The 72089-nt window shown below is 43.4% G+C and overlaps 3 protein-coding genes across 4 annotated transcripts in view; 1 reads left to right on the forward strand and 2 right to left on the reverse strand.

Annotated features, from left to right (window-relative positions):
* dio2 (iodothyronine deiodinase 2) overlaps positions 1 to 382 on the reverse strand; it is a gene marked incomplete at both ends in the record, with an annotated part of 4435 nt that extends 4053 nt beyond the window's left edge. Inside the window, one exon of the mRNA XM_083633732.1 lies at positions 143 to 382. Coding sequence (XP_083489858.1) covers positions 143 to 382 — 240 coding nt within the window. The remainder of the gene's footprint in view (positions 1 to 142) is intronic.
* Positions 383 to 30120: 29738 nt separating this feature from the next.
* hs1bp3 (HCLS1 binding protein 3) lies at positions 30121 to 41953 on the forward strand. The gene is made up of 7 exons (XM_083632858.1): positions 30121 to 30271; positions 32766 to 32931; positions 34750 to 34957; positions 35376 to 35568; positions 36210 to 36334; positions 38517 to 38652; positions 41212 to 41953. Exons 1-7 carry the CDS (start codon positions 30246 to 30248, stop codon positions 41441 to 41443), a joined length of 1086 nt encoding a protein of 361 aa, XP_083488984.1. The 5' UTR covers positions 30121 to 30245; the 3' UTR covers positions 41444 to 41953.
* A 14522-nt stretch (positions 41954 to 56475) lies between these two features.
* pomk (protein O-mannose kinase) lies at positions 56476 to 63719 on the reverse strand. Of its 2 annotated transcripts, XM_083633333.1 has the most exons (4): positions 63604 to 63719; positions 61055 to 61132; positions 60368 to 60660; positions 56476 to 57519 (listed from the first exon to the last, which is right to left on the reverse strand). In XM_083633333.1, the coding sequence occupies exons 3-4, from the start codon at positions 60653 to 60655 to the stop codon at positions 56749 to 56751; spliced, it is 1059 nt and encodes a 352-aa protein (XP_083489459.1). In that variant the 5' UTR covers positions 60656 to 60660; positions 61055 to 61132; positions 63604 to 63719; the 3' UTR covers positions 56476 to 56748. The 2 variants fall into 2 exon arrangements, with proteins under 2 accessions (XP_083489459.1, XP_083489460.1); XM_083633334.1 differs by lacking the exons at positions 61055 to 61132; positions 63604 to 63719 and having other exon boundaries at positions 60368 to 60913.
* Positions 63720 to 72089: the final 8370 nt, after the last annotated feature.

Genomic DNA, 72089 nt, shown 5'->3' on the forward strand with positions numbered 1-72089 from the left:
ACTGTATAATAGCCTATGAGATGATCATGTATAAATTAAATTATAATGAAAAGATTATCAGATTTGGGTTCAAAAGAGACACATCTCATCAAATATGGACTAAACTAGGGGCTCTTGATGTGAAAGAGGTCGAGAATCCTACCTGCTTGTAGGCGTCCAGCAGGAAGCTGTTCCAGATGGAGCGCAGCCCCGCTGAGGTCAGCATGCGGTGCCACTCTCCGCTGCCGGTCCCGGTACCGGTACCGGTGGAGCGCGAGCTGAGCAGCGACACCACGCGCTTCACCAGCACCACCGAGTCATACAGGGCGAGGAACAGGCAGTTCGAGAAGAAACCGGGCAGGATCTGGAGGGTCACCAACAGCTCCTCGCTCGCCATGCCCATTTCTTTTCTCTTTATCCACGGACGGTGCGTAATTCCAAGGTGCGCTATCCTCATGGCTGCTCCAGGGAGAGAAAGAGCGCACTCAGAAGTCACCGTGAATCCAAGCAAAATAAGCCCAAACGTCTGCGCTCTGTCCCCGCGTATAGGCTGCTACCGCCTGGCCGGGATTTGGAGGTGTGCGCACCCACGACAGAGCAGCAAGAGCTGAGTCAGCCTTTTTTATACCGACTATATAGTGCTGCTGCTCCATGATCAACGTAAACCTCTCTCTCCAGGCTCATCTTGTGGCAAGATCCTGACGTCAGATATAGTGTGCACCCCGCCTCCCCTCCAGCGCATTTGGGAACGATCATTTCCCAAAGACAGGTCCAACTTTGATCTAGGTTTTGTCATGACAATGGAGAGAGCAAATAGCAAGCAAAACGCGCCAGAAATCTATGTGGAAGGAAGCCATGTTAAAAACATTCAGAATCAATGGTTCTTGGGACCTGGAGCTAACAACTTATCACAGACCAAATATTAGGCTACTGTAGCCTACGTCTGATATAATATATCCCACAGTAGGCTACTCACATTTTTGTCAATCATCAGTCGTTGTCCCGTCTATTTAAATGATTGGAAGCTTTGGTGACACATGATAGTAGGCTATAGATGCATGCTGTTTTTACAGCTTCATACAGATGTTTGAGTAGGCTACATGTAACTCACCTGTACTGCAGACAAGTTCATGAATCACATGTAGCCTAATAGTTTCTGCTATTTTGCTCATTCTGTGTCTAATGACTACATTTGACCTGAGGGCGTTTACATGGGAGTGATTTTATTTTTAAACGTTAAAGCTTCGTGTAGGGCTACACTATAATCAGTTGCAGTATTACAATAATCGTGATGTCCCGGGGAGACTGAAAACTAATAGCAGGGAAGAATAATGAAAGTTCATCATAGAGGAAAAATGAGCAAAGTTACAATCTCATACTCAATTTGTGAAGGGAAATGTCATGGTTCACTGATATGGGTTTTTAAAAGCAAATACTGGTACTTTTACAATTAAGTCACCTTGCCAACAGCTGATATTTTGTGTGAATATTCAATATTAACATAATTTGACTACACAAAAAATATGTTTTCAGTGTTTTTGTCAATGTGGAAAACCTGCTAAAACTGTGTGTGTGTCTGTGTGTGTTATTTATTGTCGAGTTTTGTGGCCTGAGGAAAGAAGCTATTCCTCAGTTGGTTTGTGCGTGTTTTGGGTGTCCTGTATCTCCTCCCTGAGGGCAGGAGGGAGAACAGGCTGTTGTGCGGGTGGTTCGTCTCCTTGATGATCTTCCGGGACTTCCTGAGGCACCGCTGAGTGTACAGATCCTGCAGTTTCAGCAGCTCACATTCTGTCATGTGCTGGGCCACGCACCTCACCCTCAGCGCTTTGCAGTCCATGTTGGTACAGCTGCCGTACCAGGTACTAAAGCAGCCGGTCAGCAGACTCTCCATGGTGCCTCTGTAGAAGTCCCTGAGGATTTTGGGCCTGAGGCCAAATTTCTTTAGGCACCTTAGTCCATGCAGGCACTGTTGGGTGTACAGACGGCGAGGGAGGAGGCGAGGGTGGACTCAACAGAGGTGTAGAAGTGCACCATCGTTGCCTTTGGCACATTTCTTCAGCTGCCGCATGAAGTAGATCCTCTGTGGTGCCTTCTTGGTGAGAGCTCTGATGTTCAGCTCCCATTTCAGGTCCCAGCTGAGGATGAACCCCAGGAAGTGGAAGGACTCTACAGTTCTGGCTGGGGAGTCACCCAGGATGATGGGGGAGGCTGCATTCCTCCACAACCATCTCCACTGTCTTTTGAGCATTGAGCTCCATGTTGTTTTGACTGCATCGAGTCACCAGATGGTCGATCTCCCGCCTGTAAGTAAAATCGTCTCCATCAGAAGGGAGGTGTCATCAGCGAACTTCAGGAGCTTGAGGGACTGGTGATTGGAGGTGCAGCTGTTGGTGTACAGGGAGAAGTATATAAGTATGTCAGAGAGTTCAAAAAGGTATCAGTTGAAACTTGGCAAAACGTAGAACTATATAATTTCTTGTAAAAGTCACCACAATAACTTGATATTAATTTATAGTCTTCTGTGATAATACCATTAATGTTTAGTCTATTTATACTGTTATTGCGTGAGTGGTGTTCTTCTAAATTAAAACAAAATTTGTGAATTTTGTTACCCTTCTTCAAGCCATCTTGTTCTGGACCTAACACATGCACCTTTTGCTCTTTGACTGTATAATTCATCTAGTTTAATTTGCAAGTTAGATAGTTCCAATTTCACCTCCTCCACTAGAGCATCAGGGTTTTTATTAGATAAGCAGGTGATTCTTGTTACCACCTTTACCTCTTCAGCTCTTCTGGATTTGGTTAAAAAGGTGCCACATTTTCTCAAGAATTTACCAGCCTCAAATTTTGTTCCCAATTAATCCCATAATTTGTTGTTCTTCTTTAGCTTTGTGCCTATGTATGACATCACTGATGACATCAGTCACTCATCACTGAACTATAGCCTTGTGTGTGTGTGTGTGTGTGTGTGTGTGTGTGTGTGTGTGTGTGTGTGTGTGTGTGTGTGTGTGTGTGTGTGTGTGAGTAATTCACTGATTATGTAATTTATGACATCACTGATGATGTCATCAGTGGGACAGACAGAGAAACAGACAGACAGAGCCCTAGCTCCCATTTATATACTGATGATGATGATGATGTGTGATGATTGATGTTAGTCCAGTCCACATAGTAGCCATTTCATGGTGTGACCATTTTTGGAAACTTGATCTCACTGTATCAAATGACCTATTATGACCTCTAGGATCATCACAGCCTCATGAAACTTTACAACCACAAACCAGAGACGTGGACCATTCAGAAAAACCACCATCAGCTTCATTTATATATCTGTAATTCAAGATAAGTCTGCCTTTTTATTGAATTCTATAGAATTCAGCGTTTTTATTTCACATTTCATGCAGTTCAATTTAGATTATTGAAACTTGATGAGCATCACCAGTTGAAACTTGTTTAAAAATATAGCATATAGGCATAAAATAAAAGGGGGGGGGCACTTGAGAGTCGCTGCTCAGGGGCACCATGAGGTGTTAATCTGGTTGTGAGTCTTCCATAATGCAGTTGGATGTAGCAGTCAACTTCTTGGAGAGAAACGATGGCTTTGCTGCTGCACAAGCTTCTGCAAAATCTGTATGTGAGGAAATGCATGTGGAGAGCGTATACTCAAGGAGAAGAGACTGCAAAGCACTGAAGAAGCACTGGAGAAACAATTGTGAGGAGCCTAAGAACACACTGAGAAGTGGAGAGGAGCCTAAGAACACACTGAGAAGTGGTGAGGAGCCTAAGAACACACTGAGAAGTGGAGAGGAGCCTAAGAACACACTGAGAAGTGGAGAGGAGCCTAAGAACACACAGAAGTGGTGAGGAGCCTAAGAACACACTGAGAAGTGGTGAGGAGCCTAAGAACACACTGAGAAGTGTAGAGGAGCCTAAGAACACACTGAGAAGTGTAGAGGAGCCTAAGAACACACTGAGAAGTGGAGAGGAGCCTAAGAACACACAGAAGTGGAGAGGAGCCTAAAAACACTGAGAAGTGGTGAGGAGCCTAAGAACACACTGAGAAGTGGTGAGGAGCCTAAGAACACACTGAGACGTGGAGACGAGCCTAATAACACACTGAGAAGTGGTGAGGAGCCTAAGAACACACTGAGAAGTGGTGAGGAGCCTAAGAACACACTGAGAAGTGGAGAGGAGCCTAAGAACACACTGAGAAGTGGTGAGGAGCCTAAGAACACACTGAGAAGTGGAGAGGAGCCTAAGAACACACTGAGAAGTGGTGAGGAGCCTAAGAACACACTGAGACGTGGAGACGAGCCTAATAACACACTGAGAAGTGGTGAGGAGCCTAAGAACACACTGAGAAGTGGAGAGGAGCCTAAGAACACACTGAGAAGTGGTGAGGAGCCTAAGAACACACTGAGAAGTGGAGAGGAGCCTAAGAAGTGGTGAGGAGCCTAAGAACACACTGAGAAGTGGTGAGGAGCCTAAGAACACACTGAGAAGTGGAGAGGAGCCTAAGAAGTGGAGAGGAGCCTAAGAACACACTGAGAAGTGGTGAGGAGCCTAAGAACACACTGAGACGTGGAGACGAGCCTAATAACACACTGAGAAGTGGAGAGGAGCCTAAGAAGTGGTGAGGAGCCTAAGAACACACTGAGAAGTGGAGAGGAGCCTAAGAACACACTGAGAAGTTGAGACGAGCCTAATAACACACTGAGAAGTGGAGAGGAGCCTAAGAACACACTGAGAAGTGGTGAGGAGCCTAAGAACACACTGAGAAGTGAAGAGGAGCCTAATAACACACTGAGAAGTGGTGAGGAGCCTAATAACACACTGAGAAGTGGTGAGGAGCCTAAGAACACACTGAGACGTGTAGACGAGCCTAATAACACACTGAGAAGTGGAGAGGAGCCTAAGAACACACTGAGAAGTGGAGAGGAGCCTAAGAACACACTGAGAAGTTGAGACGAGCCTAATAACACACTGAGAAGTGGAGAGGAGCCTAAGAACACACTGAGAAGTGGTGAGGAGCCTAAGAACACACTGAGAAGTGGTGAGGAGCCTAAGAACACACTGAGAAGTGGTGAGGAGCCTAAGAACACACTGAGAAGTGGTGAGGAGCCTAAGAACACACTGAGAAGTGGTGAGGAGCCTAAGAACACACTGAGAAGTGAAGAGGAGCCTAAGAACACACTGAGAAGTGGTGAGGAGCCTAAGAACACACGGAGAAGTATAGAGGAGCCTAAGAACACACTGAGAAGTGGAGAGGAGCCTAAGAATACACTGAGAACTGGAGAGGAGCCTAAGAATACACTGAGAAGTGGAGACGAGCCTAAAAACACACTGAGAAGTGGAGAGGAGCCTAAGAACACACTGAGAAGTGGTGAGGAGCCTAAGAACACACTGAGAAGTGTTGAGGAGCCTAAGAACACACTGAGAAGTGGTGAGGAGCCTAAGAACACACTGAGAAGTGGAGAGGAGCCTAAGAACACACTGAGAAGTTGAGATGAGCCTAAGAACACACTGAGAAGTTGAGATGAGCCTAAGAACACACTGAGAAGTGGAGAGGAGCCTAAGAACACACTGAGAAGTGGTGAGGAGCCTAATAACACACTGAGAAGTGGAGAGGAGCCTAAGAACACACTGAGAAGTGGTGAGGAGCCTAAGAACACACTGAGAAGTGGTGAGGAGCCTAAGAACACACTGAGAAGTGGTGAGGAGCCTAAGAACACACTGAGAAGTGGTGAGGAGCCTAAGAACACACTGAGAAGTGGAGAGGAGCCTAAGAACACACTGAGAAGTGGTGAGGAGCCTAAGAACACACTGAGAAGTGGAGAGGAGCCTAAGAACACACTGAGAAGTGGTGAGGAGCCTAAGAACACACTGAGAAGTGGTGAGGAGCCTAAGAACACACTGAGAAGTGGAGAGGAGCCTAAGAACACACTGAGAACTGGAGAGGAGCCTAAGAACACACTGAGAAGTGGTGAGGAGCCTAAGAACACACTGAGAAGTGGTGAGGAGCCTAAGAACACACTGAGAAGTGGTGAGGAGCCTAAGAACACACTGAGAAGTGGAGAGGAGCCGACATTCATGGGAGAGAGCTGGCCATGGGAATCAGGAATGATCCTCAGTTACCCACAAACAATTTAACAACCTGCCTGTCCCCCAAACCCAACATAGACAGGGCACGCTCTTTCAGTGTTCATCTGTTGGGACACACATCACAGTCACAGCACAGTCACACAGCTGTGTGTTAAGACTTTGACAGTAATGAGCATGTGACCGTCAAAGCCATGAGAAAAACAAACACTCGCTAGAGAAATGAGCCACTGTGTGTAAATGATGGCCTCTGGCTCATGAGAGCATGTCTTTAGCCCATCATTCCCTCTCTAATACAAGTGACCACAAGGCAATGACAAATACTTCAGGCCCGGGGCACTGTCCGGTGCTGAAGTCTTTCAGCAATAACCATAATACAGCCAAAATGTGACCACAAGAAGTACATTTATTGCATATGCATAATCAGACAACTGTGCATTGATAATAATGCTTCGTATAAAAGAGCTATTGTCAGAAATTAAATTAATAATATCCCAGAATCCAATTAATAATCACTGGCATGACACGAACACACGCGCACGACACGAGCACACAGGCAGGGATCGGATTGGGAACAGAATGGCTGGTTATGAACTCTACACATTTCTTTAAATAAGCGCTTTACAATGAGTAGGTGCATTCACCCATGTACACACACATTCATACACTCATGGTGGCAAGCTACCACGCAGGGTGCTGGCACATTTGGGGTTCAGTCTCTTCGACATGCAGACTGGAGGAGGTGGGGATTGAACCACCAACCTCTTTTATCCAAAGTGATTAGTGGACATTACAACCTGCTCCACCTCCTGAGCTACAGCTGCCCATTCTTTACTTAAGAATATAAAAAAATACTAAAATGCTTGAGGGGGCTTAACTAAACATACCCCTTCACCCCACCCTTGGATATTCCACTCGACACCAAAATAGCTGTGGACAGACAAAGTCACATGCATAGCGAGTTGGTCCGTGACAAATGTGTACATTGTTGATAAAAATGGGGATTATAGAGAGCAGAGTCATACAAACACGAGACAATTACATGAATATAAACATGGATATCTTGACCCTTGGTTTACATACAGTAAGTTCATGAATGTATTTGTGTCTGGAGATGAGTGTACTCAGTGTTAAATTGTGTACACACACGTGTGTGTGTGTGTGTGTGTGTGTGTGTGTGTGTGTGTGTGTGTGTGTGTGTGTGTGTGTGTGCGTGTGTGTGTGTGTGTGTATGTGTGCGTGCGTGCGTGTTGTGTGCGCATATTGTTTATTACTGTATATGTCTAATATAAGCATCAAGGAAAGAAGAAAACGTTCCCTCCTACTATCAGGGATCCTCTGAATGGTGATGTCATTTTCCTAGAGATCCGAGTCCACTTCCAAGAACTAGAAACACAGATGTGTAGCATCCCTGTTACACTGTCATCTGTGAAAGTCATGTCTGCACTGAAGAAGATACAAGGAAAATAATGTCTCTATGATCCCTGGCATCATTACAACACACTTCTCTAAATATTTAGTCCAAGAACTATGCAGTTTTACTTAAATATTACAAACAATGAACAGCTACAGTGCAAACTTGGCCTTTGAATATATAGGCACACATGAATGTTTATCCAGTCTGATTTAAACAGATCATAAATCAGGGTCTAGAGCAGACCTGGGCATTATGCGGTTCTGTCATGATGGTTCTGTCTGGCCTGTCTTGGCTTTTTATTTTGAAACACTTACGTGTTGTGAGTGTGCTTCCTGAATAAGCGTTTTATTTTGAAACACTTAAGTGTTGTGAGTGTGCTTCCTGAATAAGCGTTTTATTTTGAAACACTTACGTGTTGTGAGTGTGCTTCCTGAATAAGTGCACAGGATGTTTTCTATAATCTAGCGATAAAATTAGACTTTAATTTGATCTAATTATTAGAGGTTATGGCATGACAACGGAAAAAATTGGGCCCCGGGGACAATCTGGGTTTCTCATGTGGCCCCCCAGGAAAAATAATTGCCCACCCCTGCATGGTCTAGACAGAGTGTCCAAGCATCCCAATACAACCACTGCTCATATCAAATTGTCTACATACAAAATCCCTCCTCTGTTCTTTTTTCATTATGGATTCGGGTTGTCCGTCCGTCCCTCCGTCCGTCCGATGTTCGTTAACACAATATCTGAGGAACGCCTTGACAGCATTTCATCAAATTTGCCTCAAACGTCGACTTGGACTCAAGATTCAGATTCAGATTCAGATTCATTTATTTAAAGTCCCTGGAAACCAGAAATATTTCTTTATTATTTAGCATTTTGAGTTCATCACATCACAGGACCCTATGTTAATAAGCCACCAGCCAAATTTGAACGATGATGAACGTTGCAAAGTATATAAATTTAGGTTTGACAGGTGTGGGAAAACGCATGAGAATCGTTTATTTTTTAGAGTGTACTTTCTCCCGCGGAATGTGTGGGCGTGTCCGTCTGCAGCAGGGACATTTATCTCCTCCGAGAGAGAGAGAGAGCGCGAGAGAGAGGGGGGAGGGAAACGGAGAAAGAGATCAAGTTACACAGCACTTGCGAGTGTGTGTGTGTGTGTGTGTGTGTGTGTGTGTGTGTGTGTGTGTGTGTGTGTGTGTGTGTGTGTGTGTGTGTGTGAGAGAGCCACCAGCCTGTGTGTCTCTCGCTCTCTCTCACTAGTCGAGAGAGAGAGAGAGAGAGAGAGAGAGAGAGAGAGAGAGAGAGAGAGAGAGAGAGAGAGAGAGAGAGAGAGAGAGAGAGAGAGAGAAGCACATGGGCTGAAACCCGACACCTTGCTAATCTCACAAGCATAGCGCTTGGCAGACCGCACACAGAGTGTGAGGGAGACGGACAGCGAGGGAGCGCTGTCACTGGGGGCAAAGAACGGACTTGCCATAGGTGGGTGCGGATTGCGCGCGTGTACAAAGGTTATATAGAGCTTATGACGTCATAAGCTCCTGCGTTTTACCACCTCGTGCACTGCTGTCTTCAATGAGGAAGTATCTTGTAGAATCTTGTAGAAAAGTGTCGATTTTAAGGCTTTGGGTTGAAAGTAATGTATAATAATTTCTGAGGCACAAAATTACTAACATAAGACCCTAAATAACATAGTTAGAACGTTTTTGTGGATTTTGGTTTCCAGGGACTTTAAAGAGTGGGACATTACACGTTAATGAACAGTACAGCCGTACAGTAAACATGTCAGGTTATAGCCCAAGGGCTAGTTTCCACCTGTAGTCCCATGGCAGGTTGATGTAATCATGAAGGAGAAAAAAGATTAATAGTACAAAAAAGATTAATAATACGGAAGATTAGTAAAACCAAAAATGATTAAAACACACACAATTAATAGAACCAAAAAATTAATAGTACAAAAGGTTAGTAAAACCTAAAATGAATAAAACACACAGAGCATGCAGCGAAACATGACAGATGTTAAGTGTGGTCACATTGTTGTTTTGATCTGAGCCATAAATGGCATGAACTGATTAGATGTTGGTAGTCAAAGTTCAAGGTCACTGTGACCTCACGAACACCATTCCCAAGTTTGTTTACACGATATCTCAGGAACAGCTTCAGGGAATTTCTTCCGATTTGGCTCAAACGTCAAATTGGACGCAAGGATGAACTCATTCGATTTTGGTGATCAAACGTCAAGGTCACTGGGACCTCTCGAGCGCCATTTTCAAGCTCGTTAATGCGATATCTCAGGAACGCCTTGATGGAATTTCTTCGGATTTGCCTCAAACGTCCACTTGGACTCAAGGATGAACTGATTAGATTTTGAAGGTTTAACGTCAAAGTTCAAGGTCACTGTGACCTCACGAACCCCATTTCCAAGCTGTTTAACACAATATCTCAGGAACGCCTTGACAAAATGTCTTCCAATTTGGCTCAAACATCGACTTGGACTCAAGGATGAACTGATTAGATTTTGGTGGTCAAAGTTCAAGGTTACTGTGAAATCACAACCGATCATTTCATGTTCATTAACGTGATATCTCAGGAACGCCTTGACGGAATTTCATCTAATTTGCCTCAAACTTGACTTAGACTTAGTCCTACACAGATAGGGGCTTGAAGAAATAACATGCATAGTGTGTGCTGCTTAAGCCTCAACAAGACCCACATGTGGGACGAGGATGCCTGTGTGATGTGTATGAAATTGGAAATAAGGAATTGACAAATGTAGTGTTGAAAGCATAGGGGCCGCTGGGACAGTTTTGGGAGGGTCCAGTTATGAAAAAAAGTAGTCATGTCCCCAAACTTCCTGTGAAGTCAGTCCAACTTCAGAGAAATCTGATCCATTGCTCTGCACCATGTGTTCACATCTCATCTCATCTCATGCCTATTGGACTTTTCATCAAGTGGCCCCATTTACATGTACACAGATTCACCATATTGTAGTGAAATCACTTTGCACATCAGTTGGTAATTCATTCTTATATTTGTTTTCCATAAATACTTCAGAGTGCAGTAGTTCAGTAACCTGAGATGCTATAATGACCCACAGTCGTTGGTCTGCCAACACTTTCTGTTGGTTTTTCTGAGCCTGTGACTGAAGGTGGGCTTGCTGGAGATAATGATGAGATTATGTCAGGACATGCCTATGATGTGCTTCATAAGAACAGGGTCATGCAGAGTGTGTGATGCCAGATGGCACTTTGAAGCCCCGATATATCAAATTAAGCTTTTTGTTTGTTTGTTTGTTTGTTTGTTTGTTTGTTTGTTTGTTTTTCATTTTTTAGGTGGAGAAATATTGACCAAAATGAGTCAACAAAAACTAAAGGGCAATAAAGAGGAAAAAGGGCTACCATGTGCGTTGTGACTGAATGGCAGTGTTTGTGGACTTGTGGGGGTTGTACAGGCTGGTGTTGGATCAGGGTTAGAGGGCCATACTGACTTACACAAAGTCAGTGAAGGGCCACACATTGGAGATTATACCTGCCAACACACACATTTTCGCGGGAGTCTCCCTATTTTTAACCCTCTCTCCCGTTGTGATTGGTAATTTCTCATAATCTCCTGATATAATAGTGATACAAATCCAATGGCTGTAGCAGATGAGACTTACTAACATAATTCTGCCTTTTATTGAGTTTGTGCGGGTTGTGGCTGCTGTTGTTGTTGTTGTTGTTGTTTTGAGGATGTTGTGGGGGGGGGGGTCTGAAGTATGTCACACTGTAATAGCCTATCTTGGCTCAATTGTTGAGTGTCTCTATGGGATAAAATAATATAATCATGATCCCATAGGCATCCAGGAATTGAGCCTTTTTTGCAGGCCATTCTAACCTTTGTCTGGGAGGAGGCCCACAGTCTCAGACTTTGAAAACCCCAGTCCTAAATCACCTTTGCTTCTAAATGATTTACTCAACTTAAACAAAGTTTGCTTGCATTTTGTTTGGCCAAAAGGCTGTAAGTCAATAAAGTGAGTCTGGAGGAGCAGTTCATGAACTCTGGACAGCATGCGGGTCATGGAAGCGTTTGAACCAGAACATCATTGGCAGTGCATCTCACATACACAGCCTGCACACTTGACCCACTGTTTACAGATTGTATTACCTGATTGCATCTCTCTGTCTCTTCAACAGAAGCCATGCGATGACGTACATGGAAATATCCTAGCTGCTCATTCATTAGCTGAATGGGTCAAACTGTTCACTTCCGCTTTCCTCACTAAGCTGGGAGATGCAGATTTAAGGGAGTGCGCACTGATCCCACATCTGTGCCCGAGAGGCGATATCCGGTCCCAATCCTAGATCAAGACCGGATTGGTCAGGGCGATAAGCATCCTTATTCCCCTCAAAGATGAAGGACAATGTTATGTTCCACAAACAGCGGAAACAGGAGACGGCACGAGTGATCTTGAATGATTAATCTATCAACTGTCTATTCATTGTTTTAGGGGTTTCAGGTAATTACCAAGACATATGCAAGGAGTGACATTTAAAAGGTATGACTTAAAGATAAGATTCAAATTGAGTGCATTTCACATGCAGGGCCAGGGGCGGACTGGGACCATAATTCAGGCCGGGCATTAGATACCATGCAGGCCAGGCCAACACACATTTACACACAAAAATGTGGGTCGTTTGAAGCAATATTTGGTGAATATAATGCTAACGTGATGTTACATGTTACCTATTTGTTCACTAATATAATTCAACATTGCCTAGATAACTGCAAGTATAATATGAAGACGTAAAAACAAAAACATGCCTCTGTACAAAAGCTTCACAGCAAACTTAATTTAAGGAAGAGTGCAGTGTCCTGTCTTTTGTCTTGTCTGAGGTGAAATGCAAATACAAAAATAATAAAAATCAAACTGCTTCATCTCCACTTTAAACTGTATTGTGCAGTACTACTGATAATCCCATAAAGCACATGAATGTGAAAGCAATAAGCATATAGCCTACATGTTTCACTTTATGCTCTGAAATTGTAGCCTACCTGAAGATTCCTGATTCTGATAAGTTCAACACCACCTCCAGCTCTGCAGGAGCACCTGCTGAAGTGCTAGTGCTGCTTCTGCCTCCTTCTCCACTTTTGTGAAGAAAACCCCAAAAGCAATCCAACCCATACTTTCAGTTTAGCCCCTACTGTTTACATTTGACCAATGGGATTTTTTTATATAGCCTAATATAAATAAATAAATAAATAAATAAATAAATAAATAAATACAGGCTCCTTGCTTTCCACCTCTCTGCACCTCTTTTCTTCTCCATTTTGGCACCATTGAACAGCAAGCCCTGCCCACCCGTGCTGGGGTCCCAGCAGCTTCTGATTGAAAAGTTAACTCATTCCTCCTTGCCTGGCTGGCTGCAGCCTGCCTGCCTGCGGCTATCTGCGCAACTAGGAACACTTATACATACTGGCCTGCTGTTCAGTGAGTGGCCTGGCCTGCAAAAAAAATAAAAATAAAGAATATATATATATATTATTTTTTGCAGGCCATGCCATGCCAGGCCACCGGGCATCTGCCCGAAGCGCCCGGTTGTGCAGTCCGCACCTATGCAGTGCCTATCCTAAACTTTACCTCTGACAAGAACATTTAGACACCTACAGCTGTACAGTACGCCAGTCACATGAAATGACTGGCGTAATTCTGCTCACTCACGCAAAATTCTGCTCACTCACTTATTCACACGGACACTTCTCATAGATATACTGTATATATACGTATATAGCGATATATATATATGTATATAGCGATATATATATATATATACACGTTTTTAATATATATATATTAAAAAGGGATGGAGACAAAATCGGCCATTTATAAAAGTGGTGGGGACATGTCCCCAGCGTCCACAGTGTAAATTACACCTATGTGTTTTAGCATCCTTGTATGATAGAAATGTATTACAAATACAAAAACACAAATACCCCCACACACTGACAACCAAAACTGCTTCAGTTTCTCTTAGATGCATCCCGGAGACGAAACAAATGAAATAGTCACATTTCAGGCACACAATCAGATATTAAGAATTTTACTGAGAGCAAAGTCATGTTTTACAATTATTTCTTGTGGGTGTTTCTGTCTTGAATATATCTGTCATCATGCAAGGTTGACCTAACTTTTTAAGCTAATCAAAATTATTACAGAAATTAATTTGATATTAAAACATAGTACAAGTATAATAGTACTGAACAAAATATGAATGCAACATGTAACATTTTGGTCCCATGTTTCATGACTTAAAACATCCTATTCATTTTCCATGAAAATATTTTTTTCCAAATCTTCTGAACAACTTTGTTTACATCCCTGTTAATGAGCATCAAATTATTTTCCCATATTAATTGCAACCAAGCAAAATCTTAAAAAGCATTGCATGTTGTGTTAATATTTTTGTTAAAGTAGTATTTAGTGTTAAATACTAAAATATTACTTTGTACATTTTCTTATTTATATTTCATCCACTGCATTTCCCCCCATATTTCCTAGTTTTTGGTTTGCATAATGTTCCTTTTTTTAATTCACATTTATTTATTGATTGATTGATTTACCTATTTATTTATTTATTTATTATTATTTACTCATCAACTGCAAAATGCATCAAACAGCTTGTTTGCTCTTATGTGGAAGCATGAGTATTTTTCAATGTATAAGCACCCAAGCACTCACCTTCAAATGAGCATACGTAATCTTTTCCATTTGTCTTCCAACTGAAAACAGCTTTTACACACAAACGCTTCTTTGGACTTCAGACATAACTTGCATAGTATGCACAGAGCCCGTAGACCGCCAGCCGCGCAGACAAACTAAAGCTAGGTTTATTTTCAGGAAAGGTCAACTGTCAGCCAGATGATCAAACATCCTATTATGCAAGGCAGGGACAAAAATATAATTTGCAAATTCTTCATATTCTTTGAAATAAAATCAATTAAATTAAAATCAAAATGTATATTATAGACTTGATAACTTGCTATTGTTTTCATTATATTATACCGTTTTGTTGATTTGTTTGTTAGAGGTTGAATTCACTTTCTGGCTTATTAATGCAGCATTGATTGTCCTTTTGCCTCTAATTCGATGTTTTACTGTCAAGCGTCACTGAACTCTGAACATAAAAGCCTGTAGGCCTGGTAGTTTTAATGCATATTTCATACATGTTAATTTCATTCACAACATTAACTAAATGAATGATTTGACACTGTTGGGTCCTATGTCTTCACAACATTAACTGAATGATTTGACACTGTTGGGTCCTGTTGGAGAAAATATAAGTTCCATGCCATTTCCTATTCAATAAGCTAATAGTTGCCTAATAATTGCATACGCCATAGCATTTGTGAGATGTCTTATGACTAATGACTCATAGCATTAATTATGTGTATGCAATTATAGCTTATATATAGATTAGGAAATGCGAATGGAACTTCAATTTTCTACAACAGGGGTGCCCAACCATTTTTGACTGAAGATCTACTTTTCAAGTAGCCAGCCTCCCGAGATCTACCGTTTCAACATTCCAAACGCACACACATCGTTTCCAGCCTGCAGTAACTAACCTCACAACACTTTCTCGTTGTCCCACAACCACTTGACATTAGGGCTGTGAATATTCACTGGCCTCACGATTCGATTCGATTACGATTCAGAGGGCTATGATTCAATTCGATTACGATTATCGATGTATCTCGATGCATCTTAAATCGATGCATCACTTTTTTTCCCCAATACATGATTTATTTTTTCTCACTTTATTTTTTCTCACTGTGTGGCTACTTTTAAAATAAAAGTGCATTTGGAATTGCATTGTATTATGATCCATAATTAAAATAAACAACTGCATGTACTTCCATTATATTTTATTTGATTATTATTATTATTATTATTATTATTATTTATTTATTTTTTAATAATCGATTTTTGACGCCATCAACCTGGGGTGAGTCCGCGGTCGACCAGTAGACCGCGATCGACTGGTTGGGCACCACTGTTCTACAACATTACATTACATTACATTACGTCATTTGGCAGACGCTTTTATCCAAAGCGACTTACATTAACACATTTTTGTCAGCAATAGAGCAATCAACTATGCAACACAGCCTATGACAACTACAACCTCTGAAGGAACAGTGGGTGGTACAAGTTTCGTTTTTTTTTTTTTTTTTTTAAGAAAGAGAAAGAAGTTAGATCAAGAAGGGCCCAGATGGAGCCTGAAAAGGTGTGTCTTTAGTCTTTTCCGAAAGATCGGCAGTGATTCAGCTGTCCTGACCGAAGGTGGAAGCTCGTTCCACCATTGAGGTGCCAGGGACGAGAAGAGTCGAGATCGGGATGAGCGACTTTTGAGCCCCCGTAGCGAAGGAGGGGCGAGGCGTCCTGCACTGGTGGCGGAGCGAAGGGAGCGCTGAGAGGTTTGGAACCTGACCATAGATTGCAGGTACAGGGGAGCTGACTGGTGTACTGCCCTGTAGGCCAGTACCAGTGTCTTGAATTTGATGCGTGCCGAGATGGGAAGCCAGTGGAGGTCCTGGAAGAGGGGAGTGACATGAGAGAATTTGGGTTGGTTGAATACCAGACGGGCTGCAGCGTTCTGAATGAGCTGAAGCGGTCGGATGTCGGTGGCAGGTAGGCTGGCCAGGAGCACGTTGCAGTAGGCGAGAGATGATAAGTGACTGGACCAGGAGTTGAGTCGCTTCTCTTGTGAGAAAGGGACAGATTTTGCGGATGTTGTAGAGGGAGAACCTACAGGAGCGTGCTGTCGCAGCTATGTTGGCTGAGCAAGACAGCTGGTTGTCTACAACAGGTCCTATGTCTTCACAACATTAACTAAATGAATGATTTGACACTGTTGGGTCCTATGTCTTCACAACATTAACTAAATGATTTGACACTGTTGGGTCCTATGTCTTCACAACATTAACCAAATAATTTGACACTGACAAATTATACTGTACATTCATATGAAAATATCTAAGTTCTTAAAGTTGCTCCATCTAAAAAATGAGCATCTTTTTACTCTGTGCCAGCTCTCCTTTCCAGGTATGGCTGTAATTCTAAGTATGCCATGCTTTCTGTGAATGGTTTTACATTTAACTGGATCAAACTAGAACAAACCTGCATACTTCTACCAGCTGTGTACTGAGTAAACAGGCCCTATCACTCTATAAAGCAGACAAACATAGTAGGCTGAGTGTGCAAATGCATTCGTTGTTTTTCATTAAAGATGGTATCAAGAAAGTATTACCACATTCATTTTGAGACAGTATTTACCACACATCTTCCGTTACCCTATAAACTTTAACATTAGGTAACGTTATTATTACCTGTGGTGTCTAAGTGACTTTGGGGAATTATTTAACTGATAAGCATCCGAATGCTTCAATGTACTGAATTGAATTGAGCACTCTGTTGTCCAGGCAGTGCTGATGACACGTCCGTCTCCGTCAAATGTTCTGTCCGTTTTGACAGACATAACTTTTTCTGAACAGACGGATTCCTCACTGTCCACGTAGCAAGTCACAGGCGAGGAGTGTCTCTTTTGACCTTGTGAGGAGTGTCTCTTTTGACCTTGTGAGGAGTGTCTCTTTTGACCTTATGAGGAGTGTCTCTTTTGACCTTGTGAGGAGTGTCTCTTTTGACCTTGTGAGGAGGGTCTCTTTTGACCTTGTGAGGAGGGTCTCTTTTGACCTTATGAGGAGGGTCTCTTTTGACCTTGTGAGGAGGGTCTCTTTTGACCTTGTGAGGAGGGTCTCTTTTGACCTTGTGAGGAGGGTCTCTTTTGACCTTATGAGGAGGGTCTCTTTTGACCTTGTGAGGAGGGTCTCTTTTGACCTTATGAGGAGGGTCTCTTTTGACCTTGTGAGGAGGGTCTCTTTTGACCTTCTGAGGAGTGTCTCTTTTGACCTTGTGAGGAGGGTCTCTTTTGACCTTGTGAGGAGGGTCTCTTTTGACCTTATGAGGAGGGTCTCTTTTGACCTTGTGAGGAGGGTCTCTTTTGACCTTGTGAGGAGGGTCTCTTTTGACCTTGTATTGTGAGGAGGGTCTCTTTTGACCTTGTGAGGAGTGTCTCTTTTGACCTTGTGAGGAGTGTCTCTTTTGACCTTGTGAGGAGTGTCTCTTTTGACCTTATGAGGAGGGTCTCTTTTGACCTTGTGAGGAGGGTCTGTGAGAGTACCCTTCGGAGCGTACTCTTCAGAGCATACTCTTCAGAGCGTACCCTTCGGAGCGTACTCTTCAGAGCGTACTCTTCAGAGCGTACCCTTCGGAGCGTACCCTTCAAAGAGCCACTCATAACACCAACTCTCCTGGAGACAAAAACCTCAATCGACACAAAGGAATGTCTGCCCTGAATGGTTCTAAACCAGTTAAGAACAGACCAGCCCAGTGTTCCAGTCTCTCCAAAAAGATGTTGTGATCAATGGTACTGAAAATGATGCACTGACTATGCTAGAACATGTCAAACAGGTTGTTTTCAACTAGATGAAAATTGAGTCCGCCTTGCAGCTCGCCCTCTGCGCGGGCTTGCATACGCAGCTAGGCGCTACACGGCCTTGCCCGCAGCTCGGCTGCTGCGTGGCCTCACCTGCGCTATTGGCATGCGCAGCGCACAATTGCCCAACTTCACATCACTGATGACATCACTCAGTGATGACATCTCAATTGCTGGAGTGACCACCACTGATCACATCATGGAGTGCTCTAATGACATCACTCAGTGCACAATTGCTCAACTTCACATTGTTGATGACGTCAGTGAGTGATCAGTAGTGAGAGAAAAGTAGAGTGCGCACATTGCTATAGACTTCACTTCCAGTTTATTTGTAGATTTACATTCGGTCATAGCGACATCATCAGTGACATCACAATTGCTCGAGTGACCATCACTGATGTCATCACCGAGTGCTCGAGTGACATCACTGATGATGGCATAGACATTGTGACATCATCAGTGACATCATTACTGACCAAAATCATCACAAATCTCACAATGTGGGACCAAAATCACAGACAGACCGACGCCACTTTGGCAATTTGATGTAGATGATGATGATGATGATGATGATGATGACGACTGGTGCCTCCAGATAATTTTTATTTGCTTAATATCACATCATGGAGTGCTCTAATGACATCACTCAGTGCACAATTGCTCAACTTCACATTGTTGATGACGTCAGTGAGTGATCAGTAGTGAGAGAAAAGTAGAGTGCGCACATTGCTATAGACTTCACTTCCAGTTTATTTGTAGATTTACATTCGGTCATAGCGACATCATCAGTGACATCACAATTGCTCGAGTGACCATCACTGATGTCATCACCGAGTGCTCGAGTGACATCACTGATGATGGCATAGACATTGTGACATCATCAGTGACATCATTACTGACCAAAATCATCACAAATCTCACAATGTGGGACCAAAATCGCAGACAGACAGACCGACGCCACTTTGGCAATTTGATGTAGATGATGATGATGATGATGATGATGATGACGACTGGTGCCTCCAGATAATTTTTATTTGCTTAATAACAACAGGACTTTTTCCATCAAAAAAAATCTGTAGCAGGATCTGGCATGTTTCAAGTTTTACAACGTGTAATCTGAGCCTCATAATTAGATACCACTGTCAAATAAATAATAAAATGTCAGTTAGTGCATACTGTAGATAATATTGAGCCTCTTGGTATGGAGGTTCATTCAGCTACATTTGGTGGTTACATGTGTCTACTGTAGCTGTACTGTAAACTGACAGAGTATGTCTGTCTAGCTGTACTGTAAACTGACAGAGTATGTCTGTCTAGCTGTACTGTAAACTGACTGAGAGTATGTCTGTCTAGCTGTACTGTAAACTGACAGAGTATGTCTGTCTAGCTGTACTGTAATCTGACAGAGTATGTCTGTCTAGCTGTACTGTAAACTGACTGAGTATGTCTGTCTAGCTGTACTGTAAACTGACAGAGTATGTCTGTCTAGCTGTACTGTAATCTGACAGAGTATGTCTGTGTAGCTGTACTGTAAACTGACTGAGTGAGAGTATGTCTGTCTAGATGTACTGTAAACTGACTGAGTATGTCTGTCTAGCTGTACTGTAAACTGACAGAGTATGTCTGTCTAGCTGTACTGTAAACTGACAGAGTATGTCTGTCTAGCTGTACTGTAATCTGACAGAGTATCTCTGTGTAGCTGTACTGTAAACTGACAGAGTATCTCTGTGTAGCTGTACTGTAAACTGACAGATAATGTCTGTCTAGCTGTACTGTAATCTGACAGAGTATGTCTGTGTAGCTGTACTGTAAACTGACTGAGTGAGAGTATGTCTGTCTAGCTGTACTGTAAACTGACTGAGTATGTCTGTCTAGCTGTACTGTAAACTGACAGAGTATGTCTGTCTAGCTGTACTGTAAACTGACAGAGTATGTCTGTCTAGCTGTACTGTAATCTGACAGAGTATCTCTGTGTAGCTGTACTGTAAACTGACAGAGTATCTCTGTGTAGCTGTACTGTAAACTGACAGAGTATGTCTGTCTAGCTGTACTGTAATCTGACAGAGTATGTCTGTGTAGCTGTACTGTAAACTGACTGAGTGAGAGTATGTCTGTCTAGCTGTACTGTAAACTGACAGAGTATGTCTGTCTAGCTGTACTGTAAACTGACAGAGTATGTCTGTGTAGCTGTACTGTAAACTGACTGAGTATCTCTGTGTAGCTGTACTGTAAACTGACAGAGTATGTCTGTCTAGCTGTACTGTAAACTGACAGAGTATGTCTGTCTAGCTGTACTGTAAACTGACAGAGTATCTCTGTGTAGCTGTACTGTAATCTGACAGAGTGACATTATGCAATGTTGAATGAGGTTATGCATCATACTGTAGCGTTGGTGATGTCTGAGATAAGCAGAGCATGTGAGAGAAGGGATCATTATATGTGACACAATGTTGCGTGTCGCCATGATCACATACATGGACCCAGAACAGTCCAGTCAAATAGAGCTGGCCAATGAGAGCAGTCCAGTCAAATAGAGCTGGCCAATGAGAACAGTCCAGTCAAATCGAGCTGGCCAATGAGAACAGTCCAGTCAAATCGAGCTCCAGCCACTGGACTCTAGTACCTCCCCCTGACACCATGGCTGCCTGGGCAAATCATGTAACATGGAGTAACAGTGTAAATGGCATAACCTTAGATAATGATAGGAAAGAGCAGAGCGGGAGTTAGAGAGTTAGAGAGTTCATCCACATCAAGTCTGCCGTGTGTTGGACTATAGTGACCTTGTTGGCAGCAATTCACGTCCATTGTATTTGTATAGCACTTTTCATACACAGGTATGATCAATGTGCTTCACATTAAAAGACAAGTGACAATAAATACACATAAAACTCTCCACATATATATACACTCCACATACATATTATATTAAATACTATTTCAACCACACATAGCCTACACACACACACACACACACACACACACACACACACACACACACACACACACACACACACACACACACACACACACACACGTATGGTCCGGTCAGAGTTCTCCATCACCAATTATGCTGTGTGAATGCCTGTCTGATGGCGTCTATTTTGAATGGCTTCCCACTCTGAGGCACTGTGCTGACAGCCACGCAGAGCCTGTCTGTCTGTATCTCTACGTGTGTGTGTGTGTGTGCGTGCGAGCGAGCGTGTGTGTGTGCGTGCGAGCGAGCGTGTGTGTGTTCTATCTAGGTACACAAGCGATAATGCTTATGCAGGCCTCTTTAAACCAAACAAATGATAAATGCAGCTCAGTCTGATGTGGAAGCTAAAATGTGCTCTGTCAATTTCCTACAGTCAATTTAATTTGAATCACAACTGCAAAATACACCAGGAACTTACTGATAAAGCCCCTCTAATATAATTTTACTGAAATCAAAAATGCGAGTGATAGAACTATAGACCAAATCACCGTGACGTCACCATGTAAACAACATTTACTTCCGGGTACCACTTCGGGAAGGCGGCAGGTTTAAATTTGCGTGTTGTCAAATAAATGCTGTCAAACTCTCGTTGTTTTCGGCCGACTACTTTCAATTTAAATGTTCAAACGGTTGGTAAACATGCTTGTCCGACGTATCTAGCCTTTCTTCTGTGTTTGTTTTATGTAGTGTTAGCTAGCTAATAACGTTTGTTTACAACTGTCAAACTCGCTGTTTTTTTGCAGACTCGTCAACGTTACGTTACAGACAGAGGCTACTGACGCCGCTCGGATACAGCTCGGAACCCGGATGTTGTAGCTGTAGTAAACCTGTGCCGCCGAATCCAGAGTTCTCTTTGCTCATGTTTGCCCTTTGCAGAGGGAATTCTGAATAATCCAAATCTTGACCCGCTCTTTATGGTCTCTGGACACCAACAACACAACACGAACGAACCATTTTTGTCTTCTTTGTCTGTTTTTGTCTTCAACACGTCAGTTTGTGCCGTTCACCGCCATTATGATGTGTGGAGGTAACCGGAACCAGGGGTAACCGGAAGTAAATGTAAACATCCCCGCTGATTTGGTCTATAGAAGACGTTGGACTACGCCCCCTCTCCCCTCTCCCCAATGAAGCTCAACGTGGGCGTAGTCCAACCACATTGTCACTTGGAGTGTCATGATCCGCGCTGCTCCACTTCTACCATGTGAGAGATGCAAAATAGACTCGCTGAGCCCCTCTCACTCCAAGCATCTTATCTCTAGATGTGTATGTTTGTTTGCCAACTGCAGCACGGCCTCTACTGAGAGGATTTAGAGAAGCGTGGCAGGGGGAGCTTAGTACTGAATTATCTGACATTATATGGGAAAGGAGTCTGTCTGTGGTACAACTCTGCAAAGTGAATAGTGGACACCAGCTGATCCAGTTTAAAGTCGCTCACTGTCTTCACTACTCCAAGCATAAACTACACAGGATCTTCCCTTCCGTCCCACCACTGTGTGACAGTTGTCAGAGGGCACACTATCTGATGCCTTCTGGTTCTGCCCTTCATTAACAGGATTCTGGGCCAAAATATTTGATTGGTACTCTAAAGCGCAAATTATGCTCGAGCGAAATCGGCGGCGCTGACTGCGCCGAGGGGGTCGCCGCAGCTGGGCGTCCTCTCGGCGCAGCTCGGCGTAGGGGACGTGCAGCTGCTCGGAAATGCGACTCTGCGCCGTCAATTCATTGTTGTGAGGAATGAGGAAATGCCATTTCCTCATTTAACGTGCTTGTCCCTCATCTAGCAAAGCCTTCTGCAGGCTCACTGGAATGATTTTTGAAATGGAGGGACAATAAAATGTTCCCCCATGATTGCAAGTTCTTGGTAAACGACACGATAACGTTTTGGACAAGTTACGTTCGAGTATGCACAGTCTCGCTGTCGCCGCTCGGCGGCGGCAAGGCTCCAAGTCGTGGCTGCGCAAAACCATGCCGGGCACTTAAGGCCTACAAAATAACCCTACAGTCAGAGGCAGAACTCACCATCTTCGGCTGCTCTGCGTCCTCACTGAACTTCCCTACAGCTGTGCAACAATCTCTGACATTGGGGACAACAGTCGCCAAAAGACTCATTCTGAAGCAATGGAAGTCCTCCTCTTCACCTTCTTTTCAGGTGTGGCTGATGGACATGCTCTCTGTTGTACAGATGGAGAAACTCAGGTCCCTGAGAACCAACTCGCTTGGAAGGTTCTTAACTATCTGGGAGCCGTTTTTGGCCTCCTTCAATTAGGTTAAGAATGACCAGTAACTGAGGTTAGGAGGAGGATGGCTCGCCCAGCTGGTATCTCATGGACCCTTTGCAGGGTCCCATGCACTTTGTTTTCTACAAACATATAAGCACCATAATTATGCAGCTGATAGCGCCATGTTGCAATGTTGATGTATGTTGTTTTTTCTTTCCTTTCTTTTCCTGTGTCTGAGCCTGTTTGTCTTGTTTGTATATTGTTCTCTAAAAATTGAAAAAAAAATATATATATTTTTTTAAATATTTTCTATGAGGTAGGTACCCAATGGCATTATCAGGCACAACGTTGGTGTCATTCAAATGTAATCAGCTTGAAATGGGAAAATGTATCTATAAACAAAAGTAAACCAATTAATGAATTACATGTGTTGATGCATGCAGTTACTCAGACTATTCCAAACATCAGCAAAATGTAATTTGGTGCCAACACAATACATCTATTCAACAATGATGTAGCCCTATTGTCAATAAAAGAGACATTTTAATGTATTAATTGTCATAATGTACCTTTGTTGGTTATCACATTTCCAAATGTCTCATGAATAAATATCTAAAAAGGAAAAAATGTCCAGTCTGTTTCTGATATTAGAAGAGAATGAATTGATTATAGAAGTGCATGAGTAATAGCTTGATTAGCTCATGAGCTGTTCTTGTTTGTACAAGCCGAGTTGGCATATAGCTTTAGACAAGACAGAACCGATTCTGATTCATTGTCATTTAGACTATGATAGATTTGGATTTGGATGTATGGAAAACTCTCCCCTCGCACCAGTGCCAAATCAATAAAACCTCTCCTCAAGCAGGCAAAAAGCCCAACATGATCGCTTTCATTTATTTGCCAGGTTACAATTGGAACATACAGTACAATCCAAAATAGGGTTAGACAGCAGCAGCAGCAGCAGCCATTAGCCTTTCTTCACATTAACTGCACCTGTAACTGCAGCAGCTGAGTTAATGGGGCAGTTTTGTGTTTGCAGGTGTACAGGTGTACAGGTGTGCAGGTGTGCAGGTGTACAGGTGTGCAGGTGTGCAGGTGTACAGGTGTGCAGGTGTGCAGGTGTACAGGTGTACAGGTGTGCAGGTGTACAGGTGTACAGGTGTGCAGGTGTGCAGGTGTACAGGTGTGCAGGTGTACAGGTGTGCAGGTGTACAGGTGTGCAGGTGTACAGGTGTACAGGTGTGCAGGTGTGCAGGTGTACAGGTGTGCAGGTGTACAGGTGTGCAGGTGTGCAGGTGTACAGGTGTGCAGGTGTACAGGTGTGCAGGTGTACAGGTGTGCAGGTGTACAGGTGTGCAGGTGTGCAGGTGTACAGGTGTGGTAGCCTATTTAGTTGGCTGACTCAACGGGGACTATTTCTTGTCTAATGGAAATGGAACTAACACTAGCAAAAGTGTGTTATTTTGAGAGCAAATTGCCCCAAAATATGAATACCTTTTGTTTATAACTTGTATTTTGTTGGTAACTGTTGTATCATCGCAATATTACACTCGAGGGCGTGCTTTACCGTCGTAATATTGGCACTATTGGCCATCTGTTCTAACTGATGTATCCTTTTAGTAGTAATTTTGGGGAAGCTGTGAACGGTTGTAAACTGTGTGATATATGAATAATTTTATATCCAAAAGTGCCTTGTTCCAATTTGTGCCATTAATGATTTTTTGGTAACAGCCCGCAACTTACAAGGTAAGTATAGGGTAACTTAGAAGAATGGACACCCGCACACTGTCTTCACTTGCTCAAAAATGGAAATTTTAATACAACGTTTCGGTACAAGACCTTTTTCAAGTATATTCAAGTATAGGGTAACAAAATATGTAAGTGCAAGGTACAAAATCTGTACACATCAGGCTAAGTACAGGGTAACAAAATCTCTACTTACAGGGTAAGTACAGGGTACCACATCTGTATTTACAGGACAAGTACAGGGTAACAAAATCTGTATTTAAGATTAAGTACTTGAGTCATATCTTGTAAGTACAGGGGACCTACAAGATATGACTTTACCGCTCCCCTGTAGTTACTACTACGAGGGAATTAACCCTGCTTTAGAATACAGCCCGCGCCCCAGTAGTTACCATGTAGTTACTATGTAACTAGGGTGGATTAACCCTGCTTTAGAATACGCCCCTGTAGTTACCATGTAGTTACAGATGTTAAGATGAAGATTTTAAAATATATTTTTTTATTCTAAAGCGTTTGAAAAAAACATCAACTTCTTCATCTTAACACTTGTAACTTCATGGTAACTAACTACAGGGGCACAGGCTGTATTCTAAAGCTGTGTTAATCCCTCCCTAGCTACATAGTAACTTCATGGTAACTACAGGGGCACAGGCTGTATTCTAAAGCTGTGTTAATCCCTCCCTAGTTACATAGTAACTTCATGGTAACTAACTACAGGGGCACGGGCTGTATTCTAAAGCTGTGTTAATCCCTCCCTAGTTTCATAGTAACTTCATGGTAACTACAGGGGCACAGGCTGTATTCTAAAGCTGTGTTAATCCCTCCCTAGTTACATAGTAACTTCATGGTAACTACAGGGGCACGGGCTGTATTCTAAAGCTGTGTTAATCCCTCCCTAGTTACATAGTAACTTCATGGTAACTACAGGGGCACGGGCTGTATTCTAAAGCAGTGTTAAGCATAGTTACATATTAACTACCGTGTAACTACAGGGGCGCGGTAAAGTCACATCTTCTACCGTACCCTGTACTTACCCTATAAGTACAGATTTTGTACCCTGTACTTACTCTGTAAGTACAGATTTTGTTACCCTGTACTGTACTTACCCTGCAAGTTCCGGGCTGTATTCTAAAGCGTTACCGATTTTTTTTCCCTCAATAAAAGTCACTGACAAGATGGCATTGGATGTCTGGCCAGGTTGATTAATATCAACTCCTCTGTGTGAGGAGATGAGACATTCATAGACTTAGGGGAGAAATGACCTCTGGGTTATCTGGCCTGGCTGGACACACACCGATCCCATCGTCACTACAGTAGTAAGCTGCAGATGCTGCTTTCAATTGCTATCGGAAATATAGTAACTACGGGAAGGGAGCACTTCAAATACCCAATAAAGTGATCAATATTGACAAATATTTTGTTTTTGTTCTGGGATGTTGACTGAATGAATTTTGTTCTCTCAAGTATGCCATTAATATTATGCCAAATGTGACTGTTATTTTGTAAAGTAATTCTGAGACTACACATCAATATCTGTCTTGTGCCACTGAAAATGTATACAGGATGAATTGATAAGGGAATCAATAAAGAATAGGACCAATAAGGGGGAGAAAAAAGGCACAATCTTAAAGGAACACTCTGCCCATTTTCAACCAGCTTTGTATCATTAGAACATCAGTAGTATATCAGAAAACTGTAAACGGTTTTGAAGTCTGTCATTTAATTTGACAGTTATTGAGTGTTAAAGTGTGGACCAGTGACATCACTGGTCCACACTAACTCAAATTAATAACTCATGAACTCAAATCAACTCTCAATAACTGTCAAACTATTCATCATTCATCTAGTTTGACAGTTATTGAGAGTTCATGAGTTATTAATTTGAGTTAGTGTGGACCAGTGATGTCACTGGTCCACACTTTAACACTCAATAACTGTCAAATTAAATGACAGACTTCAAAACAGTTTACAGTTTTCTGATATACTACTGATGTTCTAATGAGACAAAGCTGGTTGAAAATGGGCGGAGTGTTCCTTTGATCCTAATGCGGAAGTTAAATACAATGAATAAATACTCAATTTTAGGGCTGTCCCCGACCAAAGATTTTCCTAATCGACAAGGAGTTGTTCAAGCCATTTGTTGACTAGTCGTCGCACATGATATTATATTAATTTAATTATTTGAATGCTTATTTTATCACTGCTGTTGGTGACTTACTGTATCTGTTTAAATTATCATTGCAGTTTTATTTTTAATTGTTTCACTTCCATTCACTGAGCCTCCCTAGAAACTGGTTGGCCCGCCTCCCACTTTGAAAACCTCTGCTTTATATGGTTTGACGGTCCAATAAGTTCCAATCTTTTTTCTTTTCTTTCTTTTTTTTGACCGTCAGTGGTCACTGGTCAGTCAGAACAGGCCCTTGCAGGAGATAAGCTTTGATAGACAAATTAGGGAGCAAAGTCGACTCATGTTGGCCAGACATAAGATCAAATAAATGTAATTCACAGAAATCAAGTGAGCGAAGAGATCTGACCTGCTCACCTCCTCCTCTCTGTTGCCTTTGCTGCTTGCTTTTGTCTGTCTGTCTGCCTCTATATCTGTCTGCCTGGGTGTTTACTGTCTGTCTGTCTGTCTAGGTCGCAGGGCAGACAGATCAATAGTGGTTTCGGACCCACTGTCAGTGACCCCTCCAGCCAAACAGAGTGGTCAGACTTAGGCCAGGGCACAGTGGGATGGCTGGCCTGTGTGGGTGGAGTCAGGGTGCGAAATGAACAGTAGCCAAGTGCCTAAAGCCCAGCCTCTCTCTATACGACACAATAAGCTAAAGCCCAGCCCCTCTCTATACGACACAATAAGCTAAAGCCCAGCCTCTCTCTATACGGCACAATAAGCTAAAGCCCAGCCTCTCTCTATACGGCACAATAAGCTAAAGCCCAGCCTCTCTCTATACGACACAATAAGCTAAAGCCCAGCCTCTCTCTATACGACACAATAAGCTAAAGCCCAGCCTCTCTCTATACGACACAATAAGCTAAAGCCCAGCCTCTCTCTATACGACACAATAAGCTAAAGCCCAGCCTCTCTCTATACGACACAATAAGCTAAAGCCCAGCCTCTCTCTATACGACACAATAAGCTAAAGCCCAGCCTCTCTCTATACGACACAATAAGCTAAAGCCCAGCCTCTCTCTATACGACACAATAAGCTAAAGCCCAGCCTCTCTCTATACGACACAATAAGCTAAAGCCCAGCCTCTCTCTATACGACACAATAAGCTAAAGCCCAGCCTCTCTCTATACGACACAATAAGCTAAAGCCCAGCCTCTCTCTATACGACACAATAAGCTAAAGCCCAGCCTCTCTCTATACGACACAATAAGCTAAAGCCCAGCCTCTCTCTATACGACACAATAAGCTAAAGCCCAGCCTCTCTCTATACGACACAATAAGCTAAAGCCCAGCCCCTCTCTATACGACACAATAAGCTAAAGCCCAGCCTCTCTCTATACGACACAATAAGTAGACGACACAAACGACATGAAACAAAAGAACAAACGGTGCATCTGTGATGGTGAAGAGAGAGAGAGACTGAATAGTCTGAAGGTCTGCTTAAGCCCCATGAGTGCAGGGGCCCAGGTGCACCCAATCAGCCTTGAACCCAAATACAGTCCCCTGCAAGACAGGGCCAGGAGAGTGGGAGGGTCGTCACGCTTATAGAGGGTGTGCATGTGATGTCACAGAGGCAGATACGTTTCATATAGAGGGTGTGCATGTGATGTCACAGAGGCAGATACGTTTCATATAGAGGGTGTGCATGTGATGTCACAGAGGCAGATACGTTTCATATAGAGGGTGTGCATGTGATGTCACAGAGTGACACGTTTATAGAGGGTGTGCATGTGATGTCACAGAGTGACACGTTTCATATAGAGGGTGTGCACGTGATGTCACAGAGGAAGATACGTTTCATATAGAGGGTGTGCACGTGATGTCACAGAGTGACACGTTTCATATAGAGGGTGTGTACGTGATGTCACAGAGTGACACGTTTCATATAGAGGGTGTGCACGTGATGTCACAGAGTGACACGTTTCATATAGAGGGTGTGCACGTGATGTCACAGAGGCTGTTTCATAGAGGGTGTGCACGTGATGTCACAGAGGCAGATACATTTCATATAGAGGGTGTGCATGTGATGTCACAGAGTGACACGTTTCATATAGAGGGTGTGCATGTGATGTCACAGAGTGACAGGTTTTATAGAGGGTGTGCACGTGATGTCACAGAGTGACACGTTTCATATAGAGGGTATACGTGATGTCACAGAGGCAGATACTTTTCATATAGGGGGTGTGCACGTGATGTCACAGAGGGAACCACCACTCTAGTGTCATTTATGTGTGTAATACGAAGCACCAATACTCATTTGAATGCTATAAAACTGAATGACTAATAGAATTGTACTTGTTTTGTAAGTGCACCAATCTGGCCCTTTTGCTCTGTGAGTGGAAAGGATAGATGTCAAGTCAGAGTGAGTATGGCCAATTTTGCCAAATAAATATTTCTCTTTGATGTTCTCATAAATGAGTAAGGATAGAGTGCAGTAGGCTACAGATAATTGATGTGCATTCACAGGACAAGTAGAACATCCTCATAACATATTACTATGAGATCAGATCAGCATCTTTTAGTAACGTCTTGAAGCCTAAAGGCAAGTATTTAAGATCAGATCAGCATCTTTTAGTAACGCCTTGAAGCCTAAAGGCAAGTATTTAAGCGGACTGACTCACCAAAGCAGTCCTGATGAGAGGTTGAAGCCGAGGCTCATTTCCATGTCAGTGGCACACTCTTGTGATCACGTTTTGTCATGGCGTGAATGACCAGTTTGATAAGTCTTTCCTTAAAGCCCACCAGCTGATATCTGCCCTGCAAATATGCCAGCTAATAATAATAATAATAATAATAATAATAATAATAATAATAATAATAATAATAATAATAACAATAACAACAACAACAATAATAATAATATTAATACTGATGATGATGATGATGACGTCAGTGAGGGTTTTATTTTGAAGGTTGTGACTGGAAGTCACATGCTTTATTCTGGCTGGCTTGACGTGTTTTTTAGGTGGAGAATGGAGAAGCACGCACAAGTCAGGAGACCGGAAAATAGGAAGAGAGTTTATGATCCAGTCCCCGTGCCTTTCTCTGCAAAGTAACTTTATCCAGCAAAACAAACCGCTGACTACTTGATCCACAAACGTCATCATGCCCGACGGATTAATAACCAGCAGGTAGGAGACGAAACTTTGTTGACAAGCGACTTCAAAAGTGTCAACAAACTGTCTGGAATGACGTTAGGAATATGTGGTGATAATACAGACTAGCACAAGACAAAAAGTAAACGTTACCGCTCTCCTCTTGTGGCTGTGCAGAAAACTTAATCCTAAACTGCAATTAATGTCGGACTAAAGTGGCCAAACTAGACTACCACCATAAATTATTATTTTTATTTATTTATTTATTTATTCGGCATACAATCCACCAAGTAGCACTTGATCTAATAAAATGTCAGTTCTTATAATTGGTGTAGACTGAGACTCAAAACCAGCCTCCACGGCTAAATTGTAAAAGTTAACAAAATTAGCTTTGTTTGCCGAATTGAATATGACTCCAAGCATTCACTAAAGGTCCTCAGCCCTCCTAGACCCATTTCACAGCAGCCGTTTTGAGGGGGTAAAGCAGGAATTAAAGCAGCATGATGGTTCCCTTCCATTCCATTTAGGTGTTCCAGTGCCAGGCTCCTCATTAATGTTATTGGTTACACTTTACTTTCTGCTTTACCGCCTCAAAACGGTTGATGTGAAAATGGCCCATTGTATTAGTTGGGCCTATATCATTTTAAATGTCCAGATTAGGCTGTTTAATTTGGGCACTAATTGAGACAAGGCAACCCACTGATCTAATTAGTGTGTGTGTGTGTGTGTGTGTGTGTGTGTGTGTGTGTGTGTGTGTGTGTGTGTGTGTGTGTGTGTGTGTGTGTGTGTGTGTGTGTGTGTGTGTGTAAAAGTAGGCTACTTATGAGTTAGAAATTAAAACGTGGAATTACTGTAACCTTTTAAAGTGAGGCTAAACATAAATCTCCGTACTGTACTTCAAACTTAAAGAGCATGGAGCAGGGTAATTCCTTTGCTAAATGTATACTTAACCTTGTCCCTATGTCCATTTGAAAAGTTAATGCATCATTAAAAAAAAAAAAAAAAAAAGTTTGAAAAAAAATATGGAGAAAAACACCTTCCTTTTTCAGAAGGAAATAAGAGACTTTTAATCTGACAAGAAAAAGCCTGCTACGTCACAGTGGGGAGTGGCTCCCGCGTGCGTGTCTCCCTCTCCCCTCCCACTGTGCTTGTCTGCGCTGTGACACGCTCTATCTCTCTCTCTCTCTCTCTCTCTCTCTCTCTCTCTCGCTCTCTCGGTGTGTGTGTGTGTGTGTGTGTGTGTGTGTGTGGGTGTGTGTGTGTGTGTGTGTGTGTGTGTCTACGCTGTGTGATACGCTCTCTTTCTCGTCTCTCTTCACTCGAGGGAGGGGGAGGCTGCGGCTCCTTCCTCCGCAGCACAGCACAGCACCGCTGCTCTGCTCTGCTCTGCTCTGCTCTGCTCTGCTCTGCTCTGCGCCGCGCCGGGCTGTCTGCAGCCTGGGGTCCGCTCTGCTGTGCGGGAGAAAGAAGGAGGAGGAGAAACCGCCACCTCCACAGCCAGCCACCTCACACACCCCAACTGTGCCCGGCTCGCATGCCTCTCGGTCGGCTGGCCGGACAATATGCACCCCGCTGCAGGAGCAGCTTCGGGAGGTTTTCTCACTGTGTTCGGGACTTCGGCTCTAACTCGGCCAGATGGCTGGACAGTGGACACATACGTCACTTTTGCGCGCGCGCGCGTGTGTGTGTGTGTGTGTGTGTGTGTGTGTGTGTGTGTGTGTGTGTGTGTGCGTGCGTGCGTGTGTGTGTGTATCGAATTACAGTCCGCACCTCGGCCCGCCTCCGCTCGCCTCGCTTGATTTCTCAACTCTCTCCGCGGTCCGTTGTTTCATAGCTGGGCTGTTCCTGCTCTCTTTCACTGTCAAAATTAGGCTGAGGCCATCGTATGCATGTGCATAAACATTTGCTACCTCCTCTTCCTCCTGAAAACCGGCATTAGCATCCATAGTGTGTGACTGACAGCCCTGACCTAAGTGACGACAGACAGAGGGACAGACAGAGGGACAGACGGTCATGCCTGGCGACTCCCCACTGTGACGTCAGAGTTTTGGGATCCAAGATGTCAAAATAAAAGTTAAAAAAGTAAAACGACCCCAGAAGTCACTGTAGTGTATATGTAAGTGTCTTAATGTGAAAATCGAGTTCCTCCATAATTCACCTACACATTGACTGATTGGGGTCTCTAACCTGCCCCATGCTCTTTAACGCCCATTCACACTTAGAATGATAACTATAAAGATAATTATCAAAAGATAAGGCTAAGTAAATAGAATGGCAAATTGGCAGCTATAAAACATCCAAAATGACAACTAGAATGATTCTTGGTTCCATCTCAGAGCGATTTTTTGAGACAATGATCAAACATTTTCAACCAATCAAATGACAAAGGACGGGTGGGAGAATTGAGTAGTTGCTTGCTGAGGAACTGATTACAGGAGTCCAGTGGAAACCGGTGGAGAATATTTTCATCTAGAATGTGTCTCTATGGTGTGGTGCTGCAGATGAATGAATTGTGTTCTTCTCTCACCAGAGCCATCCAGAATGAAGCCACAGGCATCGACCTCCAGGTGCCTCTCTACCAGGAGGTGCGTGGGGCCATGATGAGCGGTCATGTGGAGTACCAGGTCGTTGTGGTCACAAGGCTGGCAGCCTTCAAATCCCCAAGGCATAAGCCTGGAGACACCATCCAACTGGTGGTATGTGCTCTTAAAGCTGCATTCAGCGATGTTTTTGTCTTAAAATAAGTGTTAAATGGCTCTATATTCTGACAGCAATCACTGAAATAGAGTGTTTGGTCAGTGACTTGAAACCCCCAACCCCCCGCTGTCCTCTATCTCTCTCCTGTAGTCCTGCAGGCTGGGCGGACGTATCTCCTGTCCTCTATCTCTCTCCTGTAGTCCTGCAGGCTGGGCGGACGTATCTCCTGTCCTCTATCTCTCTCCTGTAGTCCTGCAGGCTGGGCGGACGTATCTCCTGTCCTCTATCTCTCTCCTGTAGTCCTGCAGGCTGGGCGGACGTATCTCCTGTCCTCTATCTCTCTCCTGTAGTCCTGCAGGCAGGGCGGACGTATCTCCTGTCCTCTATCTCTCTCCTGTAGTCCTGCAGACTGGGCGGACGTATCTCCTGTCCTCTCTCTCTCCTGTAGTCCTGCAGGCTGGGCGGACGTATCTCCTGTCCTCTATCTCTCTCCTGTAGTCCTGCAGGCTGGGCGGACGTATCTCCTGTCCTCTATCTCTCTCCTGTAGTCCTGCAGGCTGGGCGGACGTATCTCCTGTCCTCTATCTCTCTCCTGTAGTCCTGCAGGCAGGGCGGACGTATCTCCACAACCGTAACTCGTAGAGATGCACGATGGCGGCGTTGGATTCGGAGTGAAAAAATACATAGTCCTTTATAGGCATCGCGATCCGACCTTCCGTTTCCCAGAAAATGTCAACTTTTCTCTGATTGGATAATTTGAGGTCGCGCCTTTTTTTCATATGTGAGTTATAAACGAGCAAATTATATGGCCTTTGCATTAAACTAAAACATTGACATTTTATTTCTTATTTTTTGCAAAAACTATTGAGCTGGGACAATTTCATTACATTTTCAGATGCCTGTCTTGTCTATAAGATTCTACATGGCCTGGCTCCTCCCCCCCTTAGTGCTTTTATAAAGCAAAAAACAACTGATGACAGACGCACCAGGTCTGTGGCAAGAGGGGATTGTATCATTCCTTCAGTCAGGCAGTGAGAGCAGCTCACACATGGAACAGTCTTTTCAGTGAGAGCAGCTCACACATGGAACAGTCTCCCATTACAGCTCAGAAACTGTGACACTTATCCTTCTTTTAAAATCAACATAAAATCGTGGTTGAGAGACAAGTGTGTGACCATACTCTATAACATCCTGACGTGCTTTGTTTTATGTTTTATATTGTTATCCCCTCTTATTTTATGTGATGTTATGACGTGTGCGCCGCTACAGGTACAGTGTCTGCTGTTCCTGTTTTAATGTATTTGATGTCTTTGCAGTTGTCACCATCATACCTGCCCAGGGACTACGGTTGAAAACTAGCCAAGCTGGCTAAACTGGGACATTTAGAGAAATGTTTATGCACTGTCCCTGTAATTTGAAACTCATTAAATGAAAATAAATCAATGAAAATGCATGGTTAATAACTTATTAACCATGCATTTTCAATAACTAAGACATTGACATTTTATTTATTTTTGTACGGTTATTATCAGGATAGCATTGAAGATTGTGTTCCCTCTAAGATGTGATTGATTGTTTAGTGACTTCATTTATCACAATGACCAAATAATCCCTAATTGTGCCTCTTGTCCCCAGAAATGTATAGTGGATATAAGTGAGTGTGTTTTGGTAGAAATGTAGTGGATATAAGTGCGTGTGTTTTGGTAGAAATGTAGTGGATATGCGTGTGTGTGTGTGTTTTGGTAGTGCCAGCTGGGTAGAAATCCCTGAGCATTCGTGTCATGGAGTCAAACTGATGTGACTTTCATCTTGTACAGGTTTCCAAGAAGTATAGCGACCTGGATGAGTTCCATAGCCGGCTGGTGGCCCAGTATCCAGACGTTGCCTTGCCAGCCATGCCACGTAAGGCCTTGTTTGTGGGGGAGGCTGACATTCGAGAGCGTCGGGTGGCTTTTGACGACCTGCTCAAGTTTATCGCTAAGAATCCCACACTTGCTGCATGTTCAGTGGTGCTGGAGTTCTTAGGTAATGCTCAACTCTGCCATGCTATTATTTCTCATGAGCCTGTAAAGTAAATGTGTTCAAATCTTTGCACAACATTAACAAAAGTAGAGCTGCAACTATTAATCAATTAGTCAACTAATAAATTAATCGCAGACTATTTTGATAATGGATTCATCGGTTGTAATTTTTTTTAAGAAGAAGAAAAAAAAGTCAAAATTCTGGGTTGTGGACAAAAGAAGACATTTAAGGATGTCATCTTTGGGAAACACTGATCGACAATTTCCACCATTTCCTGACATTTTATAGACCTAACAACTAGTCGATTAATCAAGAAAATAATTGACAGATTAATCAACAATCAAAATAATCGTTAGTTGCAGCCCTAAACAAAAAGTAACCAAGGTGAATAAACATTTTGAGCAGCTGTATATTGTTACAGGTGCTAAATCTGCTGAAGGAGACATCAAAAATCGGAGTGTTTTACTCGGTGAAGAGCCAGATGATGAGGACGAAGTCAACTTCTTCCAGGACACTGGGGCATCACTTCCTAGTCTTCAGTCAGGGAAGCCCATGGAGGAAGAGGGAGATGATGAAGAGGAGGAGTCATACCTTGGACCTCTGGGAGACATAAAGTAAGAGACCTTTAATATAGATCGAGACACCCCAACTTCCAGTCACTTCCTGTATCTGTGCCACCCATGGCCACGCCCACTTAGGAGACTAGCAGCAGGTCCTGAGTCTATTGGAGTCAATGGGAGGAGTGAACGTGATCTCAGATTATGACAGATTCTATCGCCCCCCCATAGTCATCAAAGTCAATATTGGGCCCATCTTCCGAAGCCACGTATTTTCTGAACATTCTGACACTAAAATGGCATTTTTCTGACAGACAGATCAGGAGAAAATTAACTTTGTTCCAGACCTGTCTCTGTCTCAGCAACACACTCTCGCCAGATTTGGCGGGACAGGAGCTCATGTTAGCAGGGAGCGATTAGCTAAAGCTAGATGTGAAGTTCGTACACTTAGATTGAGCTAACAAGGGGTAGCTTTGTGTTTATATGTGTGTGGTGTGTCTGTGGAGTCACAATCTCTAGCTCAAGTTATCTTGCTAGGTCAGCACTAACCCCGCATCACCAGGCTCTCTCTCTCACAACACTTCAAGGGGAGGGGTGACCGCCCATTTAAGAGACCAGCAGAGTAGCATTTCTTATTATCGGCGGAGCCTGCAGTGGGGTGTGTCTATCTATATTAAAGGTCTTTATCCTTTATCCAGGTGTAAGAAGAAGGCAAAGCCGCCTCCACAGCCTAAACCTAAACCTAAACCTGTGAAGAAGGCATCGCTGTTTGGAGACTGTGAACCTACAGAAACAGACTTATTTCATGTTCCAGCTGAGGAGGGTGAGCACAACACAGCCAAAATGTCTACACACACAGTTGCTTGCTTCTGTTGTTACATCTTCTTAAGAAAGAGATTGTGTGGTAGAATGGAATGCCATCCCTATCAATATCCAAGAGCGCGGTCTATCAGTTTGAGAGCATGGTCTTTCTCTCATACCCCACCCTCACACTCAAAAGCCCCTGCGTGTGCTTAGATCTGCTCTGCTTGTCCTCAAACTCTGTGCTTGCACTCAAAAAAGATTGTGCTTGGACAGATTTCCTGCACTCACACTCAAACTGCTTCTGTGCGCTCTTGAAACTTCTCCTGGATTTCTTCTCTGCACTTAGATTTTGGCTTAGATATTTTGACAGCAAAATTTGATATTTTTGTATTCTATAATGATATGTACTTTAGTATTAACAAATATAATTGAATCCTTTCCTTTAACATAAAAATTGTGCTTTGCATTATAATTGTTGCACCTCTGGGCATCTGGATAGTGTAGAGGTAAAAGCACTCAAGACTATTTTGCAAGTTACTGAACAGTACAAGTACATCCAAACTAAATTTTCAGGGTTCAATTTAAAATACAATTCCCATGCCCTGGAAAAGTTTGGGAAAAAGTTTGGGAAAAGTCATGGAAATTTCAAATTTATTTCATAAATATTTTCATGTCGTTCATTTTTTAAGTTTTTTTTTTAAGTTTGGGGTTCCCAAACTTTTTCATCTTGGGACCCAAAAGAAAAGTTTTGTGTCTCCCTGGGACCCCAAAAAACATACTGTAATGAGTTGCCATGACGACCTCACGGGTCCGCGACCCAAATTGGGTCCCGACCCATAGGTAATTCATAGGTAGGTAATAGGTTATTAGGTAATTAGGGCAATTAATCAGCCCTAATTACCCATTTGAAAAATCCAGTTCCGTTCGGTCACCCACAGGGGTGCTCTTTACACTTCCTGAAAGATTCAGCCCGATCGCACGTAAAATGGCAGAGCTGTGGCCGAACACAATTCTGCTCACACACACACAGACACTTTGCATTCTTATTATAGGAAGGATAAATAGTTTCCCTACAATATTACCTTGTGTTATGCAGAGTGGTGCTTAGTTTACCTTGTGTTATGCAGAGAGGTGCTTAGTTTACCTTGTGTTATGCAGAGTGGTGCTTAGTTTACCTTGTGTTATGCAGACAGAGTGGTGCTTAGTTTACCTTGTGTTATGCAGACAGAGTGGTGCTTAGTTTAGCTTGTGTTATGCAGACAGAGTGGTGCTTAGTTTACCTTGTGTTATGCAGACAGAGTGGTGCTTAGTTTACCTTGTGTTATGCAGAGTGGTGCTTAGTTTACCTTGTGTTATGCAGTGTGGTGCTTAGTTTACCTTGTGTTATGCAGAGTGGTGTTTAGTTTACATTGTGTTATGCAGTGTGGTGCTTAGTTTACCTTGTGTTATGCAGAGTGGTGCTTAGTTTACCTTGTGTTATGCAGACAGAGTGGTGCTTAGTTTACCTTGTGTTATGCAGACAGAGTGGTGCTTAGTTTACCTTGTGTTATGCAGACAGAGTGGTGCTTAGTTTACCTTGTGTTATGCAGAGTGGTGCTTAGTTTACCTTGTGTTATGCAGTGTGGTGCTTAGTTTACCTTGTGTTATGCAGAGTGGTGCTTAGTTTACCTTGTGTTATGCAGAGCGGTGCTTAGTTTACCTTGTGTTATGCAGAGTGCTGCTTAGTTTACCTTGTGTTATGCAGAGTGGTGCTTAGTTTACCTTGTGTTATGCAGAGTGCTGCTTAGTTTACCTTGTGTTATGCAGAGTGGTGCTTAGTTTACCTTGTGTTATGCAGAGTGGTGCTTAGTTTACCTTGTGTTATGCAGAGTGGTGCTTAGTTTGCCTTGTGTTATGCAGAGTGGTGCTTAGTTTACATTGTGTTATGCAGAGTGGTGCTTAGTTTACCTTGTGTTATGCAGAGTGGTGCTTAGTTTACCTTGTGTTATGCAGAGTGGTGCTTAGTTTACCTTGTGTTATGCAGAGTGGTGCTTAGTTTACCTTGTGTTATGCAGAGTGGTGCTTAGTTTACCTTGTGTTATGCAGAGTGGTGCTTAGTTTACCTTGTGTTATGCAGAGTGGTGCTTAGTTTACCTTGTGTTATGCAGAGTGGTGCTTAGTTTACCTTGTGTTATGCAGAGTGGTGTTTTTGTTTTGAACAGGGAATGTGAAATTGTTTGAGGATCAGGACCTTGGTGGGACAGTGACTCTGGGAGACTCCTTGCTGCTTCCAACAGCATATGAGCAGGCAAAGCCCTCTGCCTTAGGACTGGATGATGACACAGACGAACTCTTCAGGTATGAGCCAGCCAGGTTCACTGAACTCTGCCTTTCTATTTTATACATGTATGTACATTTAGGTTTGACTTTAGTTAATAATATATATATATATATATATATATATATATATATATATATATATATATATATATATATTATATACAGTATATATATATATATATATATATATATATATATATATATATATATATATATATATATATATATACAGTGTATATATGTATACACACAGTTGAATGAAGGGAATCTCCTCACTAGAACGTGTACCATAAGAAATAGACTTGATAGGGCTTGATTTAATGGGTGAGGAGCAGACAGCAGCACACATACTTTTTATATGTACTTTATAATTAACATATTTTCAAGCTAAAGTCAGTTAGTGCTGTAGCAGTGTAGCAGGGCTAAAGTCAGTTAGTGCTGTAGCAGGGCTAAAGTCAGTTAGTGCTGTAGCAGGGCTAAAGTCAGTTAGTGCTGTAGCAGTGTAGCAGGGCTTGGAGAAAAACACACTTGGCTCATAAAAATGACCAATGCTGCCCTAAAAATAAAATAAATCATGTAATCAGTGCAGATAATTGGAAGGAAAACCGTGCTACATAAGACCAATTACAAGACAGACATTATTATTATTATTGTGTTATTAATGAGAAAAAGGCCAAACAAGACTCGTCATGTCATTTGTTTAACCGGTTTGATTTTTGATTTTCCGACATTTTCAGCTATTGTTTGAAATAAATAAGTGGGTCAGGTGCTAAGGCTCGTCCTTCGGATGAGACGTTAAACCGAGGTCCTGACTCTCTGTGGTCATTAAAGATCCCATCGGCACTGTTCACAAGAGTAGGGGTGTCACCCCGGTGCCCTGGATAAATTCACAAAAAACAGGCCTTCCTTCAATCATGGCCACCTAATCATCCCTTGTTACTTAATTGGCACATTCAGTCCTCAACTCTCCACCGTGATAGCTGATGTGTGGTTGAGCATTCTGGTGCAAACTGGCTGCCGTGCATCACCCAGGTGGGTGCTACACATCACCCAGGTGGGTGCTACACATCGGTGGTGGTTGAGTTGAGTTCCCTCCCCTGATATGTGAAGCGCTTTGAGTGTCTAGAAAGGCGCTATATAAATCCAATTAATTAATTAACTCATTCTCTGCCAGGGTCATTTCGGTCTGTGTGCTCCCAGTGCCAGGATTTTGAGCATATTTCCTGATCTTCCAGGACCCACAGAATATTCTGTGCTAGGAATAAAATTACACAACATATCTCACAATAAAGCAGAGACTCTCTTCTTACCCCTTGTAAAAAACTGAAACTCTCCCATGTTTCCTTGTTTAGTTACAAGCAGTGGAAGTTAGCTTGTTTTCACTAAAAATGCCCTCCTTTGGACAGAAATATGAGAAAAATAGGTTTTTAGTGAAGGACACCGTTTCAAGCAGAACTCTCTTTTGAGCCTTTTATTTTTTGCCTCAGTGACACATCAGACATATACAGTATTTGTTTTCCCAAATAAATAAATAAAAAATAAGAGAATGTATTTTACAGTTGCCATGTGGATTTTTAGCTTAGCTTGATAAAAGCATAAACAAATGGAACGAACCCTTATGTGGTCACACTCACACACTCTCTCTCTCTCTCTCTCACACACACACACACACACACACACACACACATACACACACACACACAGGAATAACGAGTGCTGTAACGTTACCTGCTGTCACGTTACCTCTCATAACTAACGTTAGCACAGAAGATCACACAATAGCTACGTTAGTGCTGTAAACTTTGAAATGTTTATGTGACACATGTTTCGCCTTGGTTGCTGGGGACGGGTGTGTGACGCGGTTTGACGCGTTTGACGTATCCATGTGATTCCCCCTCCCTTGAGTGTGAAGGGAGCTCTCCCTTGAGAGAGAGAGAGCTGGCAAGAGGAAACGTGAAGCGAGTCATGCCGGCGGCATAAGTTATAAACAATGCGTGACAATTATACTCGAATGTTGTGTGTGTGATCATTTCATCTCAAACGCGATACAAAAAATAGGCTACTTTTTACCATCGTCATCGCTCTCTCCAAGTGGCACTCATTTCTCCTCCTCCGATTCATCTGTGTCAGACCAGAATGCTGTGAAGGGGAGCCTTCGTCGCCATGGCGCTCCGTCGTGGAGCAATAACAAAAACGCTGGCGTCTTCCTCGCCATCGTCGCCAGCCGAGAACTCTGGATCGGACTCTGTTTCGACCACAGGCTCCACCCATAAATACTAAACTAGCGGGTTCCTTTTATCAGTTTGACTTGAAACAATGTCACAGGCTGGGAAAGTGTCTGATGTAATGTAAACAGCCAAAACATGAAAGTACGTCCGAGTACGTCTTTGGCACAGAACGCCATTGTTAAAAGTACGTCCGGGTACGTCTTTGGCAGAGAATGAGTTAAGGTTTCTGGCTTTAAAAACTCACTCTCTGGCCTGGACTCTGTTCTGAAGCCATTGATATGACCGATTCTTGCACACATGCATACTTAATACCGCTTTAAAATACTGCCCATTGCCCTTCTGTTTTTAGGGTTGAGGAGGACTTTGACAAGCTTCTTAAGGTGACAAAACAGATGAAGGACAAGCCACCTCTGTGCCCAAAGCCAAAAGCAGCTGAGAAACCCCCAGCTTTAACTTCGCGGACTGGGACATCTCTGAAGAATCCACCAGTAGCTGCAGATCAGCTTAACGACCAAATGGACATCCTTCAATACATTCAACAAAATGAGTTGGATGCTAACGATGATCAGGATCTTTTCTAAATGCCTTGTGGATGTGGGCACCGCTAGCTTTCTGTGCAGTTCGCAATACTTCTCCTATAGACAGCCTTGGTGTCGCATTTCTCAGTATCATGGTGGAAATGAGGTTAATAGTATGTCATGCACTGCATTTTATTTTGTTTAATATGGGCAAATAACTTTGTGTTTATTTTAATTTCCTTCTATTGCAAACATACGTTGCTCCAAACTGAAGTCACATTGTAAAAACTCTTCACACCATCAGCGAAACACAACCTGACTATGTGGAGCAAACTGTGAATCATTTCTCATTGCTTTCATACAAAATGGATTTAATGACTACATTTCCCAAAATTAATGAACTCGTTTCTGATTCACACTCCACCACCTGCAAAACACTATGTATTAACTGCAACAAAAAAAATCTAACACTGTTCTCAAAACTGTTAAAAAAGACATTCAAAACAGAATGATGGGAACATTTGTATTTCTGCAGTGACCATGTTAAAATGTATAGAATCTTAATTTACAATAAAATTATAAATAAGCAACTCCTTTAGTCTGTGATCTGTGTTGGCGCTAGTTCTATCATGTAGCGTGAGTGACTAAACTAAACTGGTCTGCCACACACAACAAGACACCCCAAAAAGCCCAAATCTATATTCCACATTTATCTGTATTATTAAACAGACACAATGGGAAACACTGTACATGTAAAACTATCACTTTTACAGAAAACAACGTAGCCTATTTCGGTCTTTATGTCTTGTAGTAGTTAGTAGTAGTTGTTGTTGTTGTTGTTGTTGTTGTTGTTGTTGTTGTTGTTGATAGTTGCCATAACAACCACCCCTGTCGGAAAGACGTGCACACGCTGGGTAGGAAGCGTTGTTGTCCCGGAGGCGATATTTCTTTTCGGATGATGGCGAAGGCTATGCGAAGGCATAACCTGCCCCTCTCTGCCTCTGATTGGCCTAGCGTCAAACTTCCATCCAAACACATTCGCTTGGCTATCCTGCATTACATCTCTTTCTACAGTCTGTGGTCAGTACTTCATTTGAATTTGATTATAGTACTGTCTTCATTTGAATTTGATTATAGTACTGTGTTAATTTGAATTTGATTATAGTACTGTGTTCATTTGGCACCCCTAAATTAGTGGGTGCAGTAATTCCAACAAAATTACCATGGCATTCGGCTACATTGAACAGTTCTGATTTGACATGAAGTTATGGCGTTGAACTTGCAATGATTTCACATCAGATATGTGGAACGAGACGTGATTGGAACAATTAGTGCCAGTGTTGCATTTAATCCGACATATTCAAGTAACAAGCACAAATGCGAAGTAGCTGCTACAATGTACAGATCCTTTCCAAAAAATTAGCATATCATGGAAAAGGTAGTTTTTTCCATAATTCCTTTCAAAAAGTGAAACTTTCATAGATTATAGATTCATTACACACACAGTGAAATATCTCTAGCCTTTATTTGTGTCATTTTTCATCATTTTGGCCTACAGCTCCAGAAAACCCCCCAAAACAGTATTTCAAGAAATTAGAATAGTGTGAAGAAAATCAGCAGTTACTTCTCAGTTATGACTGACTCCAGCCTCAGCCCACTCCCTCTGAATCTCCGCCAAATGTTTTAATCATCTGCTTGACAATCCGCTGAAGCCCACGGTCATCCATGGTATTTCCATGATATTCAATTTTTTTTAAAGGATCTGTATGTGTATGTACATGAATTCAAGCTTTCTCTCTCACACACACACTTTTGTAACATTCATGGTGGCAGATGCAGGATCCACTCTACTCTGCCACCCTGCAGTTATTAAATATGGCCCCCATTTCCCCCTTTTTCCGTCAATTCACATGAACAGAAACACACGCGCACACATGACACGACTACCTTGCCTCATTTAACCTAAGTGTGGTGAAATTGTTGGGGACCGGCCAACCGACAGAATGACATGCTGAGCTGCTGGTCACAACTCTTAAATTAAATAGGATTTGAACATTTAATGACTTGTCAAATACTTTCCATTGACATTTGTCTGGCCATGTCTGTGCACTGTGCAGGTGATGGAAACGTAAATGAGCGTCTTTCTAGGACATGGATCTACTGGCTCCACCCCTGTACGATCTGCTTCCAGCTCTGCGAGTAAGTCCTGCCCTGCAAGGCCTGTCATGTTTGGTATTCACCTCTGTAAATCAGTCCTCAGATTGACTGTTACCTTTTCCATTCCATACACAGGACGGAGAATTCAGGACTCTTTCCTTAGAAGAACATTGAACCAACCTCAAAGAGGCAATTCTTTTTATTCTTTTTTAGTAATCTCTGGTGAAATGTGTATTGACGAGCAATATGTTTAACTTAAAGTGGAACTGTCATGGTGAAGCCCATGCCCTATAATAGTAATATGCCAAACAGTAACATTACCTGGATGAAATTAGTATTTTTTGTAAATATTGTACATACATTACACCTTGGGGGCTACACAAGAGGTGGTGGTTAAGTGGAGCACTGTTTGGGTTGGAGATGTGTCTTCACTGTAGTCTGTCGCCCATGTCACTGCAGCGTCTCAGCCGTGCGGGGAAGCCTTCCTGCCTGGGCCATAGTTAACACTCTGTGTGCTGTGTCCACGTAATCCTGCAATCTCTTACGTTGTAAAATCCCTTCAAACAGTTAAATAACAACACAGAGACATTTTATTAGCTAATGACTTTATTGGGAAACATTGTGTAACCCTAACCCTGTGCAAAACGTTTGTACCCCCGTGTGTTTTCTCACCGTTTCATTTCTCTTCCTGATCTGCTCGGCCCGCACACAGACTGCATCATCAAGACAGGTCTCATCTACTATTAAAGGTAAGATGTGAGGCATCGTTATTACATTTAGACTGTTTAATCCCACCCAAAAACTTTGGGTGGGAATTGTATTTTGTGGGAAATTGTGGAAAGCTGAAACAAATAGAAAGCATTTTTTTAAATAATCAAAACAAAGTGGCTTATAAAGGGTTAAAATTCTGAAAATGAATAAACATTTGGGTATGTATGATGTCATCTGAGGGTATAAGGTTTGGCAAAAAAAAAAAAAAAAAAAATGCACCAATCTGGTATTAACATATTGAGTGACCAAAAATGGTCACTCATTATACTAAGTAAACAATGGTATAGTATTAATTCATGCAACATGGGGGTTAATAACAATTGAAAATCTTGCTCGTACACTGCTCAAAAAAATTAAAGGAACACTTTGAAAACACATCAGATCTCAATGGGGGGGAAAATCATGCTGGATATCTTTCCTAACATGGACTTGGTAATGTGTTAGGAACGAAAGGATGCCACATTGTTTGGAAAATAAAATGATCAACCTGCACTAGAGGGGCAACAATAGAGAGGCAAAGTGACCGCCTACTTCCTGCTTCAGCACTGTACCAGAGAATTTCATCCGCCATTTATTTTCCCATAGACATTTCGTAAAATGCTTATAAAATAGTTTGTCGAACCAAACGGTTCAGCTAACGCTATAATCGGGAGAGACCATAGAACATTTCACTTGGACCAACAACAAAAAAACATTGGAAAAAATATTATCTTTAAACCTGCATTTGTTTTACGTTTTGGTCCCAGTGAGATGTTATGCCATCTCTGCTGTTTCTAAATATATCTGTACCGTTTGGTTTGAACCAGTACAACTATTTTTATAAGCATTTTACAAAATGAAAATACATTACAACTATTTCATCAATTTATTCCTAACTTGTAACTATATTTTAACTATCACAGGTCTAACTCCCATCCCCCATCTCTCTCCCACAGTACTCTGTCTACTGCTGCATCCTGTCTCTCATTGCGTCATCATCCTCGGCTGCAAGAAGGAGCTCTTCATGGCCTATGGACGCATCCTCTATCCACACGACTGGAACTGCAACAGGTGGGACTGAACTCTGGATGTCAACCCTGTATCCTGTCACATGGTCTTATTGTACTGTGAGGGGGGGGGTGCTCATGCATTACAGGATATGAGTCATAATTGAACACTAGTCACTCACTCTAGTCACTTAGATTTCATGCATCGTCTAGTTCAGTCTCATGAAGTATTTCAGAGGTGGTGAGATCTTATCAGAACCACTTACAGTGACCACCATAGTATGATGATCATCTTAAATACCTTGATACCAACATCATTAGACAACCAGGGTCAAAGACACAGAGACAAACGAACAAACAATGTTACAATTATTAACCCTAATTATTCCTGCATCCCTAAAATGACCATGTATGAATAGGTGAACCATTTCAAATGAAACTGAGGTCCAACCATGAATTCCCCTTTGTGCTACAGCATTAACGATGCATCTGTCCTGAATGAGCTTGGCCTGGTTAAACACCCCCAGGTGATGAGCTGCATATATCACCCTGTTCCTGGTCACTATGCTCATCATCTCACAACAGGTAAGGAGAATGCTCCTCACCCCATTTCCCTCCCCGTTTTTATCCCTTATTTCTCAGAGACACACACACACATGAATAACTTTGTATTGCTCACAGGCATAATGACAGACTGATAGCATCCCTATAGAGTTAACGGTGCCTCGCATGTACCTGGATGGCAGATGTGTGATCTTTGGTTCCTAACCTTTCTTACGTCCCTCCTTCATGGCCCTCCTCTCTTTTACCTAGAGTAAGAGCTGCTTTTCTGCCAGTGATGTGGCTTTGACTATGTAACAAGTAGCTTCTTGCGTCTTATGCTATGCTGGAGTTTGTCATTTTGCCTTGAAATAACAAGTTTTCTCAAAATAATTTCTCAAATTGAGTGCAATAAGTGAAAAATTTATAAAAAGCTTGCACACTGCAAGGGCTCCTAGTTTGTGTTATTTAACACCCCCCAAAAAAAGTGACGTTTCGAGCACGTCTCTTCATCAGACTGGCAAAGGACTGTGAGACGCCATCTTAAATACATACAGGTCAGGTCACATGATACAATTAATTCCAATGCAATCAAGCAAGATGGGTTACAGCTGTGGTTACATGGTCAGGTGAATACTTGAAAGTACTGGTTGGAAACAATATGTATGAAAACAACTAGAGACCATACATGATGACAAATATTAAAGGTCCCAATTCGTGCAGCTGTAACCTCTTAAAAACGTGTGTCTCTGGTCCATAAAACATGATTCTGGATTAATTTGTCGAAAATATAGCAACCCCGTTTGTTGTGACGGAGTTCTCACTTCCTCATCTCGTCGCTTCCCAAGAATGGTCTGTTTCTATAATATATTCAGAACTAACAGTTCCCATTGGCCGCTGAGGGAGAGCCCGCCCCAGGCTCCCAGCGGCCAATCAGATTAGCGTCTGTGGACCAGCACGCTAGGTTGCGAGCTATCGCTAACTTAACGGTTGCTACGCTAAAGAGGACATCTCAAAATGCCTAAACTTACCGAATGCACCTCCGCAGTTGCTGGATCATGTACAGTTGGCGTCGCTCCAGCTAGAAGTGTTAATTTTGTGGCTATAGACAAAATGGTGCAGGTAGCTTGTGTGAGAGAGACCCGCGCAGTATGCTTGAGGACCATCGTGACGTCCCAATACCCCGTCTGGGGAACAGAGCGTTAGGGGGCGTGGCTTGAAGGAGACTTCAGGGGGAAGCTGGATAGGGACAAATCCAACTGTGGCAGTTCTGAGCTTGTGACCACTCATTACAGGGAGGGATGACAGCAGTATATATGCATTTACAAGTAAAAACAGCTTTTGCACAGAATGGGACCTTTAAAGTTGTTCTTTGAATAGATCAAATTTGGTATAAAATACCATGTATCAAATAGGTGACATGTGACCATGTGTGATCAAGAGTAAGAATTATGAAAATAGTAACATTATCAAAATGTGATAGACAAAAGTAGGAATTAAAGTTCAAATTAAAGACCCTCACTAGGGTGTACCAGACCCCACAGTCAGGCTGAAAGGCCGTCATCAAGGGTGGGACTAAGCTGTAGAGGCGCTTCCAAGTGTCTCATGGGTGCATTACAAATTACAAATTGAGTGCAAACCTCTCCAACCTCTATATCTAAATATATATATATATATATATATAAATATATATAAAAAAAAAAGTATATATATAATATATATAAGAGTTAATTTGCAAAAACAGGTAAACGCCATTCTTAAAATGAACAAACATCTGTTTGATACTCCCTGGAGTACACATAGAAAACATTGAGTTGATTTATGTGGAAATTATCAGATGAATATGTTTTAGTTATGATCGATAATAAACATTTCCCAAAAATAAATTAATTACAGTATCAATACATCAATATATAAAATAAAATGATAAAAAATCCAAACGGAGATACCTGTTTTTGCAAATGAACTCTTCATATATACTTTTATATATAATATATATATATATATATATTTTTTAGAAGAAGAAGAAAAAACACCTCCCTCATCCTCACCACCCGTCTCTCTGCTAGAACGAGTCCTGCTTCCGACTGCTGAAGAACAAGAACCACACGGATCAGGACGAGATCGAGACCAGGGAGAACCTGAACCACCTGCTGCTGGAGAACGTCCTGCCGGCCCACGTGGCCACGTTGTTTGTCGGGGAGAACAAAAAGGAGGTGGGACTCCACTCAAACTCTTTACTTAAGAGAAGCACAAGGTAGGCGCCCCGGGTTACAGGTGGATTTCTGTGACCAACAGGCCCCGCCTTCCCTCCCCCCTCCACGTCTCCATCACTCCACTGGCTCTCATTGGCATGTCTGGTGACTTTGACACCGGTACACACGGTTGGCATGAAATTGGGCACCCGGGTAGTGCAGCAGTAGATTTCCTGCCTACCTTTTGCTCGGCAGTACCAAAAAACTTTAATTGCCGATTTCTTACATTTGTTGTCTGCGGGGAAGCCTTCCTGCCTGGGCGATAGTTAACACTCCGTGTGCTGTGTCCACGTAATCCTGCAATCTCTCACGTTGTAAAATCCCTTCAAACAGTTAAATAACAACACAGAGACATTTTATTAGCTAATGACTTTATTGGGAAACATTGTGCAAAATGCTTGTACCCCCGTGTGTTTTCTCACCTCTTCTCAGTTCTCAGTTTCCTGGTCTGGACTGAGGAGGCGAAACGGAGGCAGATGGGTCCAACCCATGATCCAACCTCACTTGTAGACGGGGAGCAGTGGAACATGCCAAGTGTGGTTGAGTAGGGGGGTTTAATTGATTACAGTTTTTCACAATTGCTTAAACACATTTCCTGATAGACTACCTCACTTTCTCAAAACCCGAAACACAAATCTCAAAACTCACACACAAAATGCAAAATCCTACACTTCTCTTGCAAAAGCACACTTTGCCCTCAAAACAGTGTTAACTCTTCACTAAATGGTATTTTCTTTTCAAATGACAAACACATACATCATATGAGTAGACAATTGTGAAAAACTGTCAAACCAATTTTTGAGGGGTTAAACTACTTGGAGTCATTATAAATGATTAGGTTTGACGTATGGGAAAGTCAATGTAATAATAGTTGTGTTGAAGGGGACTCTTGTTGTCATGTTTGTCTCTGCATAGGAGGGGCTGCATCCTTCAATGGGGATTCATGTCCCTGCTTCTGACAGGGGAAGGCACCAGGACTGCTGCCTACATACTGTAACTGGACCCATTTGCAGGGGCTTAGCCTGCATGTATGTGTTTGGTTTAGTTCAGTTTTGTCTTGTCAAGTTTTGAATAGTGATCTGTTTATTAAGGACAATAAAACCTTTTCGAGTCGTTTGTTGGGGAAAGCCATAACAAAACTGCCTAGAGATCCATTGTGGGGGGTGAGAGAGGACAGGGAGAGAGAGGACTTCAAGGCAGGAGAGAGAGAGGACAGGGAGAGAGAGGCAGGAGAGAGAGGACAAGGCAAGGCAGGAGAGAGGACTTCAAGGTAGGAGAGAGAGGACAAGGCAGGAGGACTTCAAGGTAGGAGAGAGAGGACAAGGCAGGAGGACTTCAAGGCAGGAGAGAGGGCAAGGCAGGAGAGAGGGCAAGGCAGGAGAGAGGACAGGCAGGAGAGAGGACTTCAAGGCAGGAGAGGAGGAGAGAGGACAACCAGTCCACCATTTCCCCCCCCAACCGACCTCTCCAAACAAAATTCCCTCCTCTGCCATCTATGTATGTATCTCCCAGCCTCCTTCCTCTCACCCTGTTCTCATTCAACCACTCTACTACCATCTCTGCAGGGACTGACCCGCAGAGGAGAGAGGGGAGCAGGCACAGTCCCTGCAGAGATGGTGAGAGTGGTTGAGTGAGAACACGGTGAAGGAAGGAGGCCGGGAGATGGCAGAGGAGGGTGGGGGGGAGAGGGGGGAGGGGGTGGGAGCAGGGTGGGGGGAGTGAGGCCAGGAGATGGCAGGGATGGGGTCAGGAGATGGCAGGGGAGGGAGGCCAGGAGATGGCAGAGGAGGGGGGATGGGGTGAAGGAGGGAGGCCTGGGGATGGCAGGGGAGGGAGGGGGGATGGGATGAGGGGGGCCAGGAGATGGCAGAGGAAGAGCAGGGTGAAGGAAGGAAGCCAGAGGAGGGGATGAGGGGATGAGGGGGGGGGGGTGGGGAGACGACTTCAAATCCCCTGCAGGAATCGAACCTGCACTTCTCCGCATACAATGCGGTTGTTAAGGTGACTGCCTTAACCCCTAGACCATCAGCTAGGTAACTTACAATGGATCTCTAGGCAGTTTTGTTATGGCTTTCCCAATGAAAGACTTGAAAAGGTTTTAGTGTCCGTACCGGGATTCAAACCACAAACCTTTGGGTTGGAAGGCAATGCATGGTCTTTCATCACTGGACTACAGCCCAGCTCAAACACACAGAGCATTCAGCAAGTAAAATCGATGTGGTTAAGATTAGGGTTTTCTTAACCACGACCATACCCTAACCCAATTGATATGGTGGGGGGGGGGGGGTATATATATATATTTTTATATTTTGTTTTCAATTATTATTTTCACATTTACTAATCATTAACCACTCTATTCAGAAAGTGACCGACTAATCAGCAACTATCTAATGATTAACTAATATATTCACAAACTGACATGTATTAATCATTAAAGAAACAGTTAACTACTGTGAGTCTGCACTGAGTGCTCATAAGTGTCAAAATAGAAAACCAGATTCAAACATAGGCAGAATGGTTCCAGGTCCATGTTTATCATACCAGAATGTTAGCACAACAATACAAAACTCACAGCAACAAGTAGACCAGTGGTTTATTGATAGTATTCTGTGACATCACCACACAGACATCTTGGTCTGATTGTAATCAATTAACAGGTGATTACAATCTAATTACACACACAGCCAATGAGCTGTGTGTAGTGTAAAGTGCCATATTGGTCGGAAATGCATGTGAATCATGGGAATACTATGAATAGACAAGGCCAAGTGAATCAGTTGTTATTAAGCTTTATACGAGGCGGACGAGTCTGTTGTGGCCTTCACCTTGTCAGTCTCACGTGAGCATGGCCGCCTGGCCAATCCCGGCGCTTGACTGCTGCGTAGGCGGGCACAGGGCGTGGTTGTTGCGTAACCTATGTGCGAATAGAAATCACGCGGATCTGACAGATAGTGCAGTCAGCAGCTATGATAGCACGAGCCAATCGGGAGGAGGAAGTCGGGGGGAGGAAGTCCATATATGGTCCATCCGGTCATGGGGCACAGGACATTATGTCATCACAGGATAACGCGATTGGCTGGCTCTGTTCAAATCTGAGCCAGCCAATCGCGTTGTCCTGCGCTGTTTGGGACCGTGTATAAAAGGCGACCGCTGACTGGGGTGGGTGGGGGGAACCAGAGAGGCTGCTGGAGAGGAGAGGGGGAGAGGAGGGGAGGAGAGGAGAGAGGAGGGAAGAGGAGGGGAGAGGGGGAGAGGAGAGGAGAGGAGGGGGAGAGGAGGGGAGAGAAGAGGAGAGAGGAGAGAAGAGGAGAGGAGAGGGGAGGAGGAGAGAAGAAGAGGAGAGGGGGGAGAGGAGAGGGGGAGAGAAGAGGAGGGGAGAGGAGGAGAGAAGAAGAAGAGGAGGGGAGAGGGGAGGGGAGGAGGAGGGGAGGGGAGGAGGAGGAGAGAAGAGGAGGGGAGAGAAGAGGAGAGGAGGGGGGAGGGGAGGAGAGGAGAGAGGAGAGGGGAGGAGGAGAGAAGAAGAGGAGAGGGGGGAGAGGAGAGGAGAGGGGGAGAGAAGAGGAGGAGAGAAGGAGGAGAGGAGGGGAGAGGGAAGAGAAGGAGAGAAGAGGAGGGAAGAGGAGAGGGAGAGAAGAGGAGGGGAGAAGAAGAGGAGAGGAGAGGGGGAGAGAAGAGGAGGGGAGAGGAGAGGGAGAGGGGAGAGGAGGGGGAGAGGAGAGGAGAGGAGAGGAGAGGAGGAGAGAAGAGGAGGGGAGAAGAGGAGAGGAGAAGAGGGGAGAGGAGAAGAAGAGAGGAGAGGAGGGGGAGAGGAGGAGAGCGCCGCCAGGCCAGCCACCGCAACCTCCAGACTGCCACCACCCAGGCTAAGTGCCCCTCTGCTGGGCAGACACCCAGGGCAGCCACTCCCACCACCCGCCCTGCCCCTCACCCTGCCCGGGTCCCACACCCCCGGGTGAGACCCTCCTCCAGAACCCCGCGCACCAGGCGGACCCGGTGCATGGTGCGACGCAGTAAACAAACTTATGTTTCCCTCGTCACCAGTCATGCTGGACATCAGTACAAGTGTGAGATCCCTCTCATTCCCGCAAATATGTAACATAGCCTACGTAAATACAGTGTTGTGTAGTGGACAGGTCCGCCCATAAGGGGGGGTAAAGGGGTAAGCTTCCAGGGGCGTCGCCACTAGGGGGGGCGCTGGAGCCAGGCCATTTCTTTTTTTTACACTAAAATCTCCCATGAAAATGCGGCAACTAATTTTTAAATTTTTTGCAAGGAGTCGAACAAATACACAAAACACAGCAGCAGTAACAAGGCATGCTTGGGCAGGAGTGCTCCTGTGGAAAATAGTGCCATTCTGATGTAATCCCCCATCCGACCAGTGCAGTAAGAGGCAGCAATGTGCCGCAAGGCATCTAGTCTGCCGGAAAGCCAAAAGAAGAAGAAGAACAAGGCAGGCTTGGGGTGGACCATTTTGCTTGGGGCAGCAGCGCAGGGACCATTTATGGTGTAACACACAACACAGACAGGTGACCGGTGATGGCAAAATGCCAGGAGCAAAACAAAAGTCAGGATGCCAAAATCGCAAGGCATTAAAAAAAGCGGGAGCAGGCAAGGGCTTTAGACCCAAATAATAATCTGTTAACAAACTTTTTTCAGTCAGCTCCGAAAGCTGCAGCGTTGATATGAGTAAAGCGCGTGCGGGGGAGGGGGGGGCATAGTGGCTGGACCCTTCCAGGGGCACTGCCATCTCTCTGGGCGGCCCTGGTAGTGGAAGCGATCATCTTGCTCTATAATGACCAGAATGGGTGTTGTTCAAACTGAACATTTATTTCTTCAACATGCTGCAGCAGAAAGGGAGATAAACAGCCGACACTATTTTCGTAGTTAAGCTATGAAGTAGCCTACTTCCCCCCGCAGCATCGTGACATTGAATGAAAGTATAGGCTATAATGGCTCGTTTGAGATGACTTCTGGCTCGCCTGGGAAGCAGGCGAGAGCAGCCGAGTGCAGTCAGCCAATCAGAGGCAGAGAGGGGCGGGTCATGCCTTCGCCATCATGGGAAAAAAAAGATTGCGTCCCGGAGCTAGCCTGAGAGGCTAATAAAAGCTACATGTTACAGAGTAAGCTGACTATCAGTACGTTATTGCACGCATAGGCCTATCTTTACATTTAAACGTTTACATAGCAAAAATAAAAAATAGAAATAGAAGTAGGCTATGTCAGTGTTTTCCCCTGAATAGCTGAGAAAGTGGACACTGTCAATAGTTAGCACTGTGAAGCTGATACAATTCAGGTGGTGGTAATGCAACATTTAACACGTTCACTGCCAATGACGTGTTTTTACGTCAAACAAAATCCAACCGTTCACTGCCAATGACGTGTTTTTACGTCAAAAAAATCGATTTCTTTTTTTTGACGGTGGGACGTTGATCTAACCCTTTTAAGTCTCCTATACCAGAATTGGAGGTATTGAATGTGTATAATCTATTTTACCGACCCACTGAGTGGCGACATGTCTCTCCACAGTAGAAAGAGGCGACCCAAAACTGGAGGGAAAAGCACGAGGAAGCCGTTCTCATACTGTAAAATTGATGGCGAAAACGCTTTCACTTTCGCGCTGATGCACAGCGGTGGCAACGGTGGGGGGTTCCAAGAATAGATTGGATGCACACTTTGAAACACGCAGCATAAATATGACCAGAATCGCAAAAGCTTCATCAAAGCTCTCAACCAAAACTCCAAGAAACGAGCGAGTCCACCCAGACTTCCTCAAAGAGCGGCCGCGCAGACAGGCACAGCAGCAGCAGCAACTTCGTTGTGACACGCCCGCTGCAGAGCCAGGGAGGCAGGAGGAGAACACACACGGAGGGAGGAGTTGGAAGCAGAGGGGGGTTTCCTGCTGTTATGGAGGAAATTACTGTTCAAAACTATTGTTTAGATGTCTGACGTCTTACTGATGCCAAAAATGAATGGTTAAAGTGACTGTTCTATCGAATTTCACAAAAAGCCGTTTATCTCAGAATAATTTTTCTGACGCTGAAACCATGCTGTATTCAACTGCTAATGCTTACATAACTACTAACTCTACAAACTAACTCTTTTAGACAGAGAAAGCACACATTCTATTAGTTCTTTTGAGATATTGTGTGTTCACAAAATCTTAGCAGAAAAGAATCCTCGGGTCTTGAAAGATGAGCCAGAATCCTCAAAAAAAACCTCTGGCAGAACCTACCTACAGTAAAAAAAAAACGGCTGGCAGTGAATGTGTTAAGGATGCCAACCGCCATAAAACACAGAAGAAGAAGCTGAGAAAAAGGAAGTCCTGTGGGGTTGCAGCTGGTGAAAACCCTCTATAAAAGAACTGTGGAACACCAGGGGTCACCTGGTACAAAAACAATATGGCAGCTCAGTGGGCACGGTTTTATTACAATTTACTACTAAATTTGGAGATCTAGATTTGTAATATATACTGGTAAAACACACAATGTGTGGACCAAAACAGCTCAGCAGGCACAGTAGAATATAAAAAATTGAAGAAAGGAGCTGTTAGGAATTTAAATGACAAAATTTAATTGGAAGTAATTGTACCTGTGTACTACAAAGAGTTTAACAAAACAGAGTACATCTTCATGTAGGTGATACGGGCAAGATAAATACCGCAACGCGTTTCAACCGTTGGGTTTTCGTCAGGCTGTATCAGTTTCATACAGCCTGACGAAAACCCAACGGTTGAAACTCGTTGCGGTATTTATCTTGCCCGTATCACCTACATGAAGATGTACTCTGTTTTGTTAAACTCTTTGTAGTACACAGGTACAATTACTTCCAATTAAATTTTGTCATTTAAATTCCTAACAGCTCCTTTCTTCAATTTGTAATATATACTGGTAACATCAAAGAGGGACTTTTAGGCCTATGTAAATAATGTTTATTATAGTCTAGTTTCCAAATCCAGGCCTAAACAAGGATATTAGACATACAACACATAAACATATCGTCGCTGTTGTGCCAGGACCTCGAATGTCCCTTTTTTCACTTTTTTATTTTTTGTCATGAATCAATGCCATTGGTCACCCTTCACATCTCTGTGTGGTTTTAAACAAATGCAACCAATGGAAAAGCATTAAAACGAGCTTGTGAGTAAATCTCGTAACGCCATTCGCCCTCAATCTGTCAGTCAAACCTCGAAATTCGTCGCCTACCTCCGTGTGTACCCCCCCACGCAGGACAATAAACCCGGGAAAAGTCACACGGCAGACGTGCTGTGTATTTCTCATATCGTTTTGACTAATCCTGGCTTCCTCTGACGTGAATAGATCAATCAAATGTTTTCCAGTTATTCCTAGGCTGCAAACTTGTTTTAACATGCAAATCGGAGTGTTTTCTGACGAGAATAAAGTAACGTTAACGCTACGTTATGTCAGACTATTTCTCACCCCATGCCAAAGCCCCCACCTCGGACATGAGAGGCGAGGGGCAATGCTGTTGCTCCTGTGCGCGCCCCCGCGGCCCGGAGCTTGGGGGCTCGTGCATGAGCATACGACTCTCTCCCGCCTGACTGGCCTGGAGAAAGTGCTTCCAAGTCGGACTGATAATATAAACAACATCATTTGAGCTTATCCAGGTAAGATATTAATAAAGTAATGACACATTCAGCGGGAAACTAACTATAATTAAGACGTGCCAACTTTGACGACGTTTGGTTCAGTATTTTAAGAGCAAACAGGTTTTTCTAACTTCCTGAAAAGTTGCTGTTTTGGAGATTCGAGGTCCTGGAACGACAGCGACGATATCAGAAACAATACTTTCCTATAATCATGCAGCCTAAATGTATTAAAGGTTAATGCCTGATTATGCTACAACTGTAAACAAGAACAACATGCTTGTGCTGTTACCACAGACATAAAGTGAAGCGCTGCTCGTTATGATTGTAACCAGATAACATTAGCTGTAACGTTAAGATGTAACGTTATATAACCTGCTCGATTACAGGCAATCACTTGTTTTGGCAAATAGGACATGGGAGTGCACTGTGTGCAGCAGATGCTGTCTGGGTCAGCCAGAGAGCCTACCTCACTTTCTCTCTGCTGGTTGTGTGACAGTGCAGAGCAAACAAGTTAATTCGTCGGCGTCGCACCAATTGTCAAACGGTTTGTCGTTTCCACCCATATTCAGTCCACGCATATCGGCGCTTGTTTGTCCCCCTGGTCTGTCCTCTCGTTACCGCGCGGTAGTTATGGATCGTGCAGGAGTTGAAATTCACTTGGCAAGACCCGCCCCTGTTGTCTTCTGACTGGCTAGTCCTGCTAAATGATAATGTAATCCTTGATTCGCCGGTCACCCATACCCAACCCCCCCCCCCCCTTCCCGAACAAATCTCCTTGGATCTGGACGAATCAGAGAAATGACCCAAATTGAGCCGAAAGACGCAGAGTTTGCGTCCCTGCAAATAATGCAATGTCCTGGGTTCAGACCACCCAGCCCAGGAGGACCTCTGTCCCCATCTTTGAACTCACACACCTGTCAAGTTTCCTGACTGCATCTTGTACGGTTGTGACGCTATGACCAAATCTGTCCACAGACATAACCACACACAGATTCTAGGTGAAAACAATAGCAGCCACACACTGTCGCGGCCGACCAAATGTTGATCTTCATTCTACAGCATGTCTCTAGACCCAGCACTATCTCGCACCATATTGCTGTAGACCGATGTGTAGACCCTCCAAACATCCAGAGCTGAAGGCCGAAGCTTGGGCTCTCTCCTCTTACACTCCTCGTGGATCTGAAAGAGATGGAAGTGGACCACGTCACCTCCGGGCACCGTTCCCATCAGGTAGTGCGTCACGTCCGGGATCTTCCAGATGTCCGTCTTCTCGTCGTATCCGGGCATGAGCTCGTCCGAAAATGTCTGACCGTCATCGCCCAACGGCCACAGCTGCTCTGGAGCCACAAAGTCCCCGGTGAGCTCACGGTGGCCACACTTAGCCAGCAGCTCTCTGGATGCATCGACCTTGGGCAGGGCGTCCAGGTCGTTGACCACCAGGTGGAAGTCGCTGGTGAGGAGGAACTGGGTGCAAATTTTCCCCAGGTCGTTGGAGTCACACATGACCCGACAGCCGGCTGGGCTGTTGTGGAGGAAGTGGAGGATGGAGACGTAGTCCACAGCCAGCCTCAGTCGCACCGTCCAGGTATCGTGTTGCAGGTGCCGGTCTTGTGCCAGCACACTGTCCAGGTTGAGCAGGGAACCCAGCGGGTGGTACTCGGTGACCAGGCTGTGGTCCTCGGGGCAAAACCCAACCAACTGCACCACCTGGGGCCCCTGCAGGGCGCGCAACATGGCCAGCCCATGGAGGAAGTCCTCCTGGTACTCTGAAGAGGACAGCTGGGACAGAGCCACCTTCTGACCCCTCCACTCAGACAGATATACCTGGAGAAAGAAAAAGGACTCGGGTCAATAGAGACACTGCGTAACGCATCATCATTCAGAAACCACGCCCAAGACGGGGGGAAACAGAAACCCCCCCTACAATCGTGGAGTTCTTCTATGTCGCATGCATGGTTGCATGTTGCACAAAAAGATTGTATATACGGAAGATGAACACTCCAACTTACTTCCTTGACAGCTAGATCCACATTTTTCTTCTCGCCAATTCTCAATGGCTTCCTTGTTTTGTACAAAAAAACTTTAACTGGCGATTTTTTACATTTGTTGTCTGCGCAGCCCACCACACAACAGCTTTTAGCTATGTTTAATTCAAGGAAAATGACGCTGGTGTGTGGAAATGAACAGAGCTTTTCCCCCGTGATGGGCGTGGCCTATTTCACCTGTCTCTATTCACCTTATTATTCAGACCTTACAGTGGGCCAAATTCTTCCGGGTCCTTTTAACACTTCCGGCGGTCACTGAGCAAAATAAGAGAGTTGTTTTTGGAGCGGACAGTGCAGGGGGTAAAATAAAGAACGTAGCCTACTACTTTGAGCCGGTACACAGCAAGCAAGCGAGTATCCACTGTTAGCCAGGTCAGATAACGTTATCGTCGACAATGTCGAGCACTTTCTTGTAAAACATACCTGGACTCCAACAAAGAAAGCTTCAGATAGTTTTCTCTCCTCCGAGGCAGCGCGAGCCACTAACGTCAATAAGACCCGCAGACGTTAACGTAATTCCCTGGAATGCGAGACTTAACGAGCCAGTTACATGGCGTTGCATTCTTAGACATTGCCGTTTGCTTTTATTTGGTATGTTACATACAATTGGCTAAATTATTAGTTAATTCAGAGTTAGATTATATTGGAGCAGCGCAGCCATTTTTTATTTTATTTTATTATTATTTTTAGCCGGAAATTTTGATACGGCCACACAACCGGGTCAAATGGGCGTGGCTACATAAGGTGAATACAGTACAAGTTAAAGCTGTATGCTGGCAGGCAGCTCCAAATGGCCTAAGGTGTGAAAACGGGTTTGAGCAGCCAGAAATCCATCAGTAATAAACTGCACACAGCCCATCATCAGTATCGGCCCAGAACAGCTTTCAAATGAAATACTGTATCAGATTCAGCATCGGCCCGAAACAAACATTTCTTCCGATATGACAGGCTGCTCATCTAGAGACACTTTCTATACAGTTTTCTTTAGAATGACTAACGCAGGTGCAATGCACAATTCACACAACCTACATCGCTGTAAATTATCGTTCTTTTGCTTTCTCGTTTGCAATACTGCATAAAGACCTAGCGTGATTTTCTGTGTTTCACTAGTTTGAATCTGAATATATTTAGTATATTTTCCTATGTATGTATTTATATCATTCACTTTTTATCTCTGCATGTTTGATTGCTAATATTTTACCACCCCCCCCCCCCCCCAATACTGGTGTGATTGATATTTTTGCACATGTTCATTCATGCATTTCCACTCAAAATGTTCTTGACACGTTAGGTTTGTTAGTTGCCTGATATTTTAAAATGCCAATTTTCTATAACGGCCTGTTTTCTTTGCTGTTTCTTTGCTATTACCATTTTCCTGTCATCTCCTCTTCATCTCCTCTTAACACATTCAGTGCCAGCGACGCCATATGGCGTCATTAGAAATTTACCGTAGAGTGCCAGCGACGCCAAATGGCGTCAATAACTCGAATTTTTTTTTTGACGGGGGGGTGTCGATCTATGCCTCTTACATCGCCTCTTACAATATCAGAGGTATTGAATGTGTCTAACCTATTTTACAGAACCCTTAGGTGGCGACAGCGCTCTCCAGATGAGAGAACGTGGAGTGAAACACACAGAAGAAGTCCTCATGTCGTTGGGGAAAAGCAGGAAATCGCATCGCATCCGTCCGTATGCAGCTGCTTCATTGAAGCAACGTTTAGCTGTGCCCCTGCAGCAGCCAATCTGCTATCACAATTGAGCACCTCGTTGTCCGCTGCAACAGCCTCCGTGTCGGCTGCAACACCCATTTGCATGATCAGCCGTGGATTTGTTATTATTCTCAACTTGAAGCATGGGAGCTGGTACACGCGGCTGTAAAAAAGCAGGATCTAGCGGACTTTTTCAGTGCTGAGCACAGGCAGAGAAAACAGCAGAGCAGAGAGACACTCCTCCCACAACGGGGGGGGGGAGGAGGAGGGGGGGAGGTGGGCACGCAGAGCCAAGTACACAACACAGACCCAGACAGCAGGACAGGGTTGGCAAACGCAAGCCAGAATATCCGATGCCCACCAGCAGCAAAAGATCAGCAAGAAGCTGCAACCAGCAGCGCATGCAGGCGCCAGCGCTGCTGGTTTCAGCTAAAAATATTATTCTTCCAAACAAAATTCCCTTGCCTTCACTGTTTTATTGAAGGAAATTATTTTTGAGGTGTGACTACATCAGAAAATTAGCTTCAGAGTCAGTGATGTGCTTGAAATGTTTAATTTCACAAAAGGCTCATTATCTCAGCTCGTAGAAAAAAAGCTCTGTTTTTCGTTCAATCAAGCTATCTTCTCCGGCTCATAACTAAAGAACGGAAAATGGGATCAATAAACTTTTTTTTGCAGGTGATAGAAGAGAGTCTCATCGTTATTTGTGCGTGTTCAGTGTTTACATAGTAATTATTAAAGAAATTATATGACTGTTTTAAAATGCATTGCGGCCTATGTGGCACAGCAAGCAACCTTTTGCCCAAGGGCCGTGGCACTTAAAGTGTTAAACAAGTAAATTAATTCTAAACAAAATGAAAGGCGGCATATTTTGAGCCGCTACCTGAGAAGCACTTGGGAAGGTGGAGGTGGGTGTACCTGCTTCACTACTCCCTGGCCGATGAGCTTCAACTTGCGAACTTCGTTGCTTATCTGCGGACACTGGAGCCAGGGCCAGCAGCTTTTCATGGCGGCCATTTTAAAGTGTCCAGGCGGACAGCCCACATGGGAGGACATGGGGGGCTCATCAGCGTGATACAGCGAGTCCAGGTACAGGTAGATAATCACATTGCTGAGGAGCAAGGCACCGAGGCACACCAACACCACTGGAACACTGCGAGAGGTGGCCTTGCTAGCACTGCTACTCCAGCCCATACTGCTCTGCATCTGACCTGCGGAACAAAGGTTGTGCAGGATCAAACAATTGGCAGCTTAAATTCAAATAAGGCAATCATTATTAATATAATCTTTCAGTAGTATCATACGGTGATGATGGAATAGGCTAGCGATGCTATTATGATACAAAATTCTGAATTAATGATTAAAGAAAATGCTCATTGAAATATTCTGGGAAATTACATCTGATACAAATGAGCACATTTTAAATTTTTTAATCAGACTTTATATTATTTACCATGCGATGAACATCAGTTTAATTATTGAACACACATTTTTAATCTCTTAGCAGATATTGTTTAACAATATTGCATGATTTATTGTAATTATAGTGAATGTTACTTTGTCCATATTGCCATTTGCCAATTATTTTAAAGTCAAAGTGCTTACAGAATCAGAATCAGCTTTATTGGCCAAGTATGTACACATACAAGGAATTGGACTCCTGGTTGCTTTGCTTTCAAAGTACTCACATAGAGAAAAAAGAAAGAAAGGTACGCACAAGTTAAAACACATTTAGACATGAGCACAAATTTACATTAACTACTACAATAATGTAAGTGTTGTGTAAACTAAGTGTCTATTTATATATGAAAGAATGTAAATGTACAGTAAATGTATAAATACAGCACACAGGATGGTAAACAAAGGCTTATGCTGATATGTGTGATGCAGATATTGCACCTGCATATTGCATTACTTTGACACACTTAAAAAAACTGCTTGCAAAATGCTTTAACAATCAAATGCAAACAACATACTAAAAAAAACTGGTACTACAAGATGAGATCAACATAAAAGGTAAAAAATAATGGAATTATAAAAAGCTCGCACACGGACGCGGACGCGGACTCGCTAGCTCGGCCGCTGCGTGGCCTCGCACGTAGTCTGGTCACGTAATCAGAGCCGTGTACAGTATATAGAAGAGTCACAACATCTCCATTCACTCCAATGGACTAGTTTTTTACTCTCGAGTTCCAGGAAGTAAGGTTCTGGATTAAGCAGCACTGCTGAGTTGCAGCAAAATACACCAGATCGGCAATTATGTCATTTTGTTTTCATTTTGTTTATTTTTCGGCTGCTGGCAGCACATGTTCCCGCCCCCTTTTAGGGTGAAAGCACAAGCCTCTCCACGTTGACCTCAATGTAAAATAGGACTACCAAAAAAAAGTATAGAAAAATAACAGACCACAACATGACCACAAAACACCATGACATGACAATATATTACTACTCGGCCGGCTACACAATGCGCAAGATACATTGGAAATATGACTTTGACCCATCTAAAATCATGTGACTCATGACCCGTCTCTGATCTAGTTCCGGTGTCCGCCTGTTGCTAATTTAGTCTTCCGACATTAAATGCTGTTGTAGTGAAGACCAGCTACTTGGCTCGGGGCTGTAATATGTGACATGAGCAGTGTTGGTTTATAGGATTTCAGTAATATTATACACCAGTTACTTTCTCAAGTAACTCAAGTTACAAATTGAGTTACATTTTATTAAATCTAAGCACATATTTAAAAAAGATACAATCATTTTCTAATCAAACTTATATGTTTTTATGCAAATAACCACTACAGATGACAATAACAAAGGAAAAGAATAACATTTAAAATTTCGGATTTACACTGACTTCAAGACGGTTGAAATAATTTTTCTGGATGGTTCCGGGGCAGCAATGTCATTCTGCTGCTGCTGTTGTTTTGGTAAAAGTAATGCAAAAGTAGTGTAGAAAATACTCCGTAATGGCCCACCATCAGGCCTGTTCTGGGGGCAATTGACGCCCACGAACCAAGGAGCCCACGACGCAATGATGATGTCACCGCCGTGACATCATCGGTGATGATGTCAGTTTCCCCTGTGAGGTCATCAGCGATGTCAGACGGTCTAGGCTGTCTCCAGACTGTGTGATGGCAGATGTGACTTTGTGAGGTCATCAATGATGTCATACCTCCCGGGACGTTGTGACATCACCAATTATGTCATACCTCGAATGTGGGGGGTATAAAGGTGTTGTTCTGTTATGATATCTATGTTCCCTTTCTGCAATCTGTAAGCTATCTATCTGCTAGCTACTGTATATTGCTTCTGCCTGATATCCCAAATAAATTGCCTGAAAGACATCTCTGTGGTTCTAATCAATCACTGCCTGTGAGCTCTTACCTAAGATCCAGCAAACTTCACACAAACTTCCTAACAAGTAGTGTACTAAGTAATGAGTTACTCTACACAGAAAGTAATATTGTAAGGTAACTTATTACTTTCAAATGAAAGTAACTAGTAATATGTAGTATATTGCATTTTGAAAGTAACTTGCCCAACACTGGACATGAGTCACATGATTTTAGATGGGTCAAAAGTAATATTTGCAGTGTATCTTGCCCATTCTATGGGCAGATGAGTTGTAATATATTGTCATGTCATGGTGTTTTGGGGTCGTTAATAAATTAGATTGGTTGTTTTTCTATCATTCTTTTGGTTAATGCTATTTTATATTGAAGTCAAAGGGGAGAGGCTTGTGTTTTCTCCCTAGAAGTTTGTGTTGTACTTTGAAAGTGTATTTTTTTTTATTTTATCAAATTGTACATTATCAGCTTTATTTTAGCATTCAAAAGTAGGGCGAGACCCCTTCCTGGTCCTTGGTCAATGAGATTGTCCCTTTAAAAAATCAGTAGGCTACACTGTACACACATTTTAAAAGTTGAGGTTTTATTGGAATAAGTGATGATTTCATGTACGCCGAATTGGAGAGCACCTCCGTTTCATTAGACAGGCCCAACGCAGTCACACCGAGTTAGGCATTTCAGCTGATGAGCAACATGTTAAATTGACAGATTTTTAAATGGAGTTCAGCCTGACGTTACGGTTCTGTCCCTACGAAACAAACACACAGTTTATGTAACGTTACTGTTCAGTGTCATTCAGCTCCATACCTGCTACAGCCTGTGTTCACATGCTCACACGAGTATGCACGCCCTTCAGTCAAAACGGTCAAAACCCGTCCGCGCAGTCTATTTCCAAAATACACACGTTTGTTGTTGTGTTCCGCCAGCAGGAAGAAGAATAACATTTCCGGGTTTTTACTTCTTCCTTTTCTTCACTGAGGTTTAACGGCAGCTTGCATCCTTATCGTTGCACGACTGCCATCTTCTGGATTGAATGAACTCCTACAATGTCTTTTTTTGTCATATCATTTTTCTATCAGTCCAGTAACATTGTCCTAAGAAACTGACCAAACACTTAAACTTGCTCCTGTTAGCTCAGTTTTCTTTTTCCAGAATAAAAGGTTAATTTGTAAAAATGGTTACACAACATTCAAAACCGTCTTTTTGCACAATAAACAAACGTATAAGTAGCCTAACAGATTACAACTATAGGACGAATCAGCCTGACGTCACTTGCCACCCAGAAATGCGGAACTCCGCAGCATTTAACTAGTAGCCTATGAGTTGTGCCAAACAAAGGTTGTGTGAACTGTCGCAGTTTTTAAATGTAAACAGGGTCAGCCGGCTAGAGTCAGACTCCTCCCAAAGCTGCTGGCTCCATAGGGTTATTGCCATTGCCACCCAGTGATGCGGTTTGTTTACCAAAATGCTGCTTGGCTGATCCCTCATATACAATTTCTACAATGTTCTATGCTTTTTTTTTATTCATTTTTATTAAAAATGAATAGGCTAGGTTATAATATTTTTGTTGAAAGTTCCCCAAACTTAGGCTACATGTGTGGTGATCATCTGTGCACAATACAGCAGAACAGTGCATGCACTGCAAATGATCAACAAGCTGAGCATTTAAATGGTGAAGAATTTCAATAGCCCTATTTGAAACTGGCCCCTATTACAGAAATAGTGAACTATATTGGCCATCTGACTCACAATGTGACGGATGTCCAATGAAATGAAATCATATCAAGATTGCCAACTTGGAGATATTTTGGAAATAGATTTGAAGCGTCATGTGTGCTTGATTTGAATGGAACCCAATCGCCAGAATAAAATGTCGGCATTGTATGTTTGTGGAATCCACGGAAATGTACAATGTCAATGTTTGAAACAAAAGCCCAGTGAATTAGATGAGACTAGAAACAGAGCGTGCCAGCTGCTAGCATCCTTCACCATGCCTGCTGAACTAGCAGTGCTCATTCCTATGATGCTTCCTCGTCGTTGTCATCGTCCTCCTCATCGCTCATGTCTACTGTGGCTTATTGGTTTGCACTCGAGGTCTCGCCCGCTTAGAGGCCTCGCAGACGCAGCTCTTATGGTGCCTGTCCACCAAAATGATCAGTCCACATGGACTCGCCTTCGCCCTGTCAAGCCCTTCCCCGCTGCTGCAGCTTGGTTGGCTGCCTTGCTGTATCCGTCTTCAATTGGTCAATTTCAAATTGGCCCCTCCTCTCGTCGCTGCCGTCCATCGCGCATCACCTTGCAAAGCATGCTGGGATACCTGGCGTGACCAAAATAAAAATAAAAACTAATGCAAAACGGAAATACAGCAAGGCAGCCAACCAAGCTGCAGCAGCGGGGCAGGGCTTGACAGGGCGAAGGCGAGTCCATGTGGACTATCACTTTTGGTGGGCATCTACCATCAGACCTCCTTCTCACCAAACGCGATCAACTCGCATCTACTCGCACTCGCTCTGTCAAGCCCTGCCCTGCTGCTGCAGCTTGGTTGGCTGCCTTCCTGTATTTCCGTCTTCGATTGGTCTATTTAGATTTTGGCCCCTCTTCTCGTCTTGTCGTTCGCGATGTCCTGGCGCCAGGTGTCCCAGCATACTTTGCAAGGTGGTAAGCAACAGACGGCAGTGAGGGAAAGAGGGGCCATTTTGAAATCGACCAATTGAAGACGGAAATACAGCAAGGCAGCCAACCACGCTGTAGCAGCGGGGCAGGACTGACTGGGCGATAGCAAGTACATCGCTCATCGCTCATCTTGATGTGTAGAGCCCATCACTCTGTAGGTTACTGTAGGTCATCTTGGTGTGTAGAGCCCGTCACTCTGTAGGTTACTGTAGGTCATCTTGGTGTGTAGAGCCCGTCACTCTGTAGGTTACTGTAGGTCATCTTGGTGTGTAGAGCCCATCACTCTGTAGGTTACTGTAGGTCATCTTGGTGTGTAGAGCCCGTCACTCTGTAGGTTACTGTAGGTCATCTTGGTGTGTAGAGCCCGTCACTCTGTAGGTTACTGTAGGTCCTCTTGGTGTGTAGAGCCCGTCACTCTGTAGGTTACTGTAGGTCATCTTGGTGTGTAGAGCCCATCACTCTGTAGGTTACTGTAGGTCATCTTGGTGTGTAGAGCCCATCACTCTGTAGGTTACTGTAGGTCATCTTGGTGTGTAGAGCCCGTCACTCTGTAGGTTACTGTAGGTCATCTTGGTGTGTAGAGCCCATCACTCTGTAGGTTACTGTAGGTCATCTTGGTGTGTAGAGCCCATCACTCTGTAGGTTACTGTAGGTCATCTTGGTGTGTAGAGCCCATCACTCTGTAGGTTACTGTAGGTCATCTTGGTGTGTAGAGCCTGTCACTCTGTAGGTTACTGTAGGTCATCTTGGTGTGTAGAGCCCATCACTCTGTAGGTTACTGTAGGTCATCTTGGTGTGTAGAGCCTGTCACTCTGTAGGTTACTGTAGGTCATCTTGGTGTGTAGAGCCCGTCACTCTGTAGGTTACTGTAGGTCATCTTGGTGTGTAGAGCCCATCACTCTGTAGGTTACTGTAGGTCATCTTGGTGTGTAGAGCCCGTCACTCTGTAGGTTACTGTAGGTCCTCTTGGTGTGTAGAGCCCGTCACTCTGTAGGTTACTGTAGGTCATCTTGGTGTGTAGAGCCCATCACTCTGTAGGTTACTGTAGGTCATCTTGGTGTGTAGAGCCCATCACTCTGTAGGTTACTGTAGGTCATCTTGGTGTGTAGAGCCCGTCACTCTGTAGGTTACTGTAGGTCATCTTGGTGTGTAGAGCCCGTCACTCTGTAGGTTACTGTAGGTCATCTTGGTGTGTAGAGCCCGTCACTCTGTAGGTTACTGTAGGTCATCTTGGTGTGTAGAGCCCGTCACTCTGTAGGTTACTGTAGGTCATCTTGGTGTGTAGAGCCCGTCACTCTGTAGGTTACTGTAGGTCATCTTGGTGTGTAGAGCCCGTCACTCTGTAGGTTACTGTAGGTCCTCTTGGTGTGTAGAGCCCGTCACTCTGTAGGTTACTGTAGGTCATCTTGGTGTGTAGAGCCCATCACTCTGTAGGTTACTGTAGGTCATCTTGGTGTGTAGAACCCGTCACTCTGTAGGTTACTGTAGGTCATCTTGGTGTGTAGAGCCCATCACTCTGTAGGTTACTGTAGGTCATCTTGGTGTGTAGAGCCCATCACTCTGTAGGTTACTGTAGGTCATCTTGGTGTGTAGAGCCCATCACTCTGTAGGTTACTGTAGGTCATCTTGGTGTGTAGAGCCCGTCACTCTGTGTGCTCGCCCGGCCTCACTCTGCTTGTGAGAAGGGGCCGCTACAGGTCCACCAATCCTCCCTATTGCCTTAGGTGTCCATGACGTAGGTTACTTCAACATGAGACATTCAGTAGCATGAATATAACGTTATACACGTCACACTCTCTACTGTACAAACGTGATCATGTATTTTGGTTCAGAAATGTTCATAGGCTAATGGCTATATTTCCATAGATTCCACAAACGTATAATGCCTACATTATACTTTGCGATAGCATTTTTTGAATATGGGTTGTGTATGAGAAACAGCATCCAAGCTCTTTCATATTTTTATATGTTTCATATTTTATGTGTTTGGAAGATGACAGAATGAAAAGCAGACCTGTTGCCTGCACCACATATGGCAGAGCGGATTAATCCTGGTACCACATGTAACTATGTGTTTTCAAGCCAGGGCTTTATGCCAGAGAGAGAGAGAGAGAGAGAGAGAGAGAGAGAGAGAGAGAGAGAGAGAGAGAGAGGAGGTGCATTTTGGCTCGCCTACACAGGGTTCGGCAACTGTCGTTTTAAAATAATAATGAGTTGTCCCAAACTAGCTCCCTTGCTACTTGAAATGTTTGAGTACTCTCTGGAGCAGGGGACCTTGCCACAAACCCTCACTGAGGCATCCATCACGCTTTTACTTAAGCCCGGTAAAGATCCACTGGACTGTGGTTCATACAGGCCCATCTCACTCTTAAACTCAGAAGCAAAAATTTTGGCTAAAATTATTGCCTCCAGACTGGATAATATCATGACGGATATTATTTCAACAGATCAGACAGGTTTCATTTCGGGTCGTCAATCCTTTACTAACATCCGCCGGGTGCTTGGTGTCATTCACTCCTCCGCACCCCGGGAGACTCCTGAGGTGATTGTCTCCCTGGATGCGGAGAAGGCGTTTGACAGAGTGGAGTGGGAATATTTGTTTACAGTGTTGGACAAATTTGGTTTTGGTCAAAAGCTTGTCTCGTGGGTTCGCTTGCTCTATTCTTCCCCTAAAGCTGCAGTTGTCACAAATAAAATACGTTCTCAGTCTTTCCCACTTTCAAGAGCTACGAGACAAGGTTGCCCTCTTAGTCCTTTATTATTTGCGCTCGCTATAGAACCACTCTCTATTTCACTTAGATCCTCAGCACTCTTTCAGGGTATTTATAGGGGAGGTATAGAGCATAGAGTTTCGCTTTGTGCTGATGACCTTTTATTATTCATATCAGACCCAGTATTAACTGTCCAGCATGTAGTAGAGACTCTATGCAACTTTGGTTCTTTCTCAGGATACAAGTTGAACCTGTTAACTCATTCACCGCCAATGACGTCTTTGACGTGTTATCAGAAATAGCCCTCCCCGCCAATGACGTGTTTGACGTGTTTTTGTTTTTATTACTGCAGGGCGTAGTTTAAACACTTCCCCAGCCTGTCACATGGTATCAGGTCCCTATCATCTAAGACAACACGTGAACAAACACATACCGCAGCTGTTGTTTTGAAATTGAGCAGGAGGAAAAGCAGAAAACTGGTAACGCTTCCTTGTGCAGACAGGAGAAACGCCATTGAAACGCGCCTCGGCGCGCTGCACGAGCTGGAGCCGCCTTCCTCTGTGCCAGCCGGGAGAAAGTAATCAAGAGATGTGTTTGATCATCGGAGGAATGAGGAAATGATCGATCAGTTTGCGAGGGCGGTGAGGACGTGTTGAATAGCCGAGGGGAAAACGGGAACGATCAGATAGCAGGGGATATGACAGGGAGACATGGACGAGGAAGGGTGCAAAATAAACACACAACAGCAAGGCACAAGGCAGAAGCGGGAGTCAGAGCAGCCCGCTGTCCTTTCTCAAGAGCTATTCAGTTGGTTCATGTAATCGCTGGGCTGCGTGCCCTCCAGTGTTGCTCCTGGCCAATCCCAGCGCCACAGGGCGTGGTTATTGCTTATCATATGTGGGGTTAGAAATCTAAAAGGGGGATCGTGTGTGTGTGTGTGTGTGTGTGTGTGTGTGTGTCTGTCTGTCTGTCTGTCTGTCTGTCTGTCTGTCTGTCGGTGTGTCTGTCTGTCTGTCTGTCTGTCTGTCTGCACACTCACTCACACCGAGTAAACTGTATTGTTGAATGTAAAAAAAAAGCACTTCATGTGTATATATATATATATATATATTTTTTTTTTGTCATTTGTGTCCTAACGAATAATATTTACATGTCTGATGTCAATACAGTTCAAAATAAAAGAATTGAGAGCGAGTTCTGCATGAGATTGTGTGCATAAATACATAAATGCCATTTTCTGCAATTTCTTTTCTCAGAGAGACATTTTGGGGGAAAACAGGGTGTATATAAATGGCTATAAGTAGAGTACAGAACATGCTAAAAGCTCACTTTTTTTTCCCTGGTGAACCCAGAGACGCACATCTTCATTTTGAGGTATTGCAAATCACTCTGGTGCTAATAGATAATTTACTGTGGGTCTTGAAAGATGACCAACAATTATGAAAATCTTTGGCCTGCGCTAAATATTGGCAGTCCTAAACTGGCGGTGAATGAGTTAAAGAGTGAATGTTTCCCTGTTAATAACCTTGCGTTACAAATAGAAGAAAGAGCTTTGCCTTTTCGAATGTCTAAACTGTGTTTCAAGTATTTAGGCATTAACATCACTCAAACTCTTTCCAGCCTGAAGGACAAATATCTGACACCACTGATTGATAAAATCAAACTTGATCTCCAGAGATGGAGTGCCCTCCACCTGTCTCTGATTGGCAAAATCAACCGCATAAAAATGAATATTTTACCAAGATTTTTATACTTATTTCAATGTTTACCTATTTTCCTTTCGAAATAATTTTTTACATCCATGGATAAATGGATCTCATCTTTCATATGGGGACAACCCAGAATACGTAAAGAATTTCTGCAACGTAATAAAGCGGAGGGGGGATTAAGCCTTCCAAATCTCAGGTACTATTATTGGGCCGCAAATATTCATAAGATACTTTACTGGTTTCACTCCCCCAATGTTGACTGGTGTCAGGCAGAAACAAACTCCTGTCCATAACATCACTTCCAGCTCTGGTTACAGCTAAATTACCTTTCTCCCTTGATCAATATACAACCTGCCCTCTTGTATCTTCTACATTAAAAATCTGGTCTCAGTTTAGACAAAACTTCCATCTAACTGACTACTCCATGTTAGGTCCAATATGTAACAACCATTCTTTTCTTCCTGGTAACATGGACAATACTTTCTCCCTCTGGAAAAATCTGGGTAATGTTGGTATGTAGATAGCATGTACCCCGGATCTCTATAAATATAGCAACAGTGCTTGGTCTCATGATGTAAGCGGAGAATCAGAACCTTGATGTTCTTTGCAACCCTGTAATTTTTGTTTTGTTTGTAATTGTCGCTGTCATTGTTGTTTTTGTTGCTGTTGGTTATCTATCTTCCTCTCTCTATTGTACACCTACCTCTATTTGATGTGTGACTGAGAGAACCTGCCAACTACACTTCAGTATTAGTTTGTTTTTGTCGTGGTGGTTTTGTTTGTCAGTTTATTTTTGGAAACCCAAAGGGGGTGGGGGGTCAAGGGAGGGAGAAAAAGTTTTGATGTTACCTGTATATGATCTGACTACTCTAATAAAAACATTATATAAAAAAAATAATGAGTTGTTTTGTTACTCTATCACTGAGAATATATTCATAACTGTCACATCTATAGCTTAGGTGAAGGTAGTGTAAACCATTGACACTGAATTTAAACCATGAGTAGGAAGGATGGCACGCACACAGTCAGACAAGGTGTAGGATATTTATTTCTCCCAACATCCAAAAGTGACAATGAACAGAGGCAAACACCGTGTTGCCTGTGGATGACAAGAAACAATTATTTTCCCATATAAACAAAGTGTAACAATGACAAGTTCAACAATCAACCCAAATTACAAGTTTAACAATCAATCCAAATGACAGAAGAAAAAACATGAAATTCACCTTTAAAGCAGGGTGTTTGAGCTCCTCTCAGCAACTCAGCAGCAGGACAGAAAGAATTTGGGCAAATGCTGAAACCTCTCTTTTATACACCTTAACTCCGCCCATTACTCCACCCACATGGGATAATCCATAATAAAGCATTTCAAATGTATAACTTTTTGTCTGCATTTTCTTAGGCCATCGCCTCCTCTAAACAATAATATGATTAAGAATGTTCACAATTACTATAAAAGTAATGTTCAGTGTCCCTTTTGACTTTGTTTTAATGCCGTTTACCAGCTTCCAGCTTGGTTTGGTCCACTTTGAGCTCCAGTGTTCAGGTGAAACAGATATTGGGCAATCAAGCCACTTTCAGGCCTCCAGGAAAAACAACAGCAGGGAGCGGATTAGTGAATATCTGTGAGTTCAATTGATTCCAGTTATGTTCTGGTTAAAACGAAGGCAGAAAACAGACATCGAGTGTGCACCCCCGATGAGACTGCATTTTCCCCCTTGGAGTTTGGTATTAGCTGCTTCATAAGCTGTGAGTTGAAGGTACCCTGGTCAGTTATGATTTCATCCGGGATTCCAACCCGGGAAAACAGCTGGATAAGAGCTTTGATTATCTGAGGGGTCTTAATGCTCCTCAGGGGAAAAGCTTCTGGATATCAAGTGGCATAGTCACAGAGAACAAGGATACACTCGTGTCCAGAACTACTCTTCTCAAGGGGTCCAACAATGTCCATGGCAATCCGCTGGAAGGGGGTGTTAATGACAGGTAGAGGAAGAAGGGGGACTCTCTCTGGTCGCCTTGGAGAAGTCTTCTGACACTCAGGACAGGTTTGGCAATGCTCAATAACATCTTTAAGCATTAAGGACCAGAAGAATCTAGCTTTGACTCGAGCAAGAGTTTTGTCTTGACCCAGATGACCTGCCCATGGAATGGAATGAGCAAGGTGAAGTATCAGTGGCCTGCAGCTAGCAGGAACCACCAA

This window comes from Poromitra crassiceps (genome assembly GCF_964638095.1).
Source record: "Poromitra crassiceps genome assembly, chromosome: 3".
NCBI lineage: Eukaryota > Metazoa > Chordata > Actinopteri > Beryciformes > Melamphaidae > Poromitra > Poromitra crassiceps.

Excerpts from the sequence above, each read along its gene's own strand:
- pomk (XM_083633333.1), bottom strand. The coding sequence starts at position 60,655 with ATGCAGAGCAGTATGGGCTGGAGTAGCAGTGCTAGCAAGGCCACCTCT. Across the intron at positions 57,520-60,367 it reads GCCAGGGAGTAGTGAAGCAG|GTATATCTGTCTGAGTGGAG; the intron begins GTACACCCACCT and ends TTCTTTCTCCAG.
- hs1bp3 (XM_083632858.1), top strand. The coding sequence starts at position 30,246 with ATGCCCGACGGATTAATAACCAGCAG. Across the intron at positions 35,569-36,209 it reads GGACCTCTGGGAGACATAAA|GTGTAAGAAGAAGGCAAAGC; the intron begins GTAAGAGACCTT and ends TCCTTTATCCAG. Across the intron at positions 36,335-38,516 it reads TCATGTTCCAGCTGAGGAGG|GGAATGTGAAATTGTTTGAG; the intron begins GTGAGCACAACA and ends TGTTTTGAACAG.